At 40.1% G+C, this 70960-nt stretch overlaps 6 protein-coding genes across 8 annotated transcripts; 5 read left to right on the top strand and 1 right to left on the bottom strand.

Annotated features, from left to right (window-relative positions):
* Positions 1-255: 255 nt before the first annotated feature.
* bgna (biglycan a) lies at positions 256-3886 on the top strand. Its single transcript, XM_030784359.1, has 7 exons — positions 256-502; positions 1976-2091; positions 2243-2456; positions 2537-2647; positions 2886-2979; positions 3399-3537; positions 3689-3886. The coding sequence occupies exons 1-7, from the start codon at positions 256-258 to the stop codon at positions 3884-3886; spliced, it is 1119 nt and encodes a 372-aa protein (XP_030640219.1).
* Positions 3887-4705: 819 nt separating this feature from the next.
* On the top strand, positions 4706-6571 carry LOC115821328 (phospholipase A and acyltransferase 2-like). The gene is made up of 4 exons (XM_030785153.1): positions 4706-4723; positions 5342-5462; positions 6018-6316; positions 6503-6571. Exons 1-4 carry the CDS (start codon positions 4706-4708, stop codon positions 6569-6571), a joined length of 507 nt encoding a protein of 168 aa, XP_030641013.1.
* A 13089-nt stretch (positions 6572-19660) lies between these two features.
* LOC115821327 (phospholipase A and acyltransferase 3-like) lies at positions 19661-22736 on the top strand. The gene is made up of 4 exons (XM_030785152.1): positions 19661-19678; positions 21476-21614; positions 22182-22483; positions 22668-22736. Exons 1-4 carry the CDS (start codon positions 19661-19663, stop codon positions 22734-22736), a joined length of 528 nt encoding a protein of 175 aa, XP_030641012.1.
* Positions 22737-23561: 825 nt separating this feature from the next.
* On the top strand, positions 23562-27165 carry dedd (death effector domain containing). The gene is made up of 5 exons (XM_030784656.1): positions 23562-23609; positions 25020-25703; positions 25836-25940; positions 26070-26207; positions 26464-27165. Exons 2-5 carry the CDS (start codon positions 25142-25144, stop codon positions 26868-26870), a joined length of 1212 nt encoding a protein of 403 aa, XP_030640516.1. The 5' UTR covers positions 23562-23609; positions 25020-25141; the 3' UTR covers positions 26871-27165.
* Positions 27166-29787: 2622 nt separating this feature from the next.
* Positions 29788-33942, bottom strand: LOC115820266 (UDP-glucuronosyltransferase 2A1). The gene is made up of 2 exons (XM_075353602.1): positions 33839-33942; positions 29788-31594 (listed from the first exon to the last, which is right to left on the bottom strand). Exon 2 carries the CDS (start codon positions 31567-31569, stop codon positions 29962-29964), a length of 1608 nt encoding a protein of 535 aa, XP_075209717.1. The 5' UTR covers positions 31570-31594; positions 33839-33942; the 3' UTR covers positions 29788-29961.
* Positions 33943-42882: 8940 nt separating this feature from the next.
* On the top strand, positions 42883-62332 carry atp2b3a (ATPase plasma membrane Ca2+ transporting 3a). Of its 3 annotated transcripts, none has more exons than XM_030783537.1 (21): positions 42883-43111; positions 44964-45161; positions 45273-45530; positions 45750-45875; positions 48047-48172; positions 49750-49788; positions 49953-50117; positions 50347-50561; positions 50849-51091; positions 51376-51617; positions 51898-52132; positions 52500-52679; positions 52786-52873; positions 53136-53242; positions 53431-53622; positions 55357-55570; positions 55802-56013; positions 56205-56312; positions 56431-56613; positions 57387-57540; positions 62307-62332. In XM_030783537.1, exons 1-21 carry the CDS (start codon positions 42883-42885, stop codon positions 62330-62332), a joined length of 3540 nt encoding a protein of 1179 aa, XP_030639397.1. The 3 variants fall into 3 exon arrangements, with proteins under 3 accessions (XP_030639397.1, XP_030639395.1, XP_030639396.1); XM_030783535.1 differs by lacking the exon at positions 62307-62332 and adding an exon at positions 49115-49180 and having other exon boundaries at positions 57387-57575; XM_030783536.1 differs by lacking the exon at positions 62307-62332 and having other exon boundaries at positions 57387-57575.
* Positions 62333-70960: the final 8628 nt, after the last annotated feature.

Below are 70960 nucleotides of genomic sequence, written 5' to 3'. Positions count from 1 at the left end.
TGCATATCTGGATTATAATGACATTTGACCATGATCAAATTTCAGATTCAGGGTAGCATTTATGGTTTAACCTTGAATATGGGACACACTGCGGTTGCATTAACACTTTCTTTCTTTCTTTTCTCTTCTTTCTTTCTTTCTGTGCTTCTTTCTTTCTTTCTTTCTCTCTCTCTCTCTCTCTCTCTCTCTCGCTCTCACTCACTCCCTCCCTCTCTCTCCCTCACAGGACAAAGCCATATCATTGTAACACCAACCATGGGGCCTTTTATCACAGTCCTTCCACTGCTCACCATAGTCCATCTGCTGCCCCTTTCTTTGGCTCTACCTTTTGAACAGAAAGTATTCTGGGATTTTGGGAAGGAGATTGACGTGAAGGATCTGATGATGATGATGATGAAAGATGAAGAAGATGGGTCTGCTTTTGAGCCTGAACCACCAGTACAACCTACCTGTCCTTTTGCTTGTCATTGTGGTCACTGGGTCGTTCAGTGTTCTGATCAAGGTTGGTGGACAGGCTTAATTTATTGAAGACACAGAGATTTACCATTCCTCCCATAAACCAGGGGGGGGCAATAATCTTCCTCCTGGAAACCAAGTTCTGCTCCAACTTTGAATGTCTGTTTCAGTTAATGAAATCTTTGAAGAATCTCTGCTCATAAGAATTGTTTGTGCTAGACTGAGACTGAAACAAAGTTCTGCAAAAAGAGCAGCTCTCTTTTACTCATTATTTACTTTGACTGTAAACCACTGTGCTGTACAATGATTCAGTTTTAAATGAAAAATATGAGAAAAGCACAGAAAGCAAAGACCACATTATGTAGCAATTATGTCGGGGTTCATCCTTTTGGAAGATAACTCTGTCATTTCCCTTATCATATCCTATATTTTCCCATAAGCCAAAAAACAAAGTCATTTGTGGTTTTCAAAAGTTTTACACATCATAGCGTGAAAATGAATAGAAAACTGTATAGATCTTCAGCTGGCAGGATCTGGAGCAGATGGGCAGGAAATTTAGAGAGTCCTGGAATTAAGATGAAAGAATGAAAGATGTTATAGCAGCATCAAAAGCACCACAGAGAATAAGAACAAACCATTCTAACAGACGGCTCCACAGCATGAGCCTAAATAAAAACGAACCCTGAGACATACAGCTAAACGGTCTCATTCTCACCTGGTGGCATCTGAGGTGTGGATGATAATCTGAATAGTGGGAAAACACAAATATTCTTAGCAATGTACGTTTAATGAGCGACCATCCGTAAATGAGGCAGAAAAGTGATCATTTCTAAAGATAAAATCTTTATGCATTCTTTGTTTATATAAGAAAAACAGATACACTAGTGCCACTGAGTTCAAATTACAGGAAAATGAGTTTGTTTTCTCCTTTTTTTTCTCTCCACGTTGTCATGTGCTACGTGGACTTATGGTCATCTGGCTTCATCTTAATTACATAGGGAACTTGCGAGGGAACGCTAACACACAACAGCAACAGCACTGTAAAGCACATCCATTCAAGCTTAAAACCCAGAGAATTACCTAACATTTTCAAAATTACAGCCTGCTTAAAATGTTGCCCGTGAACTACAGTAGCCTTAAGTCTCAAAAACTTTCAGAAAGACTTTTTAAAGTCTAATGTTCTCTTTTTTCATGACTGAGGAGAATTATTTATGTCAGTAAGCTGTAGATCATTGTAGATTTAACGCTGTGAAGCTAGCACTTTTTGGAATCTTAACACTACATCTTAATCTAATCTTAACCCTAACACTACAGTACTTGCCTTTTCTCCAGAAAATCAGCAAAGATTAACTACTTGCCATTTTTACAGTCAGAGAATAAATTTGGAGCTGGACTAAACAAGATTTTCAGTGAAGAACTAAAAATGCTGAAACTTAGCTCATGTCTGTCTAAGCATTATATAAAGTTACATAAAGTATCTGAGAACTAATAAATATGTGTTTTTTACTTTATTTTGTAGGTTTGCATTATGTTCCGGATTATGGAATTCCCACTGATACCCGTCTCTTTGACCTCCAAAGCAACAATATCCTAGAGATTAGGGAGGGGGACTTCAAAAAACTCCCCAACCTCTATGTAAGAACCAGGATTGGAAATGACTTGGGAAAGAGAGCATTAACATTGTTAAGAAAAAAAATTTGAGAATATTGATTTTCTCTCTATCAGTTCTACTGTGTATTAAATTGTACCTTCCACTATCCTCTGTTTAAAATCTTTTCCTACTTAGTCTTTGATTCTAGTGAACAACCAGATCTCCAGGATTCATCCACGGGCCTTTGCACCACTGAAGCGACTGCAGAGGCTCTACCTCTCTCACAACCTGCTGACATCCATCCCAAAAAATCTACCACCTTCCCTGGTGGAGCTGCGTATTCATGACAATCGTATCAAAAAGGTTGCAGCGAGGACTTTCCTTGGCCTGGCAAACATGAATGTTATTGGTGAGACATCAGCCTAAGATGTTTACTATTAGGCAAAGTAAACACTCTCAAAATGCATTGGTATCGTATTTTCATTACAGAGATGGGTCGGAACCCCCTTCAGAACAGTGGCCTTGAACCTGGAGCATTTATGGGCCTCAGGCTCAACTTTCTTCGTATTTCTGAGGCAAAACTCACAGGGGTGCCAAAAGGTAACTAAGATGGCATAGCCTTTTGCAGTACTCTTGATCTATCTGTCACAGCAACATACTGAATAATAATAATAATCTATTAAATTAAGTAACTGAGGAAAATATATCTAGACATGGAGATCCTTCTAGGTTCTAACACGTTACTCTTGCCATCTACAGTATTACGGTGTAATGTGTATTGCTGTGCGTGTCAAAATTTATTTGTAAATTTATATTCACTCTGCAACACCCCCATCAGACCTTCCTGACACTCTTCATGAACTTCATCTGGACCACAATCAGATTCAGGCCATTGAGCTGGAGGATTTGAGTCAGTATAGACAACTGTACAGGTATTAAAAATAGCTTTTTAATCATCATGACTTTGGATTCACATATTCCAGCCACTGTTATTTCATGCTGGAAAATGTATTTGACCAATAATTTTCTTAATCATTTGCATTACAACGCCGGCAATGTGCCATTAAGAACATTTCTTCTTTCTGGGAAAAAGATGTAGCTTTTGTACATACAATGAAAAGAATTCCATTCAAACATTAGATATTAGTGTAGTTTTTAGCTCCATATGGTATTTTTATTGTTTTGAATCATTCTGTTTAGAACCTTGGAAAGTATGATAATGTTCCACCCGCGGAACTGAACTGAACTGCAAAGGAATGCATTGAACAATGCTACCCATAAACAGTCTGGGGCAGGTTTTCAAGACATAAGTGTAGGTGTAACAAACACATTCCTCTCTTTGACTGGTTAGGCTGGGCTTAAGTTTCAATCATATTCGCAACATTGAACACGGCAGTTTGAGTTACCTGCCCAACCTACGAGAGCTCCATCTAGACAACAACCGACTGTCCAGCGTCCCCTCTGGGTTGCCATTTATGAAGTATCTGCAGGTGAGGGCTGAATCTCGGTATTACATCAAAGCGTGATTAGTGCTACGTCCGACTCTTTTTCAGCACTTTCCATTCTTTCACAGTTCAGCCAAAAACTTGATTTTTCTTCTTGTGTGTTTTCTTATTTTAAAACATTTGCGTTTTATTGTAGGTGATCTACCTACATTCCAACAATATCAGCAATGTCGGTGTGGATGACTTCTGTCCTACAGGCTTTGGAATGAAGAGGGCTTTTTACAATGGTATTAGCCTCTTTGGGAACCCAATAAACTACTGGGAGGTGGAGCCAGCCACATTTCGCTGTGTCAGTGACCGTTTGGCTATACAGTTTGGCAATTATAAGAAGTAAAGAATAAGAGTGGAAATGCTCCCACAGCTCACCGCAAGGGAAACTACAAAAAAAGTCTTCAAACATCTAAAAGAAAACAAAGAGGAGTGCATAGGTGCATGGCTGGGGTGAAAATAAAGCCTGACATTTTATTTTTTATTTTTTTTCTCAATGTTCAAACACAAAAAGGTAAACATGGCAGGAATATTGAAATTTTGTCAAATTCAGCTCGAAACAGAGATGACATGCTTATTTCTATCATTCAAAATGACTTACAAATATATAAGAACTGGACTGGAAATTATCTTCTCAAATACAGTGAATAATCTACCAGTGTATACTTGACATTTTCTCTTATTAACAAAATGTAATAAAACGTAGACGCATAACAAAGCATATACATTTCAACATTAACATTTGAAAGCTGAAAAATCAGTGCTTTGATTTTTATGAACACTATTCAGTTTGTTTTTCATTGGTTGAGACAATGTGTTCCACAGTAAACACTCTACCACTGGCTGTCTGTACAACCATTATGCAAATAGCTGAATAAATACCTGGGTTGTATAACAATCTGCTTTTAGTACTTTATTGCATATATTTTATAAACACATTGAGTATATCATGGAAAACATATTTTCTGCACACAGAATATGTTGTGCCATAATTATTTTTAAAGTATCTCAGCAGTGCATTCTATCATTTGAGTTCAATTGTCTGGTGCAACCTGAAAATGGTTAACACAGGAATGCTTTTCAGAGACAGGTTACACCCATTAGGCTTGGCAGGGTTAGGTCCCTTTAAGTAAGGTCCTTAAATGTTTGGACGACTCAGCTGAAAATGGATTACGCTGAACAGGTAAAACAAAAAAAAATTACATTTCGTTCAACAGTTTCATAACTTTGTATCTTCTTTTGTTAATGGAGCAAGATTGAAGTAGAAGTTGTAGCAAACTAAATGTAGTAAGCTTACGTCGTAGTAAACAGCGACACATGCAGTGAATCAATTGTGAGTCAACCCAGTAAAGAAATGACTGTAAATTAACAGTCCTTTGTGTTTTCTGACACAGTATGCTGTTTGAAAAAAGAAAAAAAACAATCAAACAAAATCTCAAATGACTAGTAATCAGCATCTGTGCCGTGACTGGTTTTCATACATCAGTATGTTGTGATTTGTGTTGTGACACTATAATCTGCTGAAACCATGGTGATACTGTAAAAACAGACACTTCAAATCAAGTGTATATTGCAACTGAAAATATACATAAATATTTATAAATGAATTTAAATTATAATTCAATTTAAATCAATGTGGAAGATGACTGAAACCACTGCTTGGTATTTTATGATACGTAAAATGATGACGAGCTTCAGTGGTATGTTGCATAACCTGTTTCCAACCTCACCTGTAGAAGGCAGGCCTCCCCTTCAGCTGATCGGACAAAGAAAAACAAAAGTTGTTATTTGTGACGTACAGGTTGAGGACATTGTGGCTACCGCCCAGTTTGGAGACTTGATTGAGTTCTCTTACCCTGTTGGATACTCACACTGGGGTGTATATGATGGAGATGGATACGTGATTCATTTTGCTGTTTCAGGTGAGAATACTTGTCAAACCCAAAGAACGTAAAATATGGATTCCTTGGTTAGGAACTATGTTGGAAAGTGGATCAGAATTAGCCCTTCATGAAAGTATAGTATTTATACAAAAAGACTAATGTGTTTATAACACATATATGAAATTTTGATCAAAGTCAGACATCACTTTCAACTACACACCATGATGAATCAGTTTCATAGTTCAAGCATTCTGTATTTGTGTACATACTCTTTGTCAGAATTCTTTAATTGCTTCAGCTAAATCATCACTCAGGTGCAATTTCTTAAACCATGGCTGGTAGGTTTGGCACCTGGTTTAGCACTATGATACAAAGCACCAGTAGCTGTTTCCTTTCTCACTTTTCCCCAGATACAGATAGAGATAATATCTTACTGAAGCGCAACAATAGCACAAAGTTTTCAAACATATAAAAATCTACAGTTCGCCATCATGTTGTGTTTAGACAGGAAGAAATCATTTACATTCATGGCAGCCATTTGTAAACCGCAAACGGGTTTTAACAAGAGGCTCTGTCCCTCACATTCCGATACAGATGAAGGAGAGGTGATGAAAATGTTCCGCAACTCCTTGCAAACAATCTTCCCTCTCTGTGGAGACCTTCTTCTGGGGGAGACCAAAATACGCAGGCAGCTCCTCTCCGAAGTGAATGTGCCTTCAGGTGCTCATGTCTTAATCAGCAATACTCGTCATGCTCGCAAACCATCTCCAGAAGCTGAAATGAGACGGCGGCGTGATGCCTTACTGGACAAGGAGCTTACGTACAATCTTTTCACGCTAAACTGTGAACACTTTGCCACCTTTGTACGTTATGGTGAATCTGTCTGTAATCAGGTAAGTCTAGGCAGATGAAAGATTGAACTAATGTATGTGATTATGTTGCATTATTCCACTGGATAAGAAAAAAAAAAGTTTGTTAACATCTGTGGTTACATTGGGCATAATTAGGCATATATTATTCATATTCTAAGCCCCATGTTTTAATCACGCCTTTATTTACACTCATCCTTTTTAAAACAGATTCCAGGAAGAGCAAAAAATACTGAACTTAAAGAAGCAACGGAAGTGTTCCAAGGCCTTTTATCATAAAAAATGCCAACGAATTTAGAGAAAAACAGAAACAAAAGGAAAACAAAAAAGAAACTTGTTCCTGTCTTGAAGAATGCAATACTCCAGAACTGGTAATGGCCAATACCCTGCTTAGGGTCAGATACATTTTCAGTAACATTCATGAAAAAGACTTAAAAGTTATCCCTGTATAAAACTGAATTACATGTTGATTTACATGTATCATATTCGATGTACTGACATATTGGTCAACCTATTATTTAATGTAATTTTTGTAATCACAGATAACACCACCTTTGGTTGTAGCATTTAATAAAATTGCACTGAACTGATTCATGTTTATCATAATCCAACTTCAATAACAAAGCACCAGTGTCAATTCAAAATGAGTTTCAATAGCTGTTAGACAAACAAAAATGAATTAAAAAGTGACAATAAATCTGCAGCTCATAAAATTCATTCTGGAAGGAACACATACTAGAGATTTTGTACATAATGCCTTTGACATACATAAAATGTCCCCTTGAAATTTCAAGTAAATTGAACATCTGCTACCAGGTAAAATGACCCTTGTCACCAAGTGCATTTTTTTAAATTTAGGTAAGACATTGTACCAACATCAATGCTTTAATCATTCCAGATGCTATTTATTCTTGTCCATCATAAGTATCCATAAATGTGTGCAAAACTGTGCATAAAACAATTTATGATTTGGAATCTACAGGAAATATTGAATCAGCACGCCAAATTTCAGAACTCTGGTCGTAAAGAAAAAATGCGTACTTTAAAGGTAGTTTCCACTAGTGCTAAATAAACTCTAAACAGAAAAGTTTTGGGAATAGGAAGCTAAGATTTTGGGATATGTCATGTCAGAGTGTATTTTTCAAGACAATATATTATCAGCCAATTCTGAGATGGTGTGGTGGATGCCTGTTATTCAAATGACATGGAATGACCCAGCACATAAAGATCAAATTTAAATGACACAAATGTATGCGAAGAACATGAAAGGAAATTATTAAAAGACCATTAAATGTGGGCAACACTAAACCGCAGATATAAGCGGAAATGATCTCTTGTTGCATGTTGATCAGTCTAATGACCACAAGAAAAGGACCTGATTTGGTCTTTTAAGTTGAATCTTTTCAGTTTAACTTAGAGTAAGAGAGTGTGTGACATTTGATTCATGTATTGATTTTCTATATTAGTTTAATGACACATTTGATTTATTGATTGATGAATTGATTAATTGTACATCGACACCATACGCAAAACACATTTTGTCCATGACTCATACTCAAGGGAGGTGTAATAACATTGTTGGTTTAATGTCAAACCCCTACCTGGACCCCAGAAAATGCAAAAAGACAAAGAAAAATTCCAATCCATAGCAAACCTATACTGCCAAAAACTAATAGCCAGACTGAAGTTGATTTGGAAATGAACTGAGGGCTAACCTTCCTATTGTGCTAAAAAATAATTACATCCATTATGTTATGAGTCAAATTGACCTGCACTGTATAAATACGTCCAGAATGTATTAGTATTAGAAACATCTGAATCTTCAATTACATTGTCCTCTGGCTTTGAAATATCTACTGTTTCTGAAACCTCTTTCACTGTCAGAGTTTTTTACTGTCAGATTGTTGGAGCTCATTCTTCTCCTTCTCCATCTACTGCAAAATCTGCTTCAGCACTGAGAAGAAATGTGGGAAAGCTCATTTTTACCCAGACAGAATGATTAGGGTTAGGGTTAGAAAGGTCAGAGGACCAACAGGATGCCATGGTGCCATTCATGAAAATGAATAAGTGCACTCATCACTTGAATTGGGGACGACTGGATAAATGCTGGGTGCCATTCGTTTACATCCTTCTAATAGTTCCTGTACCTGATATAGCAGGACGATAAGCACAACAGTACACACTGTCAGATGACTGTCTCAAGGACTGCAAGTAACGGTTCAAGGCATTTATAGGAAAACAAGCATGACATAGTGTCATTTTCAAATGTTTTGATATTTCATGTCAATGCTGTAATTAATTGTGTAGGTTAATGTGATTTTGTGTCCATAAGGTACGTCCAAAACAAAATTTTTGTTTCTGTGACAGAAAATTAATCTGTCTGTCTAAACATGGTAAACATGTAAACAAGTAAACTGGACGTCTCCTACCAGTTGAAATGACCCTTGTCACAAAGTGCATGAAAAGCATTTTTTTAAATTTAGGTGAGACACTGTACCAACATCAATGCTTTAATCATTCCAGATGCTATTTATTCCTAAAGTACAATAAATGTGTGTAAAACTGTGAAAAATCAGCTCTGTACAGTCATATTTTCTTGACTTTTTATACCTCTAAATACGGTTAAGACAAATTTTGTAACCATGTTTGGGCCTCTATATCTATTAAGCCATTCCATCCATCAAAAAATAAATTATGATTTGGAATTTACAGGAAATATTGAATCAGCATGCCAAATTTCAGAACTCTGAACATATTCATGGCCAAGTTACTGAGCTCCAAAGATCAGAAAAATGCCCGTGATTGAAAAAAATGCTTAGTGTAAGGGTAGGTTTCAATAAATAAATTCTAAACAGAAAAGTTTTGGGAGTAGGAAGCTAAAATTTTGGGATATTTCATGTCAGACTGTATTTTTTGAGGAAAAAAATTATCAGCCAATTTTGAGATGGTGTGGAGAGAAAGATTTTTCCAGTTTGGTTGAAATGAGATGGAGTGACCCTGCTGCTATTGTTTACATGAGTGTTTGTGTATTACCTTTTTGTTAATTATACTGGGAGGTGGAGCTAGCCACGTTTTGCTGTGTCAGTGATCGTTTGGCTATACAGTTTGGCAATTATAAGAAGTAAAGAATCCATCCATCCATCCATCCATTTTCTCCCGCTTATCCGGGACCGGGTCGCGGTGGCAGCAGGCTGAGGAGGGTCGCCCAGACATCCCTTTCCCCGGCTACATCCACCAGCTCCTCCTGGGGGATCCCAAGGCGTTCCCAGGTCAGCCGAGATATATATTTCTCCCAACGTGTCCTGGGTCTTCCCCGGGGTCTCCTCCCAGTTGGTCGCGCCCGGAACACCTCCATAGGGAGGCGCCCAGGAGGCATCCTGACTAGATGCCCGAACCACCTCAACTGACTCCTTTCAATGCGGAGGAGCAGCGGCTCTACTCCAAGCTCCTCCCGGGTGTCCGAGCTCCTCACCCTATCCCTAAGGGTACGCCCAGCCACCCTGCGGAGGAAGCTCATTTCCGCCGCTTGTATCCGCGATCTCATTCTCTCGGACACTACCCAGAGTTCGTGACCATAGGTGAGGGTTGGAACAAAGATCGACTGGTAAATTGAGAGCCTTGCCTTCTGACTCAGCTCCTTCTTCACCACGACGGTCCGGTACAACGACCGCATGACTGCCGCCGCCGCCCCGATCCGCCTGTCAATCTCCCGCTCCATTTTACCCTCACTCGTGAACAAGACCCCGAGATACTTGAACTCCTCCACCTGAGGCAGGAACTCAGTCCCAACTCGGAGGGGGCAAGCCACCTTTTTCCGGCATAGGACCATGGCCTCGGACTTGGAGGTGCTGATCCTCATCCCGACCGCTTCACACTTGGCTGCAAACCGCCCCAATGTGTGCTGGAGGTCACAGTTTGATGAGGCCAACAGAACCACATCATCTGCAAAAAGCAGAGACGCAATCCTAAGGCCACTGTACTGGACACCCTCCTCACCCCGACTGCGCCTTGAGATCCTGTCCATGAAAATTAAGAACAAGATCGGAGACAAGGTACAGCCCTGGCGGAGTCCAACACTCACTGGGAATGACTTTGACTTTGTGCCGAGAATACAGACACAGCTCTCACTGCGGTTGTACAGGGACCGAATGGCTCGCAGCAGCGAACCTGGCACCCCATACTCCCGCAGTACTCCCCACAGGACACCTCGGGGGACACGATCGTAAGCCTTCTCCAAGTCCACAAAACACATGTAGACTGGATTGGCAAATTCCCATGATCCCTCCAGTATCCGTGCGAGGGTGAACAGCTGGTCCATTGTTCCACGGCCAGGACGGAATCCACATTGTTCCTCCTGTATCCGAGGTTCGACAATCGGCCGCAGTCTCCTTTCCAGTACCCTAGAGTAGGCTTTCCCAGGGAGGCTGAGTAGTGTGATACCCCGATAATTGGAGCATACTCTCCGGTCCCCTTTTTTAAAAATGGGGACCACCAACCCCGTCTGCCACTCCACAGGCACTGTCCCTGACTCCCACGCAACGTTGAAGAGGCGTGTCAGCCATGACAGCCCAACAACATCCAAAGCCTTCAGCATTTCAGGGCGGATCTCATCCACCCCTGGCGCCTTGCCACTGTGGAGTTTTCTAACTGCCTCAGTGACCTCTGCCAGAGAGATGGGTGACGACCCTCCTGAATCTTCTGGCCCTGCCTCCTCTATGGAGGGCGTGTCAGTCGGATTTAGGAGCTCCTCAAAGTGTTCCTTCCACCGTCCGACCACATCCTCAGTTGAGGTCAGGACCTCCCTATCCCTGCTGAGAACAGCCTGGACGAGGCCCTGCCTGCCCTTCCTGAGTCGCCTGACGGTTTGCCAGAACCTCTTTGAGGCCAAGCGAAAGTCCTTTTCCATGGCCTCCCCAAACTCCTCCCATACCCGAGTTTTTGCTTCCATGACAGCCGTCGCTGCTGCCCTTTTGGCATGCCGGTACCTCTCAGCCAATTCCGGAGTCCCCCGTGCTAGCCAAGCCCGGTAGGCCTCCTTCTTCAGCCTGACGGCTTCCCTCACCGGTGGCGTCCACCACCGGGTCCTTGGGTTGCCGCCACGACAGGCACCAACGACCGTCTGGCCACAGCTCAAAGCTGCCGCTTCAACAATGGAGGCTCTGAACAGGGTCCATTCAGACTCCATGTCCCCAGCCTCCCTCGGGATCAGGGAGAAGCTCCTCCGGAGGTGTGAGTTGAAGATCTTCCGTACAGGGTCCTCAGCCAGCCGTTCCCAGTTCACCCTCACTATGCGCTTGGGTTTACCAGGTCTGTCTGGCAGCCTCCCCCGCCATCTGATCCAACTCACCACCAGGTGGTGATCAGTTGACAGCTCTGCCCCTCTCTTCACCCGAGTGTCCAGCACATACGGCCGCAGGTCTGATGAGACGACTACAAAGTCGATCATCGACCGTTGGCCTAAGGAGCTCTGGTACCAGGTACACTTATGAGCTGCCTTATGCTCGAACATGGTGTTCGTTATGGACAATCCATGACTTGCACAGAAGTCCAATAACAAAGCACCACTCGGGTTCAGATCAGGTAGGCCGTTCCTCCCAATCACTCCCCTCCAAGTCTCTCCATCATTGCCAACGTGAGCATTGAAGTGTCCCAGTAGAACTACAGAGTCCCCAGATGGTGTCTTCACTAGGACACTTTCCAGTGTATCTAGGAAGGCTGGGTACTCTGAGCTGCCGTTCGGCACGTACGCCGTCACGACAGTCAGAGATTTCCCCCCTGCAACCCGAAGGCGCAGTGAGGCGACCCTTTCGTTCACCGGGACAAACTCCAACACGGCGGCGCTCAGTCGGGGGCTAACAAGTAACCCCACACCTGCCCGCCGCCTCTCGCCCCAGGCAACTCCAGAGAAGGACAGAGTCCAGCCCCCATCCAGGAGTTTGGTTCCAGAGCCAAGGCTGTGCGTAGAAGTGAGCCCAACTATATTTAGTTGGTATCGCTCCACCTCCCGCACTAGTTCAGGCTCCTTCCCCCCCAGAGAGGTGACATTCCACGTGCCAAAAGCCAGTTTCTGCACCGTAAGTCCAGTCCGCTGGGGCCCTCGCCCCATCCTGCCACCCGTGTGGCATCGCACCCGGCCCCTATTTCTCCCCTCGCACCTATTTCTCCCCTCGCAGGTGGTGGGCCCACGAGAGGGCAGCCCCACGTTGCTCGTTCGGGCTGAGCCCGGCCGGACCCCGTGGCAGGTCCAGCCACCAGGCGCTCGTCGACGAGCTCCCCTCCCAGGCCTGGCTCCAGGAGGTGGCCCCGGTCTCCCTATTCCGGGCGAGGTGCCTGTATCTTCGTGGGTGCTTTTCATAAGGGCTTTCCGAATCGCTTTTTGTCTGGCCCCTCACCTGGGACCTCTCTGCCTTGGGTGACCCTACCAGGAGCTTAATGCTCCAGGCAGCACAGTTCCCAGGATCACAGGGACTCACAAACCCCTCCACCACGATAAGGTTGCGATTCCAGGAGGGGAGAAGTAAAGAATAAGAGTGGAAATGCTCCCACAGCTCACCACAAAGGAAACTACAAAAAAGTCTTCAAACATTGAAAAGAAAACAAAGAGGAGTGCATGGGTGCATAGCTGGGGTGAAAATAAAGTCGACATAACTGACTTTTTTTTTTCAATGATCAAACACAAAAAGATAAACATAGCAGGGATACTGAAATGTTGTCAAAATTCTGCTCGAAACAGGGATGAAATGCTTATTTCTTTCATTCAAAGCCACTTACAAATACATAAGTATACATATAAGAACTGGACTGGAAATGATCTTCTCAAATACAGTGATTAATCAACCAATGCATACTTCACAATTTCTCTTATTAGCAAAATGTAATAAAAGGCAGACATAACAAAGCATATACATATCAACATTAACAGTTTGATTTATGAACGCTCTTTAGTTTTGGGGTTTTTTTGTTTTTGTTTTTTTTTCTTTGGCTGAGACAATATGTCTGCTCTGTCCTGGACTATTGGAACTCCGCCACTGTCACGCTAGTGGTGTGGTGCAGGACCCAAGTGCAAAGACACGACGATGATGGTGACAAAACGGAGGACTTTTCTGACAAAATAATGAAAATACAAGTGCAAAACAGAAACTCAACTGATAACAAAAAGGTGCAGCATAACAGTGTGCTCAAAACACAAACAACGATAGACAAAGTACAAGGCAAACACTAGGACTTAAATAGAAGGAGAAATAAACAGGGCAAAACAGGATTGGTTGAAATTAACAAGGTTAATAATGAGACAAACAGGAACAGGTGAGGGGCGGAGACAGACACAGAACAAGAGCACAAAGACATATCAAACTAAAAGTCCAAAATGAGGTGCAGGCTGTGACAGCCACAAGGGAGAGCAATTTAATGTACCTGTTACGTAGCTGCAGTAACTGTTAATAACAAGAAGCGAATGTTCTCAGGCAGAAAATGTTAATGTTGATATGTATATGCTTTGTTTTATGTCTGCCTTTTATTACATTTCTCAGGCAGAAAAGTATCACTGTATCACTCTATTTACGTATCAGACAAAGTTTATATGTTTCATCCTACCTGCAATCATTATTCAGGTAATGTCTATAAGTAAATTTAACATGTTCGTAAGTTTATTTAATCATTATTTAGGATTTTAGACATTTTGTGTTCGATAAAAGTGTTGTATTCTTCAAATATAGCCGTTTACCCAGCTGTGTAGCATCAAACCCATCTAAAGTCACTGTCCACCAAGATACCACCATTAGATTCGGAAGCCCAAATATTCATTCCGCTGGGAAAAGACATCATTGAAGCCCACTAGGTACTGGAACAATGCAGGTCCACCTCATACACCCCTTGCTTAACACTTAGCCCTTGGTTGGGTGATAGTTGGAGAGGTTTCCTCCTTGGTGCATATAAGCCATCACCAACCAAGTTCAAGTTCAAGTTCAAATTTATTTAGAGCCCAATATCACTGTTTACAGTCTCAAAGGGCTTTACAGGCCACAACAGTCAAATCAAAATATGACGGCACCCCCTGACTTAATCCTCATGGCGGGCAAGAAAAAACTCCCCAAAAACCCAAGAGGGAAATGGGAAAATGGGAGAAATCTTGAGGAGGACCGCAGAGAGAGGAGACCCCTCCTTGGCCAGACAGGCGTGCAATAGGTGCCGACCACGTGGGCAGTTACAATTGAAAGTAAATTGGGGCATGAACAAAGGGGATGGCGATGTAGACAGGAGGCTGACGGGGAATGGAAGATGATAACACCAGGATGGATCAGTCCACAGGGCGGGAGGAGTCAGGATCACTGGTGTCTCAGGAGTAGCATGTGTGGCTCGACAGAGAGAGAAAGAGAGAAAGAGAGAGAGAGAGAGACAGAGAGAGGAGAGGGAGAGGGAGAGAGAGAGAGAGAGACACATTGTCAGATGTTCATTTCCACATAATGGTAAAGGTAAATATACATCGTGTGCCAAGTGCAGGCAGGGACTCCAGCAAGACTAACTAGTACAGCATAGTTAAAAGGGAGAGCTAGAAGGTAATATGGACATGATGGCACTCTGGGACACAAGGCAGCCACCCACTCCACAGTCAACAAACCTGAGTGAACATGTTAGAGTGGGGGGGCGACAGCATCCAAACATCCCAGTTCACCAAACAATCTATGCCCGAGAACCCTCCAGATCTGCTCCTTTGCCTAGTGAAGAGCTATTAGCAAAAGGCTTGGCTAAACAGATAAGTTTTCAGCCTTGACTTAAACATAGAGACTGTGTCTGAGTCTCGAACATTAATTGGGAGGCTATTCCATAACTGTGGGGCTCTGTAAGAGAAGGCTCTGCCCCCTGCTGTAGCCATCATAACCCGAGGTACCAACAAATAGCCTGCACCTTTTGATCTAAGTTGGCGTGGTGGATCATAAGAGACCAGGAGTTCGCGCAGGTACTGTGGCGCAAGACCATTTAATGCTCTATAAGTTAATAGTAAGATTTTATAATCAATACGAGATTTGACTGGGAGCCAGTGCAGTGTGGATAAGATAGGGGTGATGTGATCATATTTTTTGGTTCTAGTAAGAACTCTGGCTGCTGCATTCTGAACTAACTGTAGCTTATTTATACATCTATTAGAACACCCAGACAGTAAGGCATTACAGTAGTCTAACCTAGAGGTAATGAAAGCATGAACCAATTTTTCAGCATCTTGAAATGACAATGCATTTCTTATCTTGTTAATATTTCTAAGATGAAAGAAGGCTATCCTGGTAATATTATCTACATTAGATTCAAATGAAAGACTGGGGTCAATAATTACACCAAGATCTTTTACTGCCGCACCTGATGAAAGAGAAAGGCCATTCAGAGTAACTATGTGATCGGAAAGCTTACTCCTAGCTGCATGTGATCCTAGTACAAGTACTTCTGTTTTTTCAGAGTTGAGTGAGAGAAAGTTCGTAAGCATCCAGTGCCTAATATCCTTTAGACATTCCTCAATTTTGTTAAGTTGGTGTCTCTCGTCTGGCTTCGCTGAGACATACAGCTGTGTGTCATCAGCATAGCAGTGGAAGCTAATACCGTGTTTACGAATAACATTACCTAGAGGTAGCATATATAAAGAGAAAAGCAGTGGGCCTAAAACACAACCTTGTGGGACTCCAAACTTTACCTCAGTATGTGCAGAGGACTCACCATTTACATCAACAAACTGATAACGATCAGTCAGGTAGGACCTAAGCCATAAGAGGGCCGTTCCCTTAACTCCAACAACATTTTCTAGTCTATCAAGGAGAATGGTATGATCAATGGTGTCAAAAGCTGCACTGAGGTCAAGCAGCACAAGCAAGGAGACACAACCCTGATCAGAGGCCAGTAAGAGGTCATTTGCAACTTTAACCAGTGCTGTCTCTGTGCTGTGATGAGGCCTAAATCCTGACTGATACAGTTCATGGATGTTATTCTTATGTAAGTATGAGCATAACTGCTGTGCTACAGCCCTTTCTAGGATCTTGGAGATAAAGGGGAGGTTAGATATTGGCCTGTAGTTGGACAATGAACAGGGGTCAAGGTCAGGTTTTTTAATTAGGGGTTTGATAACTGCTAGTTTAAAACATTTAGGTACATAGCCAGTACTAAGGGAGGAATTGATTATTTTTAGAAGCGGTTCGATGACTACTGGCAGTATCTGCTTAAGAAAACGTGTAGGTAAGGGATCTAGTACACAAGTTGGTGATTTTGATGAAGAAATTAGTGAGGTCAATTCGGTCGCCTGAAGGGGAGTAAAACATTCTAATCGCTGATCTGATATAGTTATATTGTTATCTACAGTGTTAGTGATCAAATTATCTGGTTTAAAATTTATAGCCTGGATTGTTTGCCTGATATTTTCAATTTTGCTGTTGAAAAAGTTCATAAATGCGTCGCCACTGAACATTGATGGTGTGCCTGTTTCCGAGGTGCTCTTATTCCCAGTTAGTTTTGATACGATATTAAATAAAAATCTAGGATTATTTTTGTTGTCTTCTATTAGGGTGGAGAGATACATTGATCTAGCCGCACTAAGAGCTTTTCTATAGCTCAGGAGGCTCTCCTTCCATGCTAACTGGAATACTACCAATTTAGTTTGGCGCCATTTACGTTCTAATTTTCGAGTGGTAAGTTTTAAGGCGCGTGTGTGCTCATTATACCAGGGAGCTAGTTTTTTCTCTCTGATTATTTTCCTTTTAAGTGGGGCCACATTATCTAAGGTGTTGCGGAATGTTAACTCTAAAGATTCAGTTGCCTGATCAAGTTCTGTGGGGTGTGACATTGTTCCAGTCAAAGTTGATAACTCTGGGAGATTACTGATAAAGTTCTGCGTAGTAGCTGGCGTAAACGTACGTTTATTATGATAGCGTGGCGAGCTGCATATATTATTACTAAGAAACATTTTGAATGAGATAAGATAATGATCTGAGATAGCTTCAGATTGTAGAAATGTGACTATACTTCCTACATTTAATCCGAGTGTTAGTATAAGATCGAGGGTGTGGCCACCATTATGAGTGGGCCCTATGACCGTCTGATTAATCCCTACTGAATCTAGAATGGACACGAACGCTGTTCTCAGAGGGTCCTGTGGGTTATCAAAATGAATGTTAAAGTCTCCGACAATTAGAGCTTTGTCTAAAGAAATAACAAGGTTTGAGATAAAATCTGCAAATTCACAGAGGAATTCAGAGTACGGCCCAGGCGGTCTATAGATAATAATTAGTGTGATAGACTGGGTATTTTTTGTGGCTACATATGTTATGTTTGTATAAAGAACTTCAAACGCATTGAATTTATGTAGAGGTTTTTGTATGATGCCTAGGTTATCAACCACCATCTATAAAACCAGTGTTCTTGTTGATGGCCGTCCTAGTCTCATGAGTCCATGTTCTAGTTACGTACAAGGTACAACAATACTTACCAGCTTAACAAGGCATCTCCAACCTTCCTGAAACAGCAACAGTGCCTCCTGATGGATGTTAAGAACTCAGGAGGTGATCCAGTCTTTCGGCACTTTAGGGATGATGACAAACTAGCTCTCTCTATGGAGGATCTTGCATTCTTGAAGCAAATGGAGAAAGAGGTCCATCAGGATAGCAGTAACAGCTGGGTTGCACCTCTTCCAGGTTCACAAGATTCGTCCCAGCCAGCAGTCTGGCATGCAGTCCATGGCTGACTGGGCCACAATTTTTGTTCAAAACCATAGAACCAGAGGCAGCACACATAGCTTTTGACTTGGTTGACCCTGGGTCTGAAATCCTCAAGTCTGCCTCTCCACAAACATTGTTAACCAAGGGTTGAGCCCAGAGTGCTTTGAGAGATTCTCTGTGTGGCAACCACTTGCGCATGCAGTGGCAAGACTTGTACATGTTGCCCACTCATCCCAGCAAGGGACCAGCTGCAAAGAATGGCATATTTGTGCTGAACCCTGCTCAAAAGAAGACTTAAACCAAGCAAAAACAGCTGTCATGTATAGTGTGCAGCGCAATGCCTTCAACCGGGAGATAGAATGTATTCAAGGCAGCTTACGGATTTCCAAAGGAAGCCCTCTGTCCAGTCTGTCCTTATCTGGATGACTGAGGAATTCTCAGGGTCAGAGGACGTCTGTCACAAGGCAACCTAAAGAAAGATGAGATCAACCCTCTTATTCTACCTGCTCAAAGCAATGCGACAACACTGCTTATCCATAACCACCATGCATTGATCCATCATCAAGGACATCATTTGACTGAGGGTGCCACAAGAGCTGCAGGACTATAGGTTATCAGTGGAAAACGGCGCATCAGCAGTATCCTCCACCAGTGCATTACCCGTAGAAAGCTAAAAGGAAAGATGGAAACACAGAATATGGCTGTCTTACCTTTGGAACACCTGAGCACTGAACCTCCTTTTACATATGAGGGGGGTGGACGTCTTCGGACCATGGGACATCACAGCTCATCGTATGAGAGGCAGTCTGGCTGAAAGTAAGTGCTGGGCTGTAATATTCGTCTGTATGAGTATCAAGCCAATGGATGCTGCATCTTTCATAAATGCCTTGTGACAGTTCTTTTCCATTAGTTAAACAAATAAGCCAGTTAAACAAATAAGGTCAGATTGTGGAACAAACTTTGTGGGAACAACTAGAGAGCTGAAAATCAAGGCTGAGTCCTGTGACAAAAAAGTCCAGCAATACCTGTCCAACAACACTTGTACCTGGGTCTTCAATCCACCACACAGCTCACACATGGGGGGCAGTTGGGAATGACTTAAAGGCATCACCAGGCAAATCCTTGATTCAATGTTCCTGAAAATGGGACCGACAAGACTCACACAAGTTCTTGTTACTCTCATGGCTGAAGTCTCAACAATTGTGATTGCTCGTCCACTTGTCCCAGTGTCAGCGGATCCAGATTCCCCTCTGATCCTGTCACCAGCAACGCTGCTCACTCAGAAGACTGGGGTGCTCTTACCTGCTCAGGGTGACTTTAGTGAAAGAGATCTGCATGCCCGACAATGGAGGCAAGTTCAATCTCTTTCCGAAGGTTTCTGGCATCGTTTGAGGAGAGTATCTCCCAACGTTACAGAATTGCAGGAAGTGGCATTATGTTAACAGCTGAATAAATACCTGGGCTGTATAATGATCTGCTTTTACGACTTCATTGCATATATTTTTAAAGTGTCTCAGCAGTGTCTTTTATCATTTGAATTCTCTAGTGCGACCTGAAAATGGTTAACACAAGAATGCTTTTCAGAGACAATTGAGTATAGGCCACACCCATTAGGCTTGGCAGGGTTAGGTCCAAAGTCCAAGTTAGGTCCGTTAATTTTTGGACGACTCAACTGGAAATGGATTACACTGAAAAGGTAAAACAAATACAATAACGTTTCATTTAACAGTTTCATAACACTGCATCTTCTTTTGTTAATCTAACAACATTGAAGTAGAAGTGAACTAAATTTAGCGTAGTAAACTTATGTCGTAGTAAACAGTGACACATGCAGTGTATCAATTGCAGGGGTGGACAGTAACGAAGTACATTTACTTGAGTACTGTACTAAAGTACATTTACTTGAGTACTGTACTAAAGTACATTTTTCGAGTATCTGTACTTTACTTGAGTGTTATTTTTTTGTGAACCTATGACTTTTACTCCACTACATTTGAAATACACATATTGTACTTTTCACTCCACTGCATTTCTATGAAGGTTCTCGTTACTTTAACGCATAGCTTTGAAGTCAGCGGACGAATTTTCTTTTCTAAAATGCGATAGGCCATATTGTGTTCATCACAGGGGAAAAACCAATCACAGTAAACTACTCAAATGCTGTCAGTCAAGTGCGTGCTGCATTTTTTGAACAACTGAACTTCGAGGTTTTACTGATGGCTACGGAAGACAAAAGGTGATAAAGATAAAGGTTCCTCACCAGAGTAGCCATTGCCATATCTTAAGTCCATGTCTGAGATTTTTGAAATCAACTGGTTTTCAAGCTAATTGCTTCCCGTATGTGTACGGAAACCAGTTGGCTTGGAAACCATTTGGGGCCTAACACTGGGTCCTGTGTGAATCCACTGCTGACGCATACTAGTAGCTGACTAGCGAAAATGCCGAGCTAACATTACTGACATTATTTCCTTTCAGAAATATATGTTTTGTTTATATGTATATTATTGACAGGTAAACACAGTAATATTTGTAAGGTCAGCGCATTCACGTAGGACCCAGTCCCAATAAGACGAGGGGGGCGGGAATCAAGCGGTGACGATGGTCATCCAGCTATTTCACATTTCAGACAATGCTATGTAGTAGAAGTAAAATGAACCTAGCCTACAACATTATGCATGTTTATCCTTTTAAGGCTAATCTGAGTTAACCTAGTGCCTGTTTAACTGAAGCTATACACTGTCTTTTATAGAGGAAGCATTTGGTTCAACTGTGTTTCTATAGGCTTTGTAGCGTATTCCACAAGCTTTTTATTCTACAGGTTCCACAAGCAAGTCCGTGCATTCAGTAGGTTGTTTCAGAGTCATTAGACTCTATAAATGCATTGTTGCAGCAATACAACAATGCGATGACATTAAAAAGAAAATGTACTTTTGAATACTTAAGTATTTTTAAAAGCAAGTACTTTTACTTGTAGTGCAGTAATATTTGACCAGGAGTATCTATACTTTGAGTTAAGTAATGGAGTTGTTTACTTTGTCCACCTCTGATCAATTGTGAGTCGACCAAGTAAAGAAAAGACTGTAAATTAACAGTCCTTTGTGTTTTCTGACAATGTATGCTGTTAGAAAAAAGAAAAAAAATCAAACAAAATCTCAAATGACTAGTAATTAGTGTCTATGCCATGACTGATTTTCACACATCAATCTGTTGTGATTTGTGTTGTGATGCTAGAATCAACTGAAACCATGGTGAAACTGTCAAAACAAACATTTCAAATCAAGTGTATATTTCAACTTTAAATATACCTAAAAACTTATAACTGAATTTAAATTATAACTGAATTTAAATCAGTGTGGAAGATGACTGAAAACACTGCTTGATATTTTACCTAAGTTGCACAACCTGTTTCAAACCTCCCCTGTAGAAGGCAGACCTCTCCTTCAGCTAAATGGTCTGAAAATGAAGCACAAACGTTGTTACTTGTGACTTACAGGTTAATAACATTGTGGCTACTGCCCAGTTTGGAGATTTGATTGAGTTTGCTTACCCTGAGAGATGGCCCTACCTCAAATGGTACTCACACTGGGGTGTATATGATGGAGATGGATATGTGATTCATTTTGCTGCTCCAGGTGAGAATACTTATCATACCCAGATAAATTAAAATATGTATTCCTGATTAGAAACTATGTTGGAAACTAGATCAAATTAGCTCTACATGAAGGCATAGTATTTGTACAAAAAACTAAAGAGTTTGTAATACATATATGAAATATTGTTCAAAGCCAGACATCACTTTCAATTACACACCATAATGAATCAGTTTCATAATTCAAGCCTTTTGGATTTGGGTGCATATTCTTTGTCAGAATTCTTTTACTGCTTCAGCTAAATTCTTTTATTGCTTCAGTTAAATTATCAGTCAGGTGCAACTTCTTAAACCATGGCTGATAGGTTAGGCACCTGGTTTAGTTCTATGATATAAAGCACCAGTGTTTTTTTCTTTTCTCACTTTACACGCCAGTGGATAACGTCCTGCTGAAGAGCAACAATAGCACAAAGTTTTTATAGATATAAAAATGTATAGTTTGCTATCATGTTGTGCTTATAAAAGAAGAAATCGTTTACATTCATGGCCGCCATTTGTAAACTACAAAGGGGTTCCAACTTGAGGCTTGTTCTCTCACATTCCAATACAGATGAAGGAGAGGTGATGAAAAGGTTCCGCAACCTCTTGAGCCTAATGCAGCTCCCATTCTTTGGAGACCTTCTTCTGGGGGAGACCAAAATACGTAGGCAGCTCCTCTCAGATGTGAAAGTGCCTCGAGGTGCTAATGTCTCAATCAGCAATAATCGTCATGCTCGCAGACCATCTGCAGAAGCTGAAATGAGACAGCGGCGTGATGCCTTACTGGACAAGGTGCTTAAGTACGATCTTCTCACACTAAACTGTGAACACTTTGCCACCTTTGTACGTTATGGTGAATCTATCTGTAATCAGGTAAGTCTGGGCAGATGAAAGATTGAACTAATGTATGTGATTATGTTGTATTATTCCACTGAATAAGAAAAAAAATGTTTGTTAAGATTTGTGGCTACATTATGCATAATTCAAATGTATTATTCATATTCTAACCCACATGTTTTAATCACATCGTTATTTACACTCATTCTTTTTAAAATAGGTTCCATTCAGAGCAAAAAATACTGAACTTAAAGAAGCAACGGAAAAGTTCAAACACCTTTCATCATAGAAATGCCAACGAATTTAGAAAAAAAAACAAACAGACAAACCCATGAATTATATTGCATATTGATTTACATGTATTATATTTGATGTACTGATATATTGGTCAACCTATTATTTCATGTAATTTTTGTAATCACAGATAACACCACCTTTGGTTGTAGCCAAAAATGAATCAGCTCACTGAACACATTCATGTTTATCACAATTCAACTTCAGTAAGCACCAATGTCAATTCAAAATGAGTTTCAATAACTAATAATTGTAGGTTAATATCCAAATCGACCTCAGTCTGGTTATCAGTTTTTAGCAGTACAGGTCTGCTACGGATTGGAATTTTTAATTTTTTTTTTTTTTGTCTTTTTGCGTTTGCTTGAGTGCAGGTAGGGGTTGAGGTTAAACCAACAATGTTATTACACCTCTCGAGTATTTGAGTCAATAAATTTAAGAGTCAACAGACAAAATGTGTTTTGTGTGCGGTATTGTTGTACAATTAATCAATAAATCAGTCAAAATCAAACGTGTCATTAAACTAATATAAAAAAAAAAAATCAATACATTAATCAAATGTCTTATACTTTCCGATTCTAAGTTAAACCGAAAAGATTTAGTGGTCATTAGACTGATCATCATGCAACAGGAGATCATTTCCGCTCATATAGCGCTGCCCACGTTTCCCGGATGTTGCCCCCAGCCTCGTTATATCCCGGATGTTCCCTCATTTCAGTAGAGGAACAAAATGGGTATGCCAGCTTCTGTTGGATGATTTAAATTCATCAGACACGTTATGTTCTCACACTTAAAATAACTAAACAGATTGCATTTTACACTCAGCTCATACTGTCAAAACAACATCCAGACGATAGATGAAATCCAGGAGGTAAGGCAAAGTAAATGTTTACAGTCGTAGCACCTCTCCTATTTAGCTAACGCTAGTTATGCTATCTAGATAGGTTAAGTGATGCTGAGCTAACTGTACATTAGCTTTAGAATTAGCTCGCTAGCTTTGTCAGCGGTGTAAACAGTAACTTAAATGTCGTCCAGTCTTGGCACAAGCACATTTGACACATATGAAGCAGTCAGTTTCGCTGATAATGTGTCGTGTTCTCCTAAATGTCTTACTCGGGTTAGCTTATTTCCCAAAGTCCCCTTCAACGTCTGGTTTCACTGTTGTCATAGTACTCGCCAAGCTAGCGTTAACGATATGTGCAGCATGTTACGCTATAGCATCTGTAAACTAGCTGTTTGAACTACCAAAAGACAATAATTTCTCAGTACAGTCGTGAGCATCTGTGACCACGGTTAACGCTATCTAACTAAACGGCCATCTATTTAAGAATAGTGTTCTTTGTGTGGCCAGGTGACTTACAAGTTTGTCAAATCGACTGTCGTTCCCCTTTAACATTTACTCTGTGTTACTATGTAAGTGACGAACTTGCTTCATAGGCAGCACTTTTTATGGTCAAGTAAATAATAATAAGAATGATAGTACTACTACTACTAACAATAATAATAATGATCATAGTTACTATTATTATTAGTAAATGTCAACTCGGTCATTTCTGTTAGCAGTAAATCTTGCTATCCTGTAAGTTTTCATGCTTGTCGTCGAAGCTTGCTGTGTAAACCTCTAGCGGAACAGCTAACGAACTCGTGTGTTGAGAAACGCATGCTTCAGTTTGACAACACAATTGCTCAATAATATGAACGGATGTATGTCCAACACTTAAAACATGGATATTATGATAGATTATTGGTTCCTTGAACAGAATTTCCCTATACGCAGAATCAGTTTTTTCAACCCTTCATAAATAGACGGTTTAGTTCATTATTAATACAGTGTCTCCAAATTTGTTAGACTTGAGTGAAGAAATGAACAGGCTTACGTTTGTGTTAGTCCATATTTGCTAAGCAGTATTATTAATGTAACATGACTATATTGTAAGGCATTTTGATTTTCTCTTTGGTTGGGCATTTTATTAGCATATCTTGGTAGAATTAAATTATATGTCCCATACCTCAGTTTAGACAGGCAGCATGGATTTCAGTGATGTATACTGAGTGTTGGGCACTTGCAGTGGCTCAAGGTCACTTAAATAAAAATGAGTTAATGTTGAAATGCATATTTACAACGCAGTGCATTCCTTTTTTGATGTGTCTAAATATATATGATGTGTATACTTGTTTCTCAGAGACGATAGTCTTTTATCTGAAGGAATCAGTCATTTACAGACAACTTAATGTACAGGCATTGTCAAGCTCCATTTATGGTCATTTTGTTTTCTAATAGAGACACGTTGGAGGTGAGTGTTGGGCAGTTGCTCAGAGAGCAGTCGAACTAACTCGGACTTCAGCTATAAGTTGTTGCCCGAGATTTCGTCATCCCTTCCCAGTCGCACCTGGCGCAGAGTGATGACCTCACAGCAGCATGCAAATGCCAACCCTCCCCTGCTCATTCCACAGAACTCTTCTGCCAACCAGGGGAGGCAGCACACGCAGTCCGGTCCGCTGGACACCTCTCCCAGCAGCTCGGGTGCCTCCACTCCTCAGAGAGGTGTAATGGGTGCTGTGTCATCTGCAGCACCAAATAGTTCTACAGCGTTGTCTTTGAACAGATCCGCCTCTGGTTCTTGTGCTAATTCAGCTTCATCACGGAGGCCCACGTCTGGCAGATTCGAACCGTGGCCCGAGGAGGCGGTAGATAACGCTTACGGATTATACTCCTTGCATCGCATGTTTGACATCGTGGGAGCCCAGCTGACGCACCGCGACGTTCGAGTCCTTTCCTTCCTGTTTGTGGATGTCATTGACGAGTATGAACGCGGAGGTATCCGGAGCGGACGGGATTTCCTTTTGGCGCTTGAGCGGCAGGGGCGCTGCGACGAAACCAACTTCAGACACGTCCTCCAACTCCTGCGCATCATCACCCGTCATGACCTGCTGCCCTATGTCACACTCAGGAAGAGACAGACTGGTAAAACTCACACTCATCACACGCATATACGGTTAAATGATCTTCGATCAGAGAGTACCAACGCAAAGTCAAGACATTGTCATAGGAAATGCATGTGTGTAGTTACAAAGACATATGTGTGTCAACTTACAGTTTGCCCAGATCCAGTGGATAAATATCTGGAGGAGACGTCTGTGCGCTATGTTTCTCCCAGAGGAAACGGAGAGAGCCGACAAGGCACAGTTCACAGAAGAACAGGTTTGTGCTCGCGCCGTTCAGTATGCATTCCTCTTTTAACAGTTTGCAGTTATTTTGAAAAGTCCGTCATAGAGTTCTGTGTTTTGTCTGTGTCAAACCCTTACCAGACTGCTTCTTTCATTGACTCAGGTCCTCAACCCCTGATTTGCTGCTCTCCATCAGGAGCCCAGGTATGCCCCCCACGTGCCAAGCCTTCCCCTCCTGTGCCGAGCAGGAAAAGGAAGAGAGCCCACACCACAGCTGAATGTAGAGAGAAGCAAACCTGTGGTAAGAGTGCAGACTTGTTATCATATGAGAATTTATGCATTGTCAGGAGTGCAAAAATGGTGTGTCGTGGACTTTCTCCAGTGAATGATTTTTTTTTAATTATTATTCTTATTATTTTGTTGGCGCAGGCCCTCATGTTATGTATTTTTTACATTTTACATTTTCGGTCAAACATGCATTCACCCTCTTCTCTCCTTTTTTTTCCCCCCCTCTTTGTTTTTTGCTTCTTGTTTACCTATTCAAAACTATCCCCCAGACATTCGCCTGCGTGTGCGTGCTGAGTACTGCCAACACGAATCAGCGCTGCAAGGCAATGTCTTCTCTAATAAGCAGGAGGTGCTGGAAAGACAGTTTGAACGCTTCAACCAGGCCAACACCATCCTCAAGTCCCGCGACCTAGGCTCCATCATCTGTGACATCAAGTTCTCTGAGCTTACTTACCTGGATGCCTTCTGGAGAGACTACATCAATGGCTCCCTGTTGGAAGCACTGAAGGGTGTCTTCATCACAGACTCGCTAAAGCAGGCCGTGGGACATGAGGCCATCAAACTGTTGGTCAATGTGGATGAAGAGGACTACCAGGCGGGCCGACGCAAACTGCTGCGGAACCTGGTTGCAGGAGGAGCTACGACAACAGGCAGCACCAGAGAGACTGCGTCCTAGTGGGGCACAAACTGACGCGAGCGATGGTGAGCAGAAGTAGACCCGGCAAAGAGTGTTTCAACTTGGCGGAAGGGTTAGTGTACAGTGACTACCCAGAGAGGTTTTTGTATGCAGAGCAGTGCCACGGAGACTGTTAAATGGATGATTTTCAGTGAGATGAGAAGTAGTACGCTACAATCGCCATTGCTCCCTGAACATGGATGTAGAGAAAGGGAAACAGTAATGGGAAGATTAAATTTCTGTCATTCTCCCTCTCCTCTGCTCTCTCACTCTCTTTTTGTCTTTTCGTTTTAAACCTTTGTATTTCAAGATATATGTACAAATAAATGAAGGTAGAAATGTTGAACAAAGAAGGCATTTTGGTTTTTTGGCTTTTTTTTTTTTTTTTTTTTGTCTTTGGTGGGCAACACTAATGTTTAACTTGTGAATTCTGAAGTTTTGTTTTGTTATTTTATTTTTTGTTTTGTGGGTTTCTGTCAAGTATTGCACAACCGTTTGCTCTTAGGACTGTCAATTTGTTTGCCACTGTCAAAGCTGATCTGTTCTGTTGGTATACATTGTTCAAGTGGGGATACTGCTCAGACAATTTGGATTTTATGTGCTTAAGCTGAATTACTTTGAATGCATCCGCATACACAACAACTTCAAAAACTTCACATTTGGTGAACAGATCCCGGGCTTCTCTTGTTTTGTTTGGTCCAAATAAGCGATCACCAAGTTAACACCATGCTTTGTGCATATATTCTGAAAAGATCTTCAGGTGGGGATATTTATTAATATTATTATTATTACTGTTACTTTACAAACAAGCATACAGATGAACATCTTAGTTGGTGCTGTTCTTTCGATATTGAGGACACATGAGTCCTTCTGCAGTTTTCTGCCTTTCTTGTTTATGGAATGAAAGGTGTCTGATCTTGCTTTGTGGTACAATGCAGGAGCTAAATGAATCTGTTTTTGTGGGTAGAATGTTTTCAAGATGATACTACAGAAAGTGTTTAATGGTGCTGCATGTCCTAGTTATGTCTTTTTGTTTTAGCGTGGGGAAAAACTGCACAAACGCTATTAGAATTATTGTAGTCGACACATCTGAGGAACTGAGAAATTCAAGTCTAATTAATCTAAATTCAAAAATCACACAGTCGGAGTGCAAAATATTCAGCCACTTCCAGAATTTTGAACTGGATGTAAAAGATCTTGATGGATAGTTTAAACTTAGCTTTTGGACCAAAATTGTCATGAGCATATGTATTTGTTACACATTGGGTTCCTTTTTTTTTTTGGCTTCATTTGTTTGTGGACTGATCTTGTTTCATTTTTGAAAGTCTCCGGTTTGTTGCATAGCTGTGAGCATACGTGTGGCAGGTTTGTGCTTCTGTTGTAACTGCCTGTAATGGACTGGTTTGCATGTGCTTGCTTGAGATGGGCTTTGAATCCGAATTTTTTTTTTTAAAGACGTGCTTTGATACTGAATATTATTTTGAGCAGCTTGTTATTGCAGTTGTTTCAACTGTGGCATTGAATGGAAAGAGTTGTTTTTTTTTTTTGTTTTTTTTTTGTTTTTTTGAAGTAGGTCTGAGATTGGCTTGAAGCGCTTATACACTCCAGTTTCCCTGTCAGATTCTCATCAGCCATTTTACAAAGTTCACTCATATACTGTATATTTATATCCCTCACGCTGAACAAATGAAGGAGTTGTGAATATTTTGCCCATATAGACTATACAATTGATTTTGTCCATCGGATATTGCCCCAAGCATATCAAGGAACTGTGCTTTGTATGGTATGTTTTCACACATTATAATTGCGTTTTGTTTGCATCTCTGCCTCTGACAATTTTCCTGTGTTACAGTTAATCTGCTTAAACTTATATTTATTTGAAATTTATAGACCGGTATTTTATCTTCACGCAGAGCAAGTAATACTGTGCTTCACGGTTTTTGTTTGTTTGTTTGTTTGTTTGTTTTTATGGGTATACTGTGTAGCACACATTTTGCAGTAAATTGGTGAAATTATGGTTTTGCAAAAAAAAGCAATCACATTGAGAAGCTCATTCTTTTGTCAGAAACTGAAATAGTTTTAAATACCAAAGCTTTTTCCACTCAGTGTCTCTGTTCTCTCCCCTCTCCCTCCTTTTACTGCTTTCTTCCTATCTCTCTGTTCAGTTTACCTGCTTGAATACAACCACAGCTGTCTAGCAGAGAAAAAAAAAGAGAAAACAAACAAACAAGAAAAACTTTGAAATTGGTAACCAGTTTTGTAGTTGATCTTTTAGTGGTACTGATCTACAGAAAAGATAGCCACAGATCAATACTACTCTGACCATCACCATGAAAGACGTTTCAGATGTTTTCCTAATGGAATTGAACAAAGTTACAAAATGGTATCTATTATATAGGTTGTATGTTCAATTTATTGTGTTCTGTTGTCTGTCTTTATAACTTGCATGTATATGATGTTGATCCCCAAAACATCACACAGTTAAATATGAACTGTGTTCTGTAGATTTGAAATATCCTAGACATTTCTAACCTTTTTTATGCATTTGTTTTTCATAGAGAAAGTAACTGAGACTTCTTTTTGGAGAGATGAAACATGTTTTCTCAAATCAACACACTAGAGCAGATGGGAACGGAGCACTTTATTTTTTACTCTTTCAAATATTTCAACAGTAGTGACCGTGAATAGTCATGTCCATCAGTCTGTAACTGAGGAAAAATGTCAAGCAACATAATTCAGATGATGCATTATGACTATTTGATTTTTGAATTATTTTATTTGTTGACCATGACAGCGATTGTGTTTAAGTGAATATTTACATGCATAATTGTAGACTTGTACATTCAATGTCTGTACAAATCAATAAAACAAATATTAAAAAAAAAAAGAAATTCAAGTCAGTGTTCATTTTACATCGTTTTAAGAGGGGAGGTATCATTCTTTATGATTAATTTATTGATGTTAATGTTATTCAGTGTGGTAGAGAGAAGCATCAAACAGTGCTGTCTTTTTCTCTACAATGTAAACAGTGATGTCAGCTAAAACCAGCCCTCTACTTTAATTCTAACAACTATGTAAAATATCCCTGTGTTTAATTTTGTTTGACTTTTCTTTTGCGATACAACACCTTACACAGAGCCCTGCACGTGAATGTAAAGAGAGAGAAGACAGCAGTGATGAAACATAGAAGAACAGCTATGACATCCACATTGAAGTAGGCATACCATGGCATCTTGTAGGATTCTGTGCGTAGGTGTGCTGCTCCTTTATGCCTCATGACAAACTCCACCCAAAAGACCGCGCTATCCATGGGCTTGAGAGGTGTGTCATGGTGAAGCCGAGATAATCTGGCCATATTTTCCCTATAGGGTTGTTTATCATCTAGGATGTCCTTCAGAGCTTGTGTTAGGGTGTCCACCTCCAAGTCTGTGACATCTAGGACTTTGGCCACACCTCTAGCTTTTAGTCGAACCATGTTATCAAACTGATCAAAGATAAGTGGAAGGCCCAGTACTGGAACTCCATGGTATATGGCCTCATAAATACCATTAGTGCCGCCATGTGTGACAAAAGCTCGTGTTTTTGGGTGGCCCAGGAGATCATTCTGAGGCAGCCAATCCACCAACAGTGTGTTGTTACCCAAAGTTGATGGCTTTGCGCCAAGGTGCCTCCACACCACTTTTTGTGGCAAACGAGCAAAGGCAGAGGCAATTATTTCTGATATATCCGGCCCTAGGCTGCCCAGCAAAGTGCCCAAAGACATGATAACTACCCCATGATCTCCAGAGCTTTGCACAAACTGCTCCAGGTCAGCAGGTAAGGGCTTGGAGGGTTTACACTGGAATCCCCCTATGTAGACAACGTTGGGCATTGTAGGTCTTGGGAACTCAAACACGAAATCGACTCGCATGAGCCACAGGTCAGCGCCTTGAATGAGGGAGTAGACATTTGTATTTGGGTCAATGAATTTGCTGCATGCACCCTGGTAAAGGGGTCTTGTGATCCCATGATCAATGTACAGGCCAATTCCATAATGCAAGAAGTTTTTCAGTTTCTCCAAAAAACTCATTTTGTCAGAGACATGGGAACCAATAGTTGGGATGTAAGAAAGAGGTGATGGTGCAATGGCAAAGTGTCCCTCTGCATTAGTTATCCAACGAACATTGAACACCATTGGCAGACCCAAATAGCGTCCCAACACAACTCCACCTGCAAAGCCAGGGTCTGTCAAAATCAAGTCATAGTGCTCGGCTCTGAGTGTTTCCACCAATTTTTGGTCCTCTAGAATGAGCTGTACCATCTCTGCACTTGCCCTATGAGCCTCTTCCAGCATGCTGAGTGTCTCTTTTTGCAGTGCAATGAAAGACCAAATAGAGCCCTTTCCTCTCCGTATATCAATGTTCCTTTTCAAGAAGGATGACATGTACTTGGGATCCTCCAGGCTGTTGGCATGAGGGACAGAGATAGTGATTGAAGAGAAGTGAGGAGCACTCTCGGGCACATACCAGCTGGTAGACGATCGCACAACCGTCAGCTTGTGACCACGCTGGTATAGTTCCTTTAGTAGAATGTCCATGTTGAGCCAATGGCTTCCATCCACTGGGTACACTAAGATCTTGCCAGCATTACAGCACACTGGAGAGCTCCATAGGAAGGCCACCAGGAAGAGGAGGACAGCTTGTTGAAGGGGACTAGTCATTGATGGTCTTTTCCACCTTGTCTCTCTGAAGGTGAAACAGAGGTTGATTAGTTAGCAGGTTTCTCAGGTTTTAAATTCAGATGTAACTATAATCTTACACATTCATTCATCTTCCAAGCTGCTTATCCTAATTAGGGTCGCGGGATGCTGGAGCTTATCCCCCGAAAGGCGAGGAAATACCCTGGACAGGTCGCCAGTCCATCGCGGGGCTAGTTGGTTGTTCCCACATTAAAAAGTAGCAAAACGCACCAATGGTTCCAAGATTTGTTTTAAGTTACTGCGTGACACTATTTCTCAATAGCACAAGGGTTAAAATTTCCCTGTGTTGTAGGTTTAAGTGGAAGAGGAGTGGGCGTCTTTTGACAGTCTTTTGGAAAAAAAGTGGTGTGTTAAGACCTAAGTTATGGAGTTTGGAAACTAGTTTGTTGGGAATATCTACCAAACAAGTACCAAGCACTTTCGAAACTAATTAGAAATTTAAACGAAATCTGTTAGGTTCTCTTTATGAAAACTTCCCGGGAGAAAGTGTGCATTGACAGTCTTTAAGGTGTTTTTTGGATGAATTCTGGAGATAGATACAACTACGAAATTTCACCTAGTCAAGGCAAGAGTGCATTTGCTGGCAAGTTACATGTAGTTTAGCCAAGTAACATACCTAGTGGATCTGCAGTGGAAGCTAAAATATCTGGGATGGAGTCGGTGGCTTGTTCACATCTCAACAAAACATCCAGAATGCATGTTCAGCTACCAGAACGGTGGGGGAACCCCTGGCTGTGTTTGTTGGATATTGCTATTCAAAACACTGTTGACAGCTGACATGAGTGAGGCTGTGTGAGGAATCAGTCTGCGCTGTGTCAAAGCAGTGAAGATGCAGTAGGGGTTGAACTTTTGTCCTTGATGGTTAAAGAAGAGGTTGTTATATTTTGTGTTCTCAGGTGAAGGAACTTTTTTTGTTTGAAGAACAGACATTTTTTGTTTCGTAAAAGAGTTTATGTTGTATATTTTGTACTGTTCAAGCTCAAGCCATGCTTTTTGTATTCCTTACATTTTCATGGAATGTTCTGACTGTTTTTGCTTCTTCAAAATTCTGAATGTTTAAACAGTTCTTTGTACCAGCGTTCTTTGGAAATCAGTTTAGGTTAGTCTGATCACCTGTTATTAACAGTTGTTTATATAATACAGGAATATTCAATGGATAAGGTGGATAAGTGTAAATCTGCTTACTGTTCGATGTTGCTGCAGAGAAATCTTTCTCAAGACACGTGAGCTTATAACAAGTTTCAAATTGTTTTCTCTTTGTTTTGTAAGATTATAGTGACATCTGAACAGACATGGTTCAGGATAAGAGAACTGTTTAACCTGATGGTCTTATTACCATAGATACAAAGAAAGCTTCACACCTCTGGCGCCACGTTACAGTTGGAGCCAAGAGCAATTGATTAAGGCAAAATACAACCGGTAATGGGCAAATGGCAGTCATCACAGACAGAAGGGACTTTAGCATTAACACCTAGATTCTGATTTGCATCAAGCAACGTTGTACACCTATTGTCTGTTTGCTTCATGGTATAAAAGGCTGATCATGGTAACAGTTCTCTGAGTTAAGCTTCGGTGCATGCAGACGTGCTGCCGGATTCCACCACCACCAAATAAAGCTTTTCTCCAAGCGCGCTTTTGCTCCGGTTCGTTTACTTGTAAAATCACAAGAAAATCCAACAGTTTCATTTTCACTCAATCATTAATTTTAAGGCTATATTAGCTCCTTGCTTTGCTTCCCAAAGCAAAAAGTGATAAATATTTATACAGGAAGAATATAGTATAAATTTTGAAAAAAAAAAAATCCAAATTAAAGTCCTGCAACATGAGAGCTTGCTAATAATAAGACTGAAATGGTGTTTCAGCATAACAAACAAACAAAAACAATTATTTTGATAGTAGGAGAGATCATTGTACTCTATCACAAGGAGTTATAAAAACTATAAAGAACTAACAGGCTGTTCCTCTTTGACCATTTATGGAAGTGTCCCTACAATAAAAGAATTATACTACTGATGATGATAATAAAACAACGTTGTATGGTCTGTGTATTTAGTTCCACTGCTCTTTCACTTACTATCATTAAAAAAACTTTCCATACATTTGAACTTTGGCTATACCCTCCTTCCAGTGAAAACAAAAATCAGATAATGTCAGGAAACCTTTGCATACCATATTCCTAAAGCATAAATGCAAACACACACATACAGGCAGATCAAATTAAATATTGTACCTGTTTGAAGTGGGTACACTGTGTTCCAGCTTTGTCCGATCCAGAGGCTGGTAAAGAAGTGGACTGAGCTGTCCTGTGAGACAATCCACCAAGAGCTAATCTCTCCAACTCTCCTGGCATGTGTGAGCATAGGTCATTTGTTCAGGGAGAGCTATGGGTTGTGAGCATGTTGTGAGGGTGTGCACGTGTTACTGTTTGCAAATGTGAGTGTGTGTGTGTTTGTGTGTATGTGTGTGTGTATGTGTGTGCCTGAGAGAGAGAAAGAGAGGAGAGTGAGATTAGGAACAGATGTAATAAAGTGAACAACAGAACAGGTCTACACTTACTTAAGAGGACGATGGGGCCGAAAAAACCTCATGAACTTTGATCAAGATCTTTACCTCCTCCACCTTTTTATATGGCAGCCAAGGGAGAGGGGTCTTGATCTGGAGCATGTGTTCAGCAATTCCAGCCAGAGAGAAAAAAAAGAAAGGAAAAAAGATTATGTTGGGGTGTTAGGCACAAGGCATTCCATACAAGTCATGTTTCTCACTGAAGTTTAATACAAAACAGTGAAATCAGATCAAATCCTATCAAATCAAATCAAATCCTATTACTGCGTAGATGTTTTGCTAATACTTAGAAAAAGCGAGGAATATCTCAAAGGTTAAGGCAGTTAAACGTCACTATCACTCTGACCTTGAACAACATTATTTAACTCAAATCACCCCCTTGACCATGTGAGGAGGGGAACTTTGACTACTGAGCCAGTCAATCTCTCAACAAATGCGTGTCCAAAGTATATGTGTGGATGCTGACTTATAGTGTTGGGGTAGTTACTCAGAGTAATTAGTTGCAAGTTACCAATTACTTCTTTAAATTGTAATGGGATCACTTTACTGGTTACTCCTTTTGAAAAGTAATTACACTACTAATTACTTTACTTTTGAGTTACTCTCTATAACTACAAATTCCCCTATTTACCACGTAAAAAGTCAAGGACAAACGTCATGGTCCTTCCGTTACTTTATTTTCAATGCAATAGTTTCGTCGTGCTTAACAGCACCCCTTATGCCGGGGTCAGACTACACGATATTTTTCTTTCACGGTGGTCAGCACATCAGATTAGGCAATCTTAAGCCGTTTTCACATATGCACTACAGACTATAACTGCAGAATCAGGTTCGCATTATGTCAGATGTTGCCCTTTCACACATGCAGCACACAGCAGCAGATAGTCCGAGTCAGACGCTTTCACACATAAGCCCCTTTCACACATACACTGCAACCCTAAAATAATCAGGATTCTAACCGGAGGGGCTGTATGTGTGAACAAAAATGTCCAACTCAGGCGATTCAGATTCTAAATGGACTTTATTCTACCAGCGCCCCAGTACAAACTCTGTTTTCTCTTTGTTTGGGTCCATGTGTGAATAGAGTGGTTTATACTCTGGAGTATGCACAGCGAGCAAGTAGGCGTGTTGATGCCGTTTCTAACATGTGACTGGTGCGAAACTGGAAGAATACAAACATCTGAGGGTGAAGAAGAAGGGTATTTTACATGAGGACGCCACCGAAAATGTCTACCTGGAGAGACGACGAGATTCAGGAATTTCTATTGCTCAGGGCCAATAGCTGAAATCATCAGACAAAAGCCCGTAGCCTCGTCCGCTTTTTTCGATTAGTTGTAAACAAAACACTGCGATTTTTGCAGAGTACTTTTTTGCATCACGTCCTGCCTCCTGTACGCTCTACCCAGGTGCCACCCCCCACCTAAACCAAATGGACTAGGACTAGGACTTGACTAGACAGGAAAATATTTAAAAAATTCTGACGTGCCAGACTTTTCGTATCGTGTGTTGTATTTAATTGTTGGGTGTTGTAGGGCATCCCAGATGACGCATCACACTACAAGGGGTAGAGACGCCTGTTCGTCGTTCTTGATGTTCATATTCAGGCCCGACACTGGAAGTCATGTCAAAATCGTGTCAAAATCGGGCTGGAATCATGTAGTCTGAATCCAGCATTAGCTGCTCTAAAATAACTGTACAGCATGGCCTTATTCATGAGTTCACATTTTCGACCAGTGACAATCAATAGAAATACATGAGCAGCCATCTAATGATAACTATAGTGTAGTTACATTAATTGGGATGTTGTCATTTAGCTTCAATGGTTAACTACCAGTAGTTTCTGAGTTAGCTAGTAATATATTTTGGTATCATCATCAGCTGACAGCTACATTAACTGTATTTTGAGATTAAAAGTAACATTAAGGCTCTCCAAATTATTGTGCTGGTTGGCTACACCGCATTTTCAGGTTTTCTCAAATGTAGCAGACCTTGCTAGCTAATTAACTAACCAGTTGTCAGTCTTATCCCATTTAATGCCGGGATCAGACTACACAATATTTTTGTTTTTCACGATGGCCACCATGTCAGATTAGGCAATGATAGTGCCATAAACTCTCGCCATGTCTTGGCCGGGAGACTGGCAACACTACAAGTCCCCGATTAATTATCGTATGCTGCCTTTCATGACCTTGCGCGGGTTGATATGTCGTCGGAGAGGACGACTGTCATTCATCCTTTTGGTCAGTGTCAAGGTACACATCGTAGGCAATGTCAGACTAGACAGGAGAACACAAAAAAATTCTGACATGACAGACTTTTCATGTCAGGTGTTGTGGGGCATCCCAGATGACGCATCACTCTTCTGAGATTATGGCTGTGTCCGAAATGGCATACTAGTGTACTGCATACTGGCCCAGTATACACTGTATACTGCACACTACTGCACACGCTAGTATACAGTATGGTACGCAATTATGAGAATGTGTAGTGTACTACACGTTTGCTATCGGTTGGGCTATCTGTTCTGTTAAAATCGAACAACACACGACTACCACAAATATCTATCAAAAGTAGCCCTATAAGAAAGCGTATGAAGACTTATCACACCAAAATATGCAACTGATACATTTATATTCGGAACTGCAGCTGCAGTTGAAGTTGTAGCCGCTTCTGCCGCTGCCCGCCATGTTTTTTTAATTTTCTGACAGTTGGAAAGTAGTACATTATCCGGGTAACTGTCGTGTGCTGCAAAATTTTTATTTTTCATGTACTGCATACTACTTACTACTTTTACATCAAGATCAATATGCGAGTAGTATGTAGCATGCCATTTCGGACACAGCCTATGTCACTCTACAAGGGGTCAAGACACCCGTTCGTTGTTCCTGATGTTCATATTCAGGCCAGACGCTGGAAGTTTGTCTGTGACTACAAAATCATGACAAAATTGGGCTGAAATTGTGTAGTCTGAACCAGGCATAATGGGAGCAATCTCTCATTAGTGACAGCAGGCAGTCATATTATAGAGACACACAATTATAGTGAACAGGTGTGTGCCGCGTCATAGCTGCTTCTATAATCATGCACTTTAACATCACTGGAACGCTGTATTGACCAGTTAGCATCCATCCCTTTTATAAGTTAAATTGAAATATTCAGCACTAAAAACATTCTATTGAAAAGGCGTGTGTAACGCAGTAAAGGACATTTTAATCATCCAGTAACTGTAATGCTTTACTTTACTTCGTTATGGGGGAAAGTAATATAATTATAGTAACACGTTACTTTGTACGAGAACTGAAGAGAAAACTGAAACTCTCTGCGAATTTACTACTCATTCGCCAAGGGCTTATCTGAGTTCACACAATCTGCCAGCAGTCTGTTTAGTTTAGGGACTGAGGGATGACTGCTCAGTTTAGGTCAGGGGCTGAGGGAATAACCTATCCAGTTTAACTTGTCGTACCAATGGTATAAGGAAATTCTGGTTAATGGTTCACTGAGAATATTAGACTTATTACTAATATCACTTAGCTGTGACCATAACCTTATTTCAGAGCCTGAGCCCAGTGAAATTACAGTTATTCCGAAAAACTCTAAAACTCTAGAGTTTAAAACTCTATCCTCTAGCTGACTAAGTTCCTGTATGAATAAACAACAACGTGAGTATGAGGTATTACTCAAGAACAAGAAGAGAAAGCCCAGCCACGCTCAGGTATGAGAGGCCGGAGTTGCTGAGGTTGGCAGCAGGAGACCACAAGCAAGACTTTGTGTCGGTGCCGGGTCTTGCCGGGTCCCTCCGAAGGGGTGAGGCTGGCTGCTGATTCTTCACAGAGATGAGCAGGATGGAACGGACGGACTACGTTATGGTTGACGCAGTCAGAGCTCAACTGATACATGAGTCTCATTATTTAATGTTATCATTTTAACGAATGAAACTTGATGTCATCAACTAATTACAAAAAAGTTCATAAAAGTGTATAGGAAGAGCAGCATTCAGAGATTTTGGATATTGTATTGATTATAATCAGTGTGACTGTGCCACAAACTTTGCAGGCAAGCCACTGTTTCCATTACAGTGTTACATTTGTGTACCTAGATTTTATTTTATTTTTTGTTAGTGTGTAATATATGAAAGAGAAGGAGCAGTAATATTAGCACCCATTATTTAAGGGATGAACATAGAATTTAATAGGATGTTTATTGTTTTATTACATGAAAAACAAGGAACACAAGGGAAATTACAATGAGCATTAGCAGTAAGTGAAATTAGGCAGCAGTTTGTTTTATCTGAAGAACATTGCACTCATTACTTTCCACTTAGTTTTTAGTCAGTAACTATGTAGACACTACCTGCTGGTGTTCTCAGCTCTTTTAAGCCGCATGCTTATTGCTCAAGGAAGATTATTACAGCTTTGTGTACAGGCATTCATTCTTCATTTTAATCCTTTTCTTTGCAAACTCATCACCTCTCTTTGGGATTTTCATTCTAGGCAGCTCCTTAGATGTGGGAGTGGGTGCAGTGCCTGCTAGCTTTAGTGCAGTGCATGTCAGGGTTCACATGCATGGTTAAGGCAACTTTTGGTGGTGTGAATAAATCAGATGGCATGGTACCTCGCCTTCACTCCTCCTCTGTATCCCTCTGTATCCCTTACTTGCTGTCTCTCCTAAGAGAAAAAAGAAAAGCATCCCTGGCCAATCCTGTTAAAACTGCTATGTCGACACTACTGAATACAGAAATGTATGTGTATCACAGTGCAGTTTCTGATGCAGTCATTATCAATACACTCAGATTAAGCTGTGCTTTTGTGTCTGTTTACAAACCTAAACCCCCCCCCCCCCCCCCCCCCACATACACACTCACACACACACACACATACACACTTCGGTATTGTGGAAATTATTTAGGTAAGTAGTTTCACTGCTCACATCGCATTTCACTGAAAACCAAATTTCTTGCAGTTCAATATGCTGCCAGAAGAGGGCCCTGATTTCAGATATCTGCAGCATTTTCCCCCCTCAGAATATAAGAGAGTGAGCATCTATTTGCTATGGCTGTCAAGCACTCTGACATCTATGCCAACACACACTTATTTTGAAATTTAGCTTCAACTCCTCATTCTCTAAATCATTCACAATAATCAAAGAGTCCCCTGAGGTTTATGCATTTAGAGAATACAATTCAAATACTCTACAGTCACAAAATTGTCAGCTAAATAAATATCATCTTCTGTGGTCAGCATAAGTACTGCAGATGAACTAATTCAGCTTTATGAAGATGAAGGTCGTTATCTCGTTCGACTCCATCTTCCCACTCCTGTTTCCTCTCACAAATCCTGTGGAGTGAGTTATGTTTTATTAATGGGCGAGAGGCCTGCGGATGGCATGAACACTCTCCTCATAATTAATGCTCAGCAGTAAGGAAACCTGCATGGTGAGAGAGAGAAAGAGAGGATAGATGAATGAATAGCAGATTGATGAGACAAGGGAGAGCTGACATTCACATGGTAATTTCTCTGTAGATCATCATACTGCTGTCCCAAAGCCCTGCTTCTGTTCCTTACTTTTGTGTCAGCGTTTGCGATGTGAATACAAAATTTCGGTCATATTATTTGCAGAAAGCAAAAGTATATTTATTTGGATGGGGAAAAAATATGAATGAAGTTTATTCTGGTAGCATGACAATAACTTATTATCTGTCTTTGAGAAACGGAGGTGTCGACATAAACACTGTAACTTGCTATGGTGGACAACACAAGCTCTGAAACATTTTGCAGTGTAACAACGAAAATGATAGCCTGCAACAACCACCCCCACCATCATCATCATCATCATCATCATCATCATCCTCATCATCATCATCTTCAGCAGCAGCAGCAGCAGCAGCAGCACAACTATCAGCGGCATGAGCAGCTGCAGCATTTCCATCACCAAAAATAAATTATTAAATTCATATTTGCGATAATATATCACTGTCACGATAATCATCATCTCAAAACAGCTCAAGATTTCTCCACATTTTGTATTTCCCGTCATTTATGTGACTCTAATGTTCAGTTTCTCTACAAACACATCACTGTATCCCGATGCGTATAGTGCCCTAATGTGATTGCACGGGCGAGGAAGAGGAGGGGTTGCAGTGAGGAAAAAACGATAGAGAGACGCGGCGGCATCCATTCACCCCTCCCCCCCTCCTCCCCGTCGCAGAGCGCAGCCCTGTTTGGATGCTGCCATCATCACCGTGGGGTGAGAGCGCTCTGCGAGTCAAACGCTCTTCCAGCATGTAGACCCACATCTCGCATCACCCATCTGGGTTTGTACCATTTGATCAAATATCGATAGTCACAACAATATAAACATTAGTATGACAACAAAGACCCTTATGTTCCCGACAAGAAAAAAAAAAACGTCTGTTGCATTTGTAACCGACTAATTTATGCGGACATGTTAATATCTCATCTGCATCAGTCAATTTTCCTCCGCATAAGATGAATTCCACACAGTCATCTGCTCAGCTGGAGAGCCTGCAGTTTATTGTGGACAGCATCAACCTTTGGAATACCGTAAAGGTCGACTACTGTTACAAACGGTTTTTTCCTGTGCTGGATTTGTACTAAGGATAAATCTCGGGATTTTCTGCTGATTTTCAACCTCCCCGTTGAATGTCCTTGAAGTATGGCCTGCATGGTGAGTTGTTACATTTAATATTCATAAATGACTGCACATCCAAACAGTGTCTATTATTCCAGTTTGTCAGTAGCTCAGATTTATTACGACTATGAGGTATCTTTAATAGACTATCTGAACTGTTTTGCGCCATTAAATACAGTAAACGTGTTGAAAAAGCTAGGCTACACGGTTACCACCGTTAATAAGCCGTGGCTATGGACATTGTTGCGAGTATAATTATAACTTAATCAAGTCTAATGCCATAACAATAATTATTTCATTACCAAAAATATTACTTTTACTATTTGGGGGTGTTGTTTATCGTTAATTATGAAGACATTACGCTAAGATGCATCCACCTAATGATGCCCATAAAATTATGATTATGAGGGTTCCTGTATTTATATGTATACAAGCAAATAGCATGTTTTATTTCTAATAGTTCATATCATCATTCTAAATGTCGGTATGTCTCAATCCATATGACAATAAAAAAATGTTTTCAAACGCGCATTTATTGAAGTGTTATCGCTTAGTGCATAAAATATGTTAAATATTAGTCGATACATGATAATAGTGTTGTCCCAGCGTCTGTCAGAGGACAAAGTAACTAGACGAAGAATGGTCTGCCGGTAACCTTGCAGAGGAGCAGCTTGTAGGCTACAGTATGGTGTGGCACGCTGTCCCACACAGTAATCCTCTCTAAATCAATTCTTTCACCGTCCTGTTCCTCCAAACACCTTTAAACCGGCATGTCCTACGCTTGAAATGACAGTTCTAGAGAAAAAAGAGCTAGTTTGGTGTATATTAACGATGTGAGACGGAAATATAGAAAGAGCAGGTTGCTTTTGAACCAAGGTGAACAATTGATCTGTGAAGGTTACCCGTAAAGGGCATCGGTAATAATGCACACTATTTCGGCTTTGCGAGGGCCAGCGAGAAAATCCTCTCATGAAGGAATCACGGTAAAAATCAAGCATTTTAGATAGGAGAACGTTCGTCATCGTAAAAGGTGCTTCAGTTTAAGTCAACGGTGTCGTTGAAGACCGTGATGGTACACTAACGTGTAAGCTCCCAAATTAGAGGGCCTGTTGGTTGCGAGTGCTGCCTTCGTAAAACGACTCTTGAGAGGGATTGGGTAATTTAATACAAACGTCAAGCAAAAACTGTTCTTCCTATTGGTTTTTGGACATTTTTATTGCTCCGGGAGGTGGCACCATATGAACGCCACAGAGATGAAGAGCAACGTAGTAACCCTTACTGGATGGGTTAAAGCAGGGCGTTCGAGGGGAAATAAAAAAAATGTACTTGCGGTGAAAATATCAAGTAAAATAGTTTGAAAAAATAATTGCAGAAATAGCAAAAAAAAAAAAAAAACAACTTTCAACCAAGTCATAATATGCATATTCACTACATTCTCAAAGGTACATTTATCTAACGTATCCTTTGATTTATGTATATTTAGAGAACTCAGCTACTTCTTCTTCCTCTTCCTCTTCCTCTTCTTCTTCTTCTTCTTCTTCTTCTCTTTTAAACAAAAGTCTCAGCCAATCTCTTGTGAACTGTTGGTTGGCAAGACAATGTGACTACTTTAGCCTGTACATTATATTTTAAGTAGACTTTCTGTTCTTCTTCATCCCTAGGTTCAATGCCAATCCTACTCCAGGCATGCCAGATCTGCTTCAGTGTCTTAACAACAACCCATATGATTCATCCATCTGTATTATCTCTCTATAAGCTAATGGATTGGTATTATGTTCACTTTGCTGTTTGTTGACCTTTTCTTTGAGAGGGGGACTAGTGACTCAAAAATACCATCACACACCATTATAACAGATTTGTCCCAGTTTATGTCTTGATATGGCAATCAATAGGCAGGACACTGGAGGGAGCGGTGAAAAAGAGAGCAAATAAGTGGATATTAGCAATACAACAATCAAGTACATCCCCCCCTTCCTCATCCCAAGAACAGTTATCCAAAGATCTCAGTCTTAACCAAATCAGTTTTGGAGTTTTCACCTTCCCCTTTTCCACATAAACACAATCATGGGTGATATGGCCAATAGTTCGGTTGAGTTTTACCCCAAGAAGCAGCGAGGCAGTGGAGCCGGCGGAGTAGGAGGAGGAGAGGGCGGCCACGGCGAATTCGGAGCCACCCTAGAGGAGCTCAGGGCATTAATGGAGCTCCGGGGAGCTGAGGCCCTGCAGAAGATTCAGGAGAGCTACGGTGACACAGAGGGCCTCTGTCGTAGACTCAAGACTTCACCCACAGATGGTGAGCGCGGACGCAGTGTATGCAGTGCATCGTTTTCTTAGCTGGAGAACCCATAAAATAAACATTTATTTGAAATATTTTTTTTTTTTTTTTTTAGAGATGCATGTTCTAGATCAGTGATTCTCAAAGGGAACCAAAGGACTGGCCATGCACAAACTAATTCAAATCTTACACTTGTCACCAAAGCCTTTGATGGGTTGAATCAGCTCTTTTGATGTTGCACTAGAAAATAAATAAATAAATCAAATAAGCAGTTGTCTGTAGTCCTAAGGCCAAGAATCTTTAAATTCACTCATCTAAATATTGCGTTTTGAATGCTAATGAAGTGGTTGCTGTAATAAATGCATACTCTCCAACTGTTCAAATGTTTTGTTGAACCACATTGCCTGGGAGCGATGCGAGAGTGTCTGAGTGTGTAAAAGGTTGTGTCAGTTCCCTTTTTTTTTTTGTGTCTCCGGCAGAGGGATTTTGGGGAGCGAATAAAACAAGAGAAATGTTCTGCTGGAAAATACCACGTTAAATATATCGCATGTCGTTAAAGTTGAGCGGCATGCGATGATACTCACGTCGGATGCGAAAGCTTTGTCAGAGTTTCAGATCCCAAGCTCGGTTTTCACATCTCTCTGCATCTGCTGCTGTGTCCTCCTGCCAGGCTGTTACTGTCCTCACTCGCTTTCATGTCATGTTGCTAAGTGACGGAGAGACATCAGTGATATGCTGAATGTGAGGGAGTGAACACAGACCCGTCCTGTCATTCAGTGCAGGGAAATAGATGGACATAAGATGAGAGAGCGTTTAGTATTATGGCTTGACCTATAGCTGTAACATTAAAAAAAAAAAAATCACCGTTATTTTATTTCAAACTATCCTAAATATCAACATGTCATAAGGTCCTCAGTAATCTACACTTCAAATTATTCCCAAGTAATTTTGTGCATGTTCTTGTTATTTCTTTTTTTTTTTTTTTTTTTTTTTTTTATAATGACGGGCAAACGACTTAGAGGTAACACCTTGGCAAGGCATGTTGTTTAGTGAAATATTTTAAATCTGGTCATCCACTGTATTGTCAGCTTTTTTCACATTCAGTATCTCAGTCTATGTGTTGGTATGCTAAAGGAGCACAGCTGAATTTGAGTTCATCTGAGTTTGGCAGTGGGCAGTTTTTTTTTTGTTTGTTTGTTTGTTTTTTTGAGGGGGGGAGGGGACAGGCCATGGTATTTGAGAGGTTTGTGGGGTAAATAAAGAGGTAAGTTTAAGGGGAAATTGCCAGAGACAGCAGGTGATAATTGGCAGGGGAGGCCAGGAGGAGTGTGTTACAGTCTGTCTAAGTTTCACTGCCAAGGCTCACACCCTTCAGTGAAGCAGACACACACTGAGATTGTGACTTCACCATCTGTACCCTGCCTCCACTCCCTTCTCCCTCCTGCAGTACACATACAACCTGGCAATGAATTCATTTAGCTCACTGATAACTAGAACCCTGAAACTGGGATTAAGCGTCTCAAGGGAAAGGTGCATAACAATAGGAAAACAATGCTGTAAAGCAGAAGCCCGGATCAATCCGGCGTTACCTCATCCTCGGATGACTTAATGATCTGCAGTATGTTTTTACGTTACAGTTTTGCATGTCCGGTTTGTTTTTTCTTGTTCTTGTAAGGTAAATGAGATGGATAAGTACTGCCACACCCAAAAGAGTTTTTAAACTTGTGGCCTATGCAGACATGAATGCTGACTGGCTAAAAAAAAAAAAAACACCCATTGAATTCCAATGAGCTCAGAGTGAAGGTTGAATGATGACACTGATGAGACCATGAATACTCATCATCTTTTTTTTTTTTTTTTTAATGCAAAGGCCTGTCGGATAACCCAACGGACTTGGAAAAACGCGGGCAAGTTTTTGGACAGAACTTCATCCCGCCGAAGAAACCCAAAACCTTTCTGCAGCTGGTGTGGGAGGCCCTACAGGACGTGACTCTCATTATTCTAGAAATCGCCGCCATCATCTCCCTTGGCCTGTCCTTCTATCAGCCTCCTGCCGAGGAAAGCGAAGGTGAAGCAGAGAACAGTCATAGGGTCTGTTTGGTGTGAATGCTGCAGGAATTCTGCCAAACTAATCTGTTTCTATCTCTCTCTCTCTCTCTCTCTCTCTCTCTCTCCCCAGCATGTGGTAATGTATCTGCTGGAGCAGAAGATGAGGGTGAGGCAGAAGCTGGCTGGATTGAGGGAGCTGCTATCCTGTTATCAGTACTGTGTGTTGTGCTGGTGACAGCCTTCAATGACTGGAGTAAGGAGAAACAGTTCCGTGGGCTACAGAGCCGCATTGAGCAGGAGCAGCGCTTTGCTGTGGTGCGAAATGGCACCGTCATCCAGATCCCCGTGGCTGAGATGGTGGTGGGAGATGTAGCTCAAGTCAAATACGGTCAGTCCTGCCCCAAAGTCAACAAGCCCTCTCACTACATTGTCATCTCTCAAGCATTTTGTGTTTTCATTCAGTGAAAGTATTTCAGTATTTCTTATATTTGGCTCAATTTTTTTTTTTGAATCATACACATTGTGTTTCAAGCAAAAAAACCAAAAAAAAACAATGGATGGGTAGTTTTCAGTTGTCATTAAAAATCCCTTTGTTTGACCTGTTCAGGTGACCTTCTGCCAGCTGATGGTATACTGATTCAGGGCAATGACCTGAAGATTGACGAGAGCTCCCTCACTGGAGAGTCTGACCATGTCCGCAAATCTGTCGACAAGGATCCCATGTTGCTGTCAGGTAGGGAAGTTGAATGAGTTTATATCACAATATACGTATTTCGTGCATGTGTGTTTTATATTGTGATGCTCAGATAGTCTAAAATTCTTTAAGTCAAGTGTCCAAGTTTCTTTCTTTCTTTCTTTCTTTCTTTCTTTTTTTTTTTTTTTTTTGATGAACCAAATAGAAAAATTGGTTATGTTGCCGCAAAACCCTCAAGAGCACATAGATACTGACCCAAGATAGGTCAGTTAAGACAGGCCGCATTTCAGTAATTCCCTCTCATTGAAGAAACTGTATTGCGAAGCTTTAATGTAAGGAGAAATCCTTGGATGAGCATCCTTTTGTCCCGTCATTATACATTTGATCAGAACTAAATGAGAGTCTGTGCACATTTCTTTTTGTTGAGTTGTGAAAACGTGGAGCATTATTGTGTTGAAACCTATCAGGGGATTAGCCATCGTTATTAACTGAGCTTGATAACTGTGTACGTGATAAAATTATTCAGAGGTTTGTGGTTAATAGGCTTTAAGTTATCACAACTGATTTTAATGTGTATAAGCTTCAGTATTTACTGTTGTACCTCAAGCAGATATATTCTTATATAAAGGACAAACTGATGCACGTCAGGCACGTCAATTTATGTACACTCGTGTACATAATTCATCAAAAAGGCACTCACCAAGCACCAGACAGATTTTTGTTTGTTTGTTTTATCATCATCTTGAACACATTGTTGCATGATCCTCCTCGTTTTCAAATTCCTCGCAGTTGTCCTTGGTCAGGAATGTCCTCTTTGGCGTCCTGAATGTCCTTTGTGTCATCCCGATTGTTACGTTTCAGACTTTGATGGATGGACTGTCTGTGTAAATGGTATGTCTTCTGTGTCAGTATGCTGGTTGTGAAGAGACCAAATCTCATTGGCAGGCTGGGTAACAGAGTGACTCCAGCTGTGTCCCTGGAGCCAGCTCATGGCTAATCAGATTCTAGCCTCTGCTCTGCTTCCTGTGGAGGAGGTCACTGCTGCGTTAAACACATCAGGGACTCTCTCCTATCCCTCCTCATGACAACAACAACAACAACAACAACAAAAACAACAGCAACAACCGCAAAACCATTTATCTCTCCATTTGTATGTGTTGCCTGGGCTTGCCCTACCACTCCTGGAGCCTATTATCTGAACTAGAGCGTGGATGCCCCTGGAATACCACAGAGTCTTAACAGTTAAATATATGGGATTTAAAAAACAACAGTGATTTATCATTATGTCATTTGGCACAATGTATGCCAGTGAGCAACATGGCATAAAAGAAAATTCATCTAATGAATATCACACTGATTACATAAGAAATGATCATTTCTGCCATTTCTTTTTTTTTTTTTGAATGTCTTTGAAATCTCTGCACAATGTGTTTTTCCAGTCACAAAGTCTTTTTTTCTCATCATGACCTTGGCTTGACCCTGAGGATTAAGTATAGATGTCCTCCAACAGTCTCAGTAGACACTGTCAATAGATCACTCTAGAATTCTTATTGATTTTTCCCACTAGAACCCCCCCCCCTCCCCATGGAAGCAGACAGGTGAGAGAGGAATTTCGTGTCGTGGGGTTTCATTTTAGTGTCACACCAGTTGAGCTTTGTGAGCAGCTCTTTAATCAATGAGGGACCTTGATGAATTAATGCTCAGAGAGCCTCCCCAGTATGAAATTAATTGGATTACATGCTGAGAAACAGAAGAAGAAAAAGAAGATGAAGGAGAAGAAGTAGAAGATGAAGACGAAGAAGAAGAAGAAGAAGAAGAAGAAGAAGAAGAAGAAGAAAGAGGAATAAAGTTTTGCTAATCTTTGTCTTCAGAGCCAAATCAATCACATGCTGTGCTATAAGATCGGTAACAAAGAACTGTGATACATTTAATTAGATTTGATTTCAAGTGCTTACACCAAACTTCAGCTAATCATCAAATATAAAATAAATACATCATTAAATACGGTGGGACAGACACAAATATTCTGTTCACTGTTATAATGGTGTAATAATCCATGACAATCATAAGATGCCAGTTGGTAACCTGCACTGCATTACAAAAGATTGACAGAAGAATGAAACTTATATTTTTGTTCTGATTTCTGAAGTCTCTTCTGATTTCTGAAGACTCTTCTGTCTCTTCTGTTCGGTTTCTGTTTGTGTCCTCAGGCACCCATGTTATGGAAGGTTCTGGAAAGATGGTGGTGACAGCTGTGGGTGTGAACTCACAAACTGGAATCATTTTCACTCTTCTCGGAGCTGGAGAAGCAGAGGAGGAGAAGAAGGACAAGAAAGGTAGGAAATGAACGAAAAGTTTCATTCCACGGACGAAATGAAAGAACAGGAGGGGGTATCTGAAAAGAAGCAAAGGAACCTCACCCAGTAGCTTAAGATTGTTTGGATACATTGAATCATACTCTACCACGGACTCCCAATACCTTGTCCGCTACATTAAGAATCTTAAAATGTTTTTTATTTTCTTTTTAATACTCCTTAGTAGGAATAAAGGAATGCTTTGATGATTACTGAAAAATGGTCCTTCAAAAAGCAGCAGCTAACACAAACGGTTCTAGTGCTGATAGCATGTATTGTGCAATGCTGAACAGTAGAGCTAAATTTTAGCTTGTCCTTTGTAACATAACAAAGTAGTTATTCATAGCATCCTGGCAAAGGAAGATCTTAAATGAACAACTAATGTTATTTCACTTGTGCAAATGGACTTTTGTGATTATTATTATGTTATTAATCAGCCATGCTCTCCACCATGTCTGTGCCCATTCTGTAGTGGGATTAATGGTGAATATAGTAGCATTGTATTAAAAAGGAGGGATTTAGTGAAGTGGGGGAGGGAAGCATCAATTTGCTTCCTCCAGCGTAGGTTTAAAATAAATTAAGCAAATGTTTTTGCATTTTAAAACAGAACACAACAGTGAAGATTAACTGGCAGTGGCCATTTATGTTTTTTTTTTTTTGTTTTGTGTTTTTTTTAACTAACCATATCGAGCAAACCCATATACACTAAAGAGAGAAACAGACAAAACAAATCCATTTAGTGTATGAACTAAGGAGCAAAGAAATCAACGTTTCAGAGGGGGAAAAAAAAATCAAAGTGATTCATTTTATTTTACTCATTCATTTCGGTTCATTTTTGGATGTTTTACGTTCTCTTTGTTCTCATCCCCTCTTTTGACCTTTACGACCTTGTATCCCTGTCCTAATTTCTAACTATTTCATCAGAGGGCAATAGTAGGTCATCTATGCAGTTTCCTGCAGTCGAAGCAAAAGAGACCAACATCACCAATGGTAGGTGATTCCCTCACAGAGGTGATACAGTTTGGTAGAATAGAGTATTACAAATTTATCCAGCTGCACAGGATTCAATAATATGGGAGCTTGCCATTTTAAAAAAAATGCCACTTAATGTTATGCCATTTGATCTCATTGAATGTGTTGAAAATTCTCTCTTAAGGGTAATTTTGAAAGCATTCAACTAAATGGCATGTACTGGTAACTTCTTTGAAGATTTTTGTACATTTGCTCATCCTAATGTTAGAAGATCAGCATATATGTACATGTTACATGTGTACAAATGCCTCCAATCTGTGCCATTTTGTCTCTCCCACATTAGATAGTAGGCTGTAGTGTTTTAGTTTCTAGTGAACAGGGTTGTTTTTTGTTTTGCTTTGTTTTTTTTTCTGTTCATTTTTTTTCTTTTTTTTTTTCTTTTTTGAGTTATTCACAGCGTCGAAACACCTCTGTTTGCCACTACACATCAGTCACCTGTTCCACAGTCCGGCTATGGAACATTATATGTATGTTAGACAGCTGTTTTTTTTTCTTATAACTTCATGTTATTGTTTTTTTTTTCACAGGAAAACAAGATGGAACATTGGAGAACAATCAAAATAAAGGTATAAACTTTAGTAAATACCTCCTTAGTCTGCTGAAATGGCACTATGAGAGAGTGAGAGAGAGAGAAAGAGAAAGAGAGAGAGATTAGTGCAGCTCTAATGATACTGTGACATTTAGACTTTATTGTTTTTGTTGTACCTGTTTGTGACTTGGCCTACACAAGCCAAGAAACAGGATGAAGCAGTTGCCATGGAAATGCAGCCCCTGAAAAGTGCTGAAGGTGGAGAGGTGGAAGAAAAGGAGAAGAAGAAAGCCAACGTACCCAAAAAAGAAAAGTCTGTGCTCCAGGGCAAACTCACCAAGCTGGCAGTGCAGATAGGGAAAGCAGGTGAGCCAGACAAACTTCATTAGCATTGGCTAAGCGTTTGGATCGTTGCCGTCTCACCATAGCCCTGGATCATTAGCAGTGTAAATGGGACATTTCTCTCCCAATGAGACAAGAACGTTTACTGGTCCAAATTCTGTATTAACGATCCTTAGGATATGTGTTATCTAATTTGATGATGGGGGAAAAAAGATGAAGTGTTCAGATGATTATTTTGCATTTCCTTCCCCAGGATTGGTGATGTCAGCCATTACAGTGATCATCTTGGTGTTGTACTTTGTGATTGAGACCTTTGTGGTACAGGGCCGCTCATGGCTCACCGAGTGTACACCCGTATATGTACAGTATTTTGTGAAGTTCTTCATCATTGGAGTCACGGTTCTGGTGGTGGCTGTGCCCGAGGGCTTGCCACTGGCCGTCACTATATCACTGGCCTATTCCGTAAAGGTAAATCACAACTTTACAATTTCTTCCACTCTGTTGAGACTTCTTAAGCTCTCCTCTCTGAAAGGGTGAGTTAGTTTTGTATTAGTCGTCCAATCTGTGAAAGGTGAGCTCCGTCACTCTTTTACAGAGTCGCTCGGTAAAAATGAGTCAGGATTGTTACATCACTGCACCACTTGCGTGTAGTGTAAAAGATAAATGTCAGTTATGATTGTTGTCCTGTGTTCTTTTATATTTAAAAGCATATTTTCAATACTCCCTCTCCCTTTTTTTCCCACCTTCTCTTGCAGAAAATGATGAAGGATAACAATCTTGTCCGCCATTTGGATGCTTGTGAAACAATGGGTAATGCTACAGCTATCTGCTCAGACAAGACAGGGACCCTCACAACAAATCGCATGACGGTGGTCCAGGCCTACGTGGGCGACCAACACTTCCATGAGATCCCGGATCCTGATCAGATTAACAGCAACACTCTAGAGCTGATTGTCAGCGCAATCGCCATCAACTGCGCGTACACCTCTAAGATTATGGTGAGAGGAGGCGAAACTCACCTCTTCATGAAAAGCTGAACACAAAGAAATGCACTATGATTAGTCATAACCATGTACAACCATAATAAAAGTACATCATAGTGTTATTATTAATAATTTGTGACGCGAGACATTATTGTGCGACATAATTTTGAAAGAAACCAGTAGCTAACAGCTCTGTAAGCGCAGTTCAATTAAAACTAGAAAAAAAAAGTTGAACATTCATTTCATCTCGTCGTTAGATTCTTCCTCTTGACTGAATTTTGTAAACCTTTGTCTCTCAGCCTGCAGATAAGGAAGGGGGCTTGCCCAAGCAGGTTGGAAATAAGACAGAATGTGCTCTGCTGGGCTTTGTGCTGGACCTGAAGAGAGATTACGCCACGGTGAGGGAGCAGATCCCTGAGGAGAAGCTCTACAAAGTCTATACCTTCAACTCCGTTCGCAAATCCATGAGCACCGTCATTCAGCTACCCGATGGTTCCTTCCGCGTCTACAGCAAAGGCGCCTCAGAGATTTTGCTCAAAAAGTAAGTAGTTGCGTGTGTATCTGTGTGGATATCATTTTTCATCTCTACCATGTGCACATCTCTGTTTCATTTCTATCTTGTGCCTTCGTCTATTTCTATGTGCTCCCGCAAAAATAAATAATGAAGATTGGTAAAGATAGCAAAACTCATTCGCAGATGAGAAAATACGTCAGAGATTGTGTGCAATAGAGGAAATCATATGTTTATTTTACTGAACACTTGAACAGCAGTCACTAACTAATCATTGACCTTGTTCCCCTACTTCTGTGTCTGTTTTCAGATGCTCCACTATTATTGCTGCAGGAGGTGAGCCAAGGCCTTTTCGTCCGCGGGATCGGGATGAGATGGTAAAGAAGGTGATTGAGCCAATGGCTTGTGATGGTCTCCGCACCATCTGCATTGCCTACAGGGATCTTCCTGCAGAGCCGCATCCTGATTGGGACAATGAGGCAGACATCATTACCAACCTCACCTGCATCACCGTGGTTGGCATTGAAGATCCTGTTCGCCCTGAGGTACTGGACACCGCTGTCAGAATGAGGCTATGATTGCGGAATGTAGACCAGACTCTTACCGCTGTGCTACTAAATAAACTTATTCACATGAATAATTCAGAATGTTTTCAGCACAGAATATTTGGAAGGGCATATCACAAGATATTTATGCTAGCAATTTTGGACATCAAAAATCTAACATATTTCAGATATACCTATATTGTGTCATTTCTGATCCGTGGCATAAACCTTAGCTGAGATGGTAAAGCTGGTAGTCTTTTGTTCTCTCTGAAAGATGAGCAAGTGTTAACACTTTGGATCAGGTTTCTGCAGCTATTTGGCTGGGTATGAGTCTAATTCTCTAGTTGCTATGATTCTCACCAACCAGGTGCCAGAAGCTATCAGAAAGTGCCAGCGAGCCGGCATCACAGTACGAATGGTGACTGGGGACAATATTAACACAGCACGGGCCATTGCTGCCAAATGTGGAATCATTCAACCTGGGGATGACTTCATCTGCATGGAGGGCAAAGATTTTAATCGACGAATCAGAAATGAGAAAGGAGAGGTATATCATTAGTGTGACGTTGCTGACATGTTTGAAGAACTCAAAGCTCAGTCTCCCTTATGTGAGGTTCAGCTGTAAATATGAACTCATGTCCTTTTTTTTGCAGGTTGAGCAGGAGCGGATTGACAAAATTTGGCCCAAACTACGAGTTTTGGCCCGTTCTTCTCCGACAGACAAACACACTCTTGTTAAAGGTTAGTCTGTCTTCGTCTACCAGTGACCACTGTCATGACAGAAATGATCTCATAGATATTAAATGTATGGAATTGGGATTAAAGTTTACCATTCACACAACTGTTTCATTAAAAATGTCATATTAGATGGTTAGTATTGCGTATAATATCATGAATGACTTTTTAAATGGCTTTTAATATTTTATTTATTGTTTTTAAAAAAAACCCAAAAACAATACCTCAACGGTCTGAGTATGGCAAGCTGTACACTTTGATGTTACAGGTATTATAGACAGCACCATAGTGGAACAGAGGCAGGTAGTGGCAGTGACTGGAGATGGCACTAATGATGGACCAGCACTGAAGAAAGCTGACGTGGGCTTTGCCATGGTGAATGAAAGCCTAATTTTCATCTCGATATACTGAAAATTAGCTTTATTTTGCAATAAATAACTTATAGAACATCCAACCCTTACCTGTCATGGTGTTTTTTTGTTTTAAGATATGTAATGCTTTTAACGCATTTGAAAAATGCATTCGTGAATAATGAGGCTAATGAATTCTTTTTGACTCTTCAGGGCATTGCTGGGACGGACGTAGCGAAGGAAGCCTCTGATATCATTCTGACGGATGATAACTTCAGCAGCATTGTGAAAGCAGTCATGTGGGGCCGTAATGTTTACGACAGCATCTCTAAGTTCCTCCAGTTTCAACTCACTGTAAATGTGGTTGCCGTCATCGTAGCGTTCACTGGCGCCTGTATCACTCAGGTACCAAATCTCCTATCACATGACAAACTGCTCTTCTTAGACTACACAGTATGAACCTTTAGTCTTGGTTAGTCTTTCCGAATTCTTCTGCAGGTTTTTGGCATTGAACTCTGAGGACTTTCAAGAACTTTAAACACTGAGAACTACTGAAATGTGAATGTCAAGAATATCAATCTGTCCACTCAGCATCCCGCTATAGAAATTTAGATCCCATAATTACAGATATTTCAAAGCAAACTTTCTACTTAGTTATCACTTTCTTTTAACTGAGAGTGTATGTATGTATATGACAATGTCTGTTTTTTTCTGCTTGAGAAAGAAAGAGACAATGGAGATTATACAGGGGATGGACAAAATAATGGAACATCTTGTTAAATAATAGTTTTATTATTTAATATCGAGTCAGTCCTCCTCTGGCAGCAATAACTGCTTCAATACGTCGAGGAATAGACTCATACAACTTTTGGACAGTGCCTAATGGAATTTTAATCCATTCCTGAAGCAAAACCTGTTCAAGCTCTTTCAGAGATGATGGTGGAGGGAAGTGGCTTCTTACTTGCTGCTCCAAAATATACCAGAGATTTTCGATTATGTTAAGATCTGGTGATTGTGGCAGCCAATCCAAGTGTTCATCTTCACTGTTGTGCTCTTCATGCTAGTCTTTAACGATTTTAACAGTGTGAGCTGGCACATTATCATCTTGAAAGATGGCACCACTGTTTGGAAAGAGTGTTTGGATCATTGGGTGAATTTGATCACCCAAAATTGACAAATACTCTTTAGAGGTAACCCTACCATGCAGTGCTAACACAGGACCAAGAGAATTCCACAATATTGCGGCCCAAACCATCACAGAACCGCCTCCATGCTTAATGGTTGGGGTCAGGCAATCACAATCAAGGGTTTCTTTTGGCTTCCTTCATACATAATTTCGTCCTGAACAAGGAAAAAGTGTGAAAGATTATTCGTCAGAGAAGATGACATTCTTCCACTGGTCCATTGTCCACTTCTGATGGTCTTTGCACCATTGTAGGCATTTTCAAACATTGATGGGGGAAAGAAAAGGTTTGGCAATGGCATCCCTTCCATGGTATCCAGCTGCATTGAGCTCTCGACGAACTGTTTTGGTTGATACTGGATTAGCGAGATGTTGGTTTAGCTCTGCAGTCACTTTAGTAGCTGTGGTTCTGTGATTTTTTGACACAATGTGTTTTAGTGCTCTGCAGTAACGTTCACACAGTTTTGGCTTCTGTGCAGAGTTACACTTCCCAGAACTAGTTCTCCCTAGTTTTTGATATGCCATCATGACTTTAGAAACAGTTCCTCTTGATACGTTGAACAACTCTGCGGTTTTTGTTACTGAAGCGCCAGCCATTCGCTCTCCAACAAATTTCCCTCTTTGGAAGTCTGAAAGGTCACACATTTTGACTTATACTAATACGCAGACCTCTACAGCAAGAAAAATCTTGGGTAACACATAAAGCGCAGGATGTCTGCAGTGCATATACATAAGATTTACATATCACTGGGACCTGTATTAACGTCTAAACGTCAGCAAATTTATAGGTCTTGAAATACCACGTGTTTCCATTACTTTGTCCAACCCCTGTATGTGTGTGTGTGTGTGTGTGTGTGTGTGTGTGTGTGTGTGTGTGTGTGTGTATGTATGCATGTGTGTGTGTGTGTGTCTGAAGGCCAATGTGCGTGTGTTCATTAATCTGTGTCTTCTTGCAGGACTCTCCTCTGAAGGCAGTTCAAATGCTGTGGGTGAATCTGATCATGGACACATTTGCGTCTCTGGCCCTGGCCACCGAGCCGCCCACAGAGGCCCTGCTGCTGAGGAAGCCCTATGGCCGAAACAACCCCCTCATCTCACGCACCATGATGAAAAACATCCTCGGCCACGGAGTCTACCAACTCATCATCATCTTCACCCTGCTCTTTGTGGGTACGCTACGGGGGTAAACTGGTGGGGGAACAGTGAAAAAAGGAGAGACAGGTGAAACAGAAAGAAAGAGGGACCTAAAAGGAATTCAAAACATTCTATCACTGCCAATCACGTTCTTTGTGGTTGTGTTTTTCCATTTTTTACACCCACTGTTTTTAGATATTGACGACATCTGCTCCACCCACTCTAATAACTGATATCTATGTGTAATATCTCTTCATTATTCTGCAGGAGAGAAGATATTCAACATTGACAGTGGGCGTAATGCCCCCCTTCACTCCCCTCCTTCAGAGCACTACACCATCATCTTCAACACCTTCGTCCTCATGCAGCTTTTTAACGAGATCAACGCGCGCAAGATCCACGGAGAGAGAAATGTCTTTGATGGCATTTTTGGCAATCCAATTTTCTGCGGTATTGTGCTTGGAACCTTCGCAGTGCAGGTGTGGCACTTTCTTATCTCCTCTGATCTTGTTTGTCAGTTGTTGTGATTTCTCTGAGCATTTAAATATTTCTCTCAATAAAACATATTTTCTTTAAACTTAGTTTCCTGTGTAGTACCTTTGAACATTGAATTTTCCCTTGATATTTTGGAGATAAAGCTCAATTGTCAATGTCTGGTTCGTTTATCCAGATTGTGATCGTACAGTTTGGCGGGAAACCATTCAGCTGTGCTCCTCTTAACGTGGAGCAGTGGCTCTGGTGTCTGTTTGTGGGAGTAGGAGAGCTGCTCTGGGGACAGGTACTCCTATTCTGCTCTTCACATTTTATCATATTTACTCATTCCTTCTCATTCTTTAAATTTCAGCGCATGGGGAATGTTTTAGTGAGCTTTGTTTTTTACTGGTGTTGTAACACAGGTTATTGCTACGGTGCCAACCAGTCATCTGAAGTGTCTGAAAGAGGCTGGCCATGGGCCGGATGTAGATGAAATCTTGGATGAAGATCTGGCTGAAGATGAGGAGGAGATCGACCTCGCCGAGAGAGAGCTAAGACGTGGGCAGATTCTCTGGTTCAGAGGACTAAACCGCATCCAAACTCAGGTAATGTTTACAAGGCTTACAGGCCCCTGGTGCTTTCTCCATCCATTGACAATATCTGTATGTTAAAGATTTGTAACTGTTTTTCTTAGAATATTTTATTGACTTATTAAGTGCCAAAGATCAACTGTATTCCTTTTGGATGATTTTCTTGTTTTTGTAGTATGAAAAAGATTTCTCTGCAGTTTGTTAATTCTGATCGGCTTTTATCCTATTTATTGAGTTCTGTTTTTAACAGGCCCCTTTTCTTCTATCTTGTCTTGTAATCTCTGCTTTTTAGCCCTTCTTTTTCTATTTTACTCTGTCTCTCTCTTTTCTCTTTTTTACTCCAGTTTCTCTTTCACATGTCATACTTTGGTAATTATTATCATCATCATCTTCACCAATTATTTACTTTTTTTTTTAATTATTCAACAGCACACAGAATGTCACTGCTCTTTCTCTGGGCACTTTGAGTAAGGGAATGTTGTAATTACTACGTAGTTTATTAACCGAAAATAGGAAGAAATAAGCATGTACCATGGGTTTCAGCTCAGCAACATCAATTCTAATTCCATGTTTGCATTTTCAGTAAAGGAGAACTTTTAGCTGTAGTGGTTTATGAGGGTATCCAGACATGCTGCTATGGTGTATCTTACAAGTTTGATCTCTGCTGACACCTCTCAGAAATTAGCCTTCGCCCAACTGCCATTCCCTCCTTCCACTTGTCTTATCAGACCAATCCCTAAATTCATTGTGTTATTTCTGTGGTGTTCCTCTCTCTCTCTCTCCTGCAGATGGAGGTAGTGAGTACCTTCAAGAGAAGTGGTTCGTTTCAGGGTGCTGTGCGTCGACGTTCCTCAATTCTCAGCCAACTCCATGACGTAACCAATATTTCTACTCCCACACACGTAGTTCTCTCCACTGCCAATGCAACTGGTGCCCCCGGGAGTGAGTTCTTACGTTCCGTTAACGGCACCACATAGAATCAGTCCACTCATTTAGTCCACATGCAGAAACACCCACACGTACACAGACTCACGCCCAATGAAATACACTGACTTTTTCCTGCCTTGAAAACAACAACACCACCAACAACAACAACAACAAAAAAATAACAATTCGACTTCAGTATTTGAGCAAATTCACTCAAAGGTGCCTGCCGTCTCTCATTCTTCCTTTTTTTCCTCTTTCAGTTTGTCATTTTATCCCCTTTGAGCTTTGCCTTTATTTTAAATGGCTGAGGTTTTTTTTCTTTATGTTTCTCTACCTCTTATTCACTACCTCATAATCTTTACTCTATTTCTTTGTCTTGCTGCTTTGTCTGGCTTGTTTATGACCGTGACTGGGCTCATTGTGTTTCCTCTTGATGCCTTTTATCATCTCTATTTCCTTGATTCCTCAATATTTCACAAGACATCTGTTATTTTATTGAGTTTTGAATTGGCCGCTGTTGAGACAATACTCCTCTAAAGAGCCTGAACTGATAAAAGAAAAATTCTGCTGTCAGTCCAATAAAGAAAGAATGAAAACTGATTACAAAGCACATATGACGAAAGTATTTACTTGAGTGCTTTGTCAGTTGTTCTTGCTCTTTTGAAATATTTATTGCAAAAACAAACAAACAAAAATTGGCAAAACAGGACAAAGAAATAAAAAGGGATTAATTTTGTGAATTACAAAGCAGTTGCAAACCTTCGAGTATAAGCCCATAATGGTGTTAATATAGTATAGAACTCTAATCCTCTTCCACTCCTCTTTAGGCTACACTGGACTACTTTGCCGAAGCCTCCAGTCTGCTTCATGCATAGAAATAATAACAGTTTTTGATTTTCTCTTTCTGGCTTGTTTTTGCTCTAACTTTGTATCCTGTCGGCTTTGCTCAGTCTCTTTCCCTCTTTCCTCTCCTGTCTTTACAGCCTCTGAGTATTATGTAGGGCAAGCTTCATTCAGGTGCTAACTGTTTGAACAGTTTATTTACTTTTTGTATTTCATAATTTCTGGGGGGTTTTTTTTGGGTGCTGTCGAATTAATTATGTGAATCTAATATGAAATGACATCAGGCTAGACTAAGTTTATTTTTGTTTGATAATCTAAGTGATAAATGAGGAGTAGTTGTGTTTGGATGAAAAGAAATCTCAGGAATCCAGTGGAATCTGGATAACCCCGGATTTTTTTTCCCTCCATTTTTACAGCTTATAAAACTGTGCAAATTATAGACATTTAAAAAAATCCAGAAATTAACAGCATGGATGATCTGCATATGAAAAGCCACAATACTCTTGGCAAGTAGAATTTTCTCACACAGTATGTTGTGCTTACAGTCCAGCACTCTGTCCGTTACACCCAAAGCATCATCATTTTAATGATAGAAATCAGATAAACTTTTTATTTCTATTTTTTTCTGTTGATTGTGTTTACTTATTATTATAGACTTTAATTGTATAATTATAATTATATATTAATAATTTATGAAGGTAAATATCAGATTTTTGGTTCTTTTTCCTGATTTATGATCTTACATAAATGAAGTTGTCAGTTCAGTATATAACATTGTCTTGGCATGTTCTGCTCAGAACAAATATGCTTGTATATTTGTTTGCAGGCTCATTTGTTTAAAACATTTGTCTGCATTTTCATCTGTCCTATAATTTCATGTGTGTTCCCCTATGCTATAACAACTAATTTTGGCATCAGCCAAAGCAAAAAAAAAAAATAGCTTGTAACATAAAAAAGTTGGTAACAATGATTAAGTTCATTTTCCTTTCAAATATTACTTTGCTTATGTTTATGGCTTACTAATACTCTAATTTAAACTGATCTAAATAAAAAACAAGTTAAATGATATAATATTGTATTTTTTTCATTAATCTAATTGGTAAAGCACCTCAAACCAACCAAATCCCTGTTCCATTTTTTTAATAGTGTATTGTAGTAATTTAGCAAAAGCAGCCCTATCCCAAAGCCCTCCCCCACCTTCTAGGATGTCTTTTTTTAATATACATTTGACCTACTGCATTCCAAGTAATGATATCAAATCCTTTTTCGAATAAGGATATCATCGCAAGTGGTAATCCGGATGCTGCTGTTTGCTTAATAACTTCTGTGGCTTCATTTGGCAACATGAAGAAATATTGCATTATATTGACTTTGATTGTAATGTAGGTTTAGGTGAGCATCAGCAGTTCTTCAGTCTCCCCTTTCCCCCACCATCCTTCCAAGATTAATCCAAATATGATGTGTTTGAATGGGCTCATCTCCTTTTCAAACACAATCTCTATTATGTTTTTCCATTCAGCTCCTGAAAAATCAGTTTTTGGTTATGATTATAAATGGACGCAAAGAGAACAAATCACTCCATAATCTTTGAATTTCCGGTAATTTTATTTTATTTTTTTTTAATTTCATGTACTCTATATTTTGTGAGAGTTGTGGGCCTTATACTCGAAAGTTTACAACAGGAAAATCAATCAGCAAAGATTGGTGTGGAAAACCTAAACGATTTTTTTTATTCCTTTGATGATTATAAACAGGCTCCTTGGAAAAACAAAACAACACAAGTGCTTGAACCTCACTGTTATGTCTATATGTTGGTTTCCTTTACCAGCTGTCCGCCATGTTTCGTTTTTCTTTTTAAGACAATACTAAAATAGTTTTGGGTCTGCATGTGAGACGCATTTGCCATGGATGCCTTCACGCAAAGGGAATGTAATTACCTGGTGTGCATGTTCATAAACAGTTCAATGTTCAGTTTTGAATAGATATGTCTCTGCCGCATTACGACCATCACATATTTCTGTCACACAAGATGAAGCTGAGAGGTAATACAAATGAATGTCATCAAGCTGTTGCACTTCATGCTTAAAAGTGACATTTCTTCACAGGAAAGGTTGTGCATGAGTGCATGTTGCTGGTTTCCAACTGCCCGATTGATTGCGTTTATTTTTTAATATAGCCGAAAAGGTAAGTTCAAGCAAAGCTGTCCAGTTTTGAGAAATGTCCCATTTTGTATGTTATCAGGCATGTATTAAAGAGGAATTGCACTACTACATCATGACGGCATTATAAAACACTTTTAATCACATTTGTTTTCCACCTCACCACAATACATTCTGTTTTAAATTTAATGCATGAATGATCTGTGGTTGACTACTGAATTATCATGTTACCATATTCATGACCAAAATCAAACAGTCAGCAAACACAGCATTAATGAAGCCACATGTGACATTAAACATAGAGCAGTGGGTGAAGAATCATCCTGTTATTGTTTATCCAAAAACAAATACAAAAAGCTGGACTAATTGTTCATGATAGTGTTTTGTTTTTTCATATATATATGTATATATGTGTATGTATATATATATATATATATATATATATATATATATATATATGGGTTGTTGTTTTTTTTGCCTAACTCATACACTTACATAAGCCTAATATGTTACCAACGTCCATAATCTTAATCTGTATTAATTAGTAGTTCACAGATTACAAATGATCCATGTAACCAGTTGTACATACATTAACATGTGTATTCTGTTCTTTCAAGATAATTTAATCCTGTGAATATAAGGGGTTTGTTAACTCAAACAGTATGTGAATCTGCATGTTATCGTTTGATGTACATTTCTGTGGCAGCACTCTTTTAAGTTGATGTGTGTACTGTGTATTTCTATGTACAGTGTGTGTCACTTTTTGTTCATATGTCTCTACTGTGTTTACATTGTATCTATTCATAGTGTACAATATAAGTACACAGTAATGCTTTGTGTTTGTGTGTGTGTTTATGTTAGTGTGAGTATGGGCGTGCATACATGAATGACTGTGTGTGTGTGTGTATGTAACTGTTAATTACATGTTCCACTGTGCTGTGTATCGTTGCTGTTTGCATGTTACTTTTTTTTCCGTCAACATGTTTAATTTATTATGTTAGAAATATCATTTTGAACTGGCAACAACAATTTCTTAGTTTTATCTTATTTTACTTTAATTTCTTTCTCCTTTTTACCTCGGAGAAAAAACAAACAAACACACACACACACAACTGCACCACTTTATTCTAAACAACAGCATCTGAGAGCTGCACACAACAGAGTGCCTTGCAAAGAAAACCAAAGAAACTGTGATCAGACTCCTTAATAACTACATCGCTGACGACAGTCAGCAGCGGACTTTAAAAATCAACAGTTCATGAAATGAAATTATTAAATTCCAATACAGACAGCAAAGTAGGCAGGGGGGCTAAGGCTGCCTTGACAGACAGCACTATCGTTAATGTAATATAATGGGTGTATTCTTTTGCTGATGTAAACTGCTGATGTAAGATCTGAAGTCTACGCTGTTTAGGGCCATGAGTGTTTCTCGACGACATGTCGATCTGTGCTTTGAGTAGGCCTGCGTTTCAGCATGTAGCCTACACATGTGTGTGAGAGTGCAGGGGAGAGTGCTGCCTTATGCGTAAGGGCAGGATTATAAAATGCTCTACAAGACGCTAAAACTGTTGGTTTCCCTGATATAAAGCGCAGACTGGAGAGTAGGTCAAGAAACATTCAAGGTCTTAGTGATTGTGGATGTCTATACTTGCAGGTTAACCAGAATAAAACGTACAAATTGATGCCCCTCGGACTAAATTTGTCTTCACCTCTCTGTCCCTCCAACTCCCCATTTTCTTACCCCCTCGATGCCACTTTATCCCACACGTTAATGTTTAGATCCGGGTGGTGAAAGCCTTCCGTAGTTCTCTGTACGACGGAATCGAGAAGCCAGAGTCAAGGAGTTCCATCCACGATTTCATGGCTCACCCCGAGTTCATCATCAACGACTCCATCAACAGTATTCCTTTGATTGACGAGACGGACGTTGACGACGAATCGTTGCGCTCCAACCACAACCATGTTCGTCACAATCTTCGTACCACCCAACCGAATCCCCAGCCGCCTCAGCGTCCTCCCCGGTCACGACCCCCCTCACGGCCGTACCGGCAACAGAGCCTCCCGGTTACTCTCAACTGTAACAACAACGCTGCGGCCAGCAATGTCTTTCTTACCGCAAACTACACCAGGGAGCCACTCTGCTCCCCCTCCCCCTGTCCTGCCAGCCCCTTGCATAGTTTTGAGACATGTCTATAGAAACTGGGAATGAGTTTTCTCATGAGCTCCGGGATAGCCCTTGTGGACAGTGATGAAAGAACGACAACACGGATATGATAAAAGTTCAGCTGGAAACGACAGTGCTAAATTACAGTATGTGGTCTGGATGTTGTCATTCCCTAAATATGACCCCCCCCAACCATCCCTCTAAACGTTCACTCTTAGCTTCGCGGTATAATTGCAGTTTCTTTCCAAGACTCTAGTAGGACACCCCCCATCAGACTCTTTTTGAAGATGATTCTTTCCAATGTGTTGCCGATTAAGTGCTGGAGGGCTCGTTCGAAGAATAGACTAAGAATTGGATTGACCAGAATCGGATTTCTGCCTTGGCTATGACGTTTATAGAAAATGGACTCAGTGGAGGTGTATAAAAAAATTGGGATCAACTCATTCCACCTTTTAATGAATAATATTGTTCCGATTATTATTGTGGTTACTTCTGCTAAAATTACTACACTTACTACTGCAATTACTATACTCCAGTTATGATGCTTTATTCATTAGCTTTATATATCCATGTATGTTTGTATGTATGATGTATGTTTGTATGTATGTATTATTTGTTTGTTTGTTGCAAATTGCTGATGTTACTGTCTCTGTTTATCTGTTCTCATGACCCTCTGTTCCTCATGTACCCCCTCTCCTTTTCTGTGTTTTAATGTGTTGTGTATGTCCTACAAAAAAAGAAAGAAAAAAAGAAGAAAAAAAAAGAAATAAAGAAACATAATATAACTAACAATGTTAATAAACATAGAACTCCTGGAAATGTAGATCCAATGGTATGTATTCTGAAAAGAACAAGGAGCGAGTAGTGAGTCAACTTTGCAGGCTCAAATTGTTAGGTGCCAGTGGTGTCAAATCCATTTCAAAACCCTTTTCATCATTTCTCTGTTTATTTAGTGTTTTCTGATAAGGAGAAATGCCCTACGTATGGTTCACAGTATAGTGCAGCTGCTCTACTTTATTTTTCTGAATGAAGACAGAGACGGAAAAAAATGCATGAGAAAATAAGTAAAAAAAAAAAAAAGCTAGTACCTTCATCATGTTCATCGATGTAAATGTTTCACTTGTGATTTCAGATAAATAAACATTCTATTTTACTACTTTAGGGCAGCCAACGAAAAATGTCTTCACAATAGCCACCATATTCCATGTTACGATTATTTTATATTTTTTTATTTATTTATTTATTTTTTGTTCGTGGCAAAAGCACTAATTGACAGTCAATGATGTTGCACAGGATAAAAGCAAGATGTGTGAGTATCTTATCATAACTTGTAACTATGCATGCTCTTAAAACAAATAACTGTGATCATACTGCAGTGAGACTCTGACGTATTTCATCTTAAATCATACAGACAATAATCACTGTGAATCAAAACATTTTCTTAAAGTTTTCCTTAATTATAAATACATGATTTACAAAAGAGAAAGCATTTTGCAGCTTGTGGAGTGGTTTACTCTGACAGCTGATGATGTATATCCCCTTCTTAAAATCACTATGATAAGTCAGTTAATTCCCACAGCTCGGAATCGGCTTCAAAAGCAACGGCTTTTCAAACAGAGACAGAATGGAACTGGTCAGCTCTCAGTCTAACATGCAGTCAGACATTACTCAGCCTGTAAAATAAAAAGAGTGACTTGAATGAATCTTAATCATTTTATTCAGAACTGACCAAATCCAGGTGACCAAAAGTCCTGCTGCTTTTCCACCTCTTGATGAGCTTCTGATTTTTACATGAAAAACAGGTGTGTCTGCTCTTCAGCCAATCAGAGACGACATGTAGTTTGTTGATAAGAAAATCAGCAGAAACATGGCCCTCCTGGACTGGATTTGGGCACTTCTGGTTTCATTATATTTGGTTTTTAATTTTATTTTGGGATGACACTTATTCAAAAATGGATTACCTCAGATATTCATTCACATGTAGCTATTGCTGATATTGCCTCGTCAATTGTACACATGAAGACATCTGAAGAGGCAAGGGGATTATATTAAGTGAGTTATATGCACAATTATAGACTATGGTTGCTATAACCTCCAAAACAGTTATGGAAAATTAATATTGAACAATTTAAAGAAAATGAGTACACCTGAGATACATGAGTACACCATGAATATCAGAGATTTATAGAGTTTTTGTTATAGATTATTTTGTTATTTGTCATTTTTGTGTTGTAGACTTTTTGCGCAGAGATTAACACGATGGCACAGCCTAGTTATCACCAAGCTTCCACACAGTTTACATATTGTGTAAAGTTGTCAGTTAAAGTTTGGCTTACCAATCAACTGGTTTTTCGAAAGTAGGGGCCCACCTTGAAAGGTAAGCAGCACACATGCGCACACACACGCACACGCACGCACGCACACACACACGCACACGCAAACACACACGCACACACACGCACACACACACACACACACAGAGAGAGAGAGAGAGAGAGAGAGAGAGCTTACATCTTTATTCACTTTCTACTTTTTAGTCACCCTTTAGTAGTCTATGGCAAACATTCATTTTATCAGATGTTTGTGATGTTTTCCTGTTTATAGGATTTTTTAAGGAGATGTTTGTAGAATTGTTTAAGGACATGAATAAATACTCTATGACAGTAGTATAAAAAGAATTGCACTTACCGCTCTCTTCGGACACAGGGTTGAGGCAACTCCCAAAAGCACGGAGAACATGGCCAATGCTACACGACACAAAGCCTTGAAAAATTAAGAGAGAAAAAAAGAATGAAAATGCAACAGTGAGGAGTCAAGAGCTAAGCTTTGAAGCAAATCATGTTTTTTCCAAGCATGTTATACCATCTGAATTAATCCTGCATTGTTGCGGTGAATTTGAAGAAACCCAGTGCTCATGAAAACTTCAGAACACTCAGAATATTAAAATTTGACCATTAATATAGTAATTGATTCAATGAAAATCCTTACCTGGGTCACTGAAATATCCGGCTCCTGCTGAGGTGATATACTGTTGAACTTTTTCAGCGGCCTTATTGCAATAGCATTCTATGAAGACTTAGGGTGGGAATGGAAGGGGTAAAATGCAACACTCAGTCAGCTAATGAGACACAAAGCAACACTATGCAAATTACTATGCAGTTATTTATATTTGAGAAGTTTGCTCTGTATAAACAGCAGTGAGCAAAACAAGTACCATACTATTTTAACAGACAGAGTGAATGATTCATTAACTTGGGCTATAATTTTCTGGTACAGAATAATCTGCTGGACAGCTTCAAGAGGGGTCAATCCATGGAGACTGCCCAGATCTCTGTTGTGGACAACCTGCAGGTGGCAAGGGCAACCTCCAAGTTGTTAGTCCTCATTCTACTAGGCCTGTCTGCAGCCTGTCTGCAGCCTTTGTCACTGTTAACACCAGATCTTTCTGGCTACTCTCTTTTACCTCAGCATCAGGAGGACAGCATTCAGATGGTTTGAGTCTTACCTCTCAGAAAGATCTGATAGAGTATTGTGGAGAGCTTCAATGCTAACAGACATTACAGCATGGATGAAAGAATGCCATCTCCATCACAATCTATCAAAAATAGAACCCCTGGTCATCCCAGCTAGTCCTGCAATTCATGCCAACATCTCCTTTCAGCTCGCTCTTTTGTACTATAACTGTTCAAGTCTGCCAGAAATCTTGGAGTGATGATAGGTGACCAGTTGTCCTTAATGACCACATTACAGCAATCTTCGAATCCTGCAGATTCACTCGGTACAGCACCATATCAGAAAATCAGACCATATCTGTCAGAATATGTGGCCAAACTCCTAGTCTAGGCAGCTGTAACCTCAAAATTGGACTACAACAACTCTCTCCTGGCAGGTCTAGCAGCATGTGCTCCCAAACCCCTCCAGGTGATTTAGAATGCTGCTGCACATGTCACACCCCTCCTCTTCTCCTACCACTGGCTCTCTGATGCTGCCTTTCAAATCAACCAGTAGAGCTGCGGCTCCATACATTGGATCCCTCATTAGGTTTTCTGTTCCATCCCACCTGCTACTTTTGCCGAGGGAACGGCACTGGGTGATCCCATCGCCTTGCGGTAGAAAGTCACTGACTAGACTCTTTTCATGTGTGGTTCCTCAGTGGTGAAATGAGTTGCCTCATTCCATCCCTATCATTTTCAAGAAGTAAATAAAGACTCCCCTGTTCTGTGAAACCCTTATCTCCACAGCCACATGTTAAATGAATAGATGTAATGTAATTCGTGACTCTTGTGAATAATAATGAATGGTATTTACCTGTATCAAACTCAATGCACTGGGCCATTATGTTTGTAAGCTCTGCCCCAAGGACCTCTGTCATAAAACGGGAACATTTTTAGCAACAGTGATGTGGTAAACCAAAATTTTCCATAATGTAAAAACTGATGTGCAATGAAAAGTAATAATTAAAAATTACAAAAGGATGTACTTTTTAAAGGGCTATGTTTTACTAACCCAAAGAAGTTTCAAGCATTTCTGTATAATCCTCTGAATCTGGAGTTTGGACTAAGGAACAAAAAACAACCCAATCCCTTATCTCACTGCATGTGAAATAGTATTTAATTTATGCAGACTAAATTGCAGCAAACAATTCAGTATCATCTGTCAATAATTTTTTTATCAAAGGGATTTTGTCAAAAGCAACTTGACAGAAATTGAGTGTTGAGGTTTAGAAGGACATTTGTTATGAGATCTCTCAGATACAGTAAAACACAAATTGCAAAAAGAACTCCATACAGCCCGGTAGTCTAGCTGGGTATCTGGGGCAAATCTGATGAGGAAAATCAGTGGACAGGCAGGCAACAGTATCAATAAAGATGAGGAAAGGCTACATCTTACACATGCGGAACATCTCCAATGGCAGTTCCATACAGCTCCTCCAGCAATGTTTACTCTTCTGTACAAAACATTCTACAGCACATGTAATGGAGAATTAAGTAAGAAGGAACACGTGATGGAAAAGAATGATCAAATACAATTGGAATATGTGTGATATTTTTCAAATGAACTTAAATTTAACCTTTCAGTGCAGGAGTCCAATCCGGTCCGTAAGAAATGCTGCAGGCCCTAATTTCTGTAGGCCATTTTATTTGTATGCACTCTCCAAAACCTGACAACATAGCATTTAAAAAAATCTTATGCTAGCAAAATATTCATTTGTATCTCATTACATAATCAAAACATTCATTTGCTTTTATGATCAATATGTCCAGTCATCTCTGGAATGGTGTTCACCATTTAACATTTCTTTGTATAAGGTGTAACGTAGAAACTCCGGTGGTTCACTGTCACCGGAACCGAATGCTGGACAAAGAAGAAAAGAGAAAATAGAATAAGATTCTCAGCAAAACAGGGTTATTGCTGAAATACAATAATCACAGTCGAACCATGTTTTTAAAAAGGCTTTGAAATCACAGCTAGTTGTGAAAACAACAACAAACCATTATCATTTTAAAGGTAAATGATACCCAAACAAGAATACACAGGAATGTGTTTTTAATTTTCCTAATATAATACTGCCATTTTACCAAGGAGTACAAAAAGGCTGACAATCAGGACTCTGGACATGGTGCAGGGTTTGTATCAAGTTTTCTATCTATGGAGACTGAGGAGAGACAAAAAAAAAGTAAGAAATTTTTATTAAAAGACACTTTTTAACAGCTAGCAAGACTTTCTCAGCTACTCTGTGTACAACATTAATGCAGAAAACAATTTTACCTTTAGCTTGATTAGTGTCCAAAGACCAGCCTTAAAAGGTGAGACTGAATCAAACTAAAAAAGGTAATGAACGCAAACTGATATATACTTTCAAAATACTTTCACTTTTAATCATACTGGATTACAGTTAGGCTCCACCCCACTGGACTGTTTGTGCTTCCTGTTTATTGTTCCAGTTTCTCAGATATGTATAAGTAAGACTTTGCTCCTATTGACTCCTGGGAGGTGAGGCGTTGAGTGTGTTTCATAAACTCCTGAGCTGTTGTGAATGATTCCATGTCTTGGTAGATGATCCTGCTTTGGTTAACGATGTTTGGATTTGCATCTTGTCTTTTGGGTTTCATAACTGGACTTGTTTTCTAAATAAATTTCGCCCTGCAAACAGATTCTCAACTCCAGTCATCACGTTAGTACTATGTAAATTTCCATAAATGTTATGACAAAAACTAGCAGAACACAGATGAGAGTCAAAGGTTCATAACAGTATAATCACTGGTAATGTGGTTTCATGCTTCACTACGAATTGTATAAAGAATACTGTACTTTTCTGACATGTGAAATGGACAAAACAAGGCAATGGTTGAAAAACAGCTCTGAGACCTGAAAATGCAGACAAACATACCATGGAAAAGAAATAATCACATAACAATTGAATGAGAAAATATGAACCTACTCAGATCAGAGTAGAGTAGGGTGGAATACGTGGGAGTAGGGTGATTATTGTGTTTAGTTTTACTCTTAGTTCTTATACAACTTTTCTACTGCTTTGTGGATGATGTCCTTATGAACTTGCATAAACCATTTCTGCACCATCATTTCTGATAACATTACAGATTCATCTACAATGATATGAGCCATTTGTGCCACATGATGTGACTGAAAAGTAATGTGCCACACCAAGTAAAAGAATTCTGATTTAACCCAAACTCTGTATTTATCATACGTGGTTATTTATTGATTCAGTCAATAAAGATCTGTCCCTTACTGTGCCACTTGAACTATTCCACTGTTTGTTTCAAATTCCCAAACACATGTAGCTGTTACCAATCTCATTCATTAGAGTGTGCAAACCTGGTCATTTCAAGGGCAAAATAGACAGAAATATTTGTAATTAAAGAACCATTCATGCATGTGTTTGCTGGAATAATCTTACCATATTGTAATCACAGACACTAATTCTATGAGACATAAAATATAGACACTGCATAAGAGCTGATAATATTTCAAAAACAATTTACAAGGTTTACCTTTATCGATTTGTACATTGTTGGAGGGCCAGACATGGATAGATTGGTATGACTCAATGTGTGATAATCTGAGACCATTAAGAGATGAATAACACTATCCATGATTAGTCTAGATAATCTGAACAAAGTACACTTTGTTACACTTGACTAGAATTTTATGACATTTATTAACACATCTGAAAGACACCAGGCAGCCCATAGCCTAATGGTTAGAGGAAGCAGGCTTGTGACCAAAAGGTCACTAGTTCAGCACTAACTGAAAGTCAGTGATGTTGCACAGGATAAAAGCAAGATGTGTGAGTATCTTATCATAACTTGTAACTATGCATGCTCTTAAAACAAATAACTGTGATCATACTGCAGTGAGACTCTGACGTATTTCATCTTAAATCATACAGACAATAATCACTGTGAATCAAAACATTTTCTTAAAGTTTTCCCTAATTATAAATACATGATTTACAAAAGAGAAAGCATTTTGCAGCTTGTGGAGTGGTTTACTCTGACAGCTGATGATGTATATCCTTTTCTTAAAATCACTATGATAAGTCAGTTAATTCCCACAGCTCAGAATCGGCTTCAAAAGCAACGGCTTTTCAAACAGAGACAGAATGGAACTGGTCAGCTCTCAGTCTAACATGCAGTCAGACGTTACTCAGCCTGTAAAATAAAAAGAGTGACTGGAATGAATCTTAATCATTTTATTCAGAACTGACCAAATCCAGGTGACCAAAAGTCCTGCTGCTTTTCCACCTCTTGATGAGCTTCTGATTTTTACATGAAAAACAGGTGTGTCTGCTCTTCAGCCAATCAGAGACGACATGTAGTTTGTTGATAAGAAAATCAGCAGAAACATGGCCCTTCTGGACTGGATTTGGGCACTTCTGGTTTCATTATATTTGGTTTTTAATTTTATTTTGGGATGACACTTATTCAAAAATGGATTACCTCAAATATTCATTCACATGTAGCTATTGCTGATATTGCCTTGTCAATTGCCCAAATGAAGACATCTAAGGAGGCAAGGGGATTATGCTAAGTGAGTCATATGCACAGTTATAGACTATGGTTGATATAACCTCCAAAATAAAAAACAGTTATGGAAAATTAATATTGAACAATTTAAAGAAAATGAGTACATCTGATATACATGAGTACACCACGAATATCAGAGATTTATAGAGTTTTTATTATAGATTATTTTGTTGTTTGTCATTTTTGTGTGGTAGACTTTTTGCTCAGAGGTTAACACG

The sequence above is a fragment of the Chanos chanos genome, chromosome 9, assembly GCF_902362185.1.
Source record: "Chanos chanos chromosome 9, fChaCha1.1, whole genome shotgun sequence".
Lineage (NCBI taxonomy): Eukaryota > Metazoa > Chordata > Actinopteri > Gonorynchiformes > Chanidae > Chanos > Chanos chanos.
Note: the sequence above shows the minus strand (reverse complement) of the source record. Positions and strands in the feature narration are given on the sequence as shown.

Bases quoted from the DNA above. Each gene is read 5' to 3' on its own strand.
- bgna (XM_030784359.1), top strand. From the start codon at position 256: ATGGGGCCTTTTATCACAGTCCTTCCACTGCTCACCATAGTCCATCTG. The intron at 2,648-2,885 runs GTAACTAAGATG...CACCCCCATCAG, and splicing joins ACTCACAGGGGTGCCAAAAG to ACCTTCCTGACACTCTTCAT. The intron at 3,538-3,688 runs GTGAGGGCTGAA...GTTTTATTGTAG, and splicing joins CATTTATGAAGTATCTGCAG to GTGATCTACCTACATTCCAA.
- LOC115821328 (XM_030785153.1), top strand. The intron at 5,463-6,017 runs GTGAGAATACTT...ATTCCGATACAG, and splicing joins GATTCATTTTGCTGTTTCAG to ATGAAGGAGAGGTGATGAAA. The intron at 6,317-6,502 runs GTAAGTCTAGGC...TTTTTAAAACAG, and splicing joins GTGAATCTGTCTGTAATCAG to ATTCCAGGAAGAGCAAAAAA.
- LOC115821327 (XM_030785152.1), top strand. The intron at 21,615-22,181 runs GTGAGAATACTT...ATTCCAATACAG, and splicing joins GATTCATTTTGCTGCTCCAG to ATGAAGGAGAGGTGATGAAA. The intron at 22,484-22,667 runs GTAAGTCTGGGC...TTTTTAAAATAG, and splicing joins GTGAATCTATCTGTAATCAG to GTTCCATTCAGAGCAAAAAA.
- dedd (XM_030784656.1), top strand. From the start codon at position 25,142: ATGACCTCACAGCAGCATGCAAATGCCAACCCTCCCCTGCTCATTCCA. The intron at 25,941-26,069 runs GTTTGTGCTCGC...TCATTGACTCAG, and splicing joins CACAGTTCACAGAAGAACAG to GTCCTCAACCCCTGATTTGC. The intron at 26,208-26,463 runs GTAAGAGTGCAG...ACTATCCCCCAG, and splicing joins TAGAGAGAAGCAAACCTGTG to ACATTCGCCTGCGTGTGCGT.
- LOC115820266 (XM_075353602.1), bottom strand. From the start codon at position 31,569: ATGACTAGTCCCCTTCAACAAGCTGTCCTCCTCTTCCTGGTGGCCTTC.
- atp2b3a (XM_030783535.1), top strand. From the start codon at position 42,883: ATGGGTGATATGGCCAATAGTTCGGTTGAGTTTTACCCCAAGAAGCAG. The intron at 51,092-51,375 runs GTGAGAGGAGGC...TTTGTCTCTCAG, and splicing joins CGTACACCTCTAAGATTATG to CCTGCAGATAAGGAAGGGGG. The intron at 53,243-53,430 runs GTGAATGAAAGC...TTGACTCTTCAG, and splicing joins CTGACGTGGGCTTTGCCATG to GGCATTGCTGGGACGGACGT.